Source organism: Artemia sp. Qi Xiang Cuo, chromosome 8 (assembly GCF_049724085.1).
Source record: "Artemia sp. Qi Xiang Cuo chromosome 8, ASM4972408v1, whole genome shotgun sequence".
NCBI lineage: Eukaryota > Metazoa > Arthropoda > Branchiopoda > Anostraca > Artemiidae > Artemia > Artemia sp. Qi Xiang Cuo.
Window position 1 is genome coordinate 75,361,682 of NC_142801.1, and position 72,089 is coordinate 75,433,770.

Genomic DNA, 72,089 nt, shown 5'->3' on the forward strand with positions numbered 1-72,089 from the left:
AATCTTAGTTTGCAGACTACTATTCTTCCAAACTTTTTTTCAACTGCGAAAAAACACACAGCACCTTGGCTACACTGCTTTTTGTATTTTATATACCTTGGCTATTCTGTTTTTTTTTATTTTTACTGCATCTACAATCTTTACTGTTAGCGCTGTCCACTTGGTCTATTTACTCATTACCAGGACGTAACAGCATTTCTTCACCCTCATTTAGTCTTAGTCCTATAGTAATAATAAAAAATACTATTTAATAATTTCAATAAAAAGTAACCAGAAATTCGGAAAAATTAGAAATTCAGGGCAAAGACACCGATCCCCCATCCTCCTTCTCCTGTGTATGTCCTGTAAACCGGAATAGTACACAACCCTTCTTAACTCCTGATTCCACACTGAACCAACAACTATCCTCTCTTCGTGCCTTAACTTCAACAATAGAACTAATCACTTTAGTATACTTATCAGCCGTACCATACAAGGATAGATCCTTGACTGAAGCTTTTAGTGTAGGTTTCATCAGTTAATCGTTAATCAATCATTAATCTAAGAGTAAAGATTTGGTCGATGCATCCTCTCCTCCTTCTAAAACCAAACTGTTCTTCTCTTAAAGCTTACAGCATATCTTGGTCTAAGAAGTATCGTCATGTTAAGCAATTTGTAATATTACAAGTAATTACTACAAATGCATTTAAAGTATTTTAATTGATTACCGCCATACATATTTATAAACAAATTTTATATCGTATAAGGTATACAGGACATATATCGTATACAGGACATCACCCTTGTAATGTGCTATGTCTTGGCACAAATTCTTGGTGACGTCCTTGCCTAAAATAGTATTAATGACAAAATTCATAAACATGACAATGTTTTGGGTTTAAGCTTCACGGATCAGTTTTTCCATGGTTTTATATGAGGTTTTTTGGTCAATCGTTGCAGTTCGTTAAATTCGAATAAATTTCGGACCTCCACTGCTAATGTTGACTCTCTTTAGAACTAGAATTAAGTGTGTTCCCCTGGCCAGACCAAGGATATAAAGGAAAAGATATTCCAGCCAAAGAAGCTTTTGTAATTTTTTTCAGTCCTTAGATTCTTCAGTGACAAACAAAAGTTCGTATTTTCAATTGTCGTCTGTTACTGTTTCCACAAATCCTCCTTGGCAAAATACCTAATTTTAAGGGGGCATGAACTTTCAGACGTCAATTACACCAAGTGGGCGTGCCGAGCATGGCCAAAGCGTTCCAAGCGTTCCAGGAACTATGCCAAGCATTGCGGAGACTCTTCTACGTGTGGTGGGACTATGCGGCAAACATGGCACTCTGATATATATACTAGGTGACGGAAAAGAAGTGACCCCTCGCCGAAATTTCTAAATCTGTTAATAATTTGACTTAATCTCCTTTGGCAAAGAAATAACATCTCACAGTGAGGAACTTCAAATGTCAAGCTGAGTATAAATCAAAGTTTATATAATTAGCAGTATGATCTTTCCCTATCTCACCCATTATAAAAACCCAAACCGAAGTGCGAGTGCTCCAGAGAACGTATAAACATAAGCGGCAGTAGTAATCTAGGTGCTGATTTGAGGGGTACATGAAAGGGTACATTCAACCGTACATTCACGCCTACAAGAATATGGTCAAAAATGTAATAGATACGAACCGTACATTCACGCCTACAAGAATATGGTCAAAAGTGTAATAGATATGAAGCGTACAAGAAACTAGTTTTTTGTTATTGATAAGAATTGCACAAGATTGTAGGTATAGAGCGGGCACACATGTTATTTGGAAGATTACCTTAACTCGAAAATATATGCTATTGAAAAATTGGATGTTGCAATCAGAACTTTTTAATTAACATTTCCAGAAAGGGGTAAGGGATTTGCGGATAGAATTGTTACTAGATAGTAATTTTTTATTAAGAATTTGGACGCTACAATGAGATTCGTTTTATTGAAATTTGCAAAAAGGGGTAAGGGATTTGCTCAGTTAAGATAGCCCCTTGCCATGGAACATAGCAATCTAAGTGATCATTGGCTGGTCCAGTGCATGTGTAATTGAACCAGCATATCTGATGATGGAAGGCCGGAAAAAATATGACGACCTAGCTTTACTTCTTCGATATGTACTGTATAATGCACAAGTGGTGCAATCTAAGTGATCATTGACTGGTCCAGTGCATGTGTAATTAAACCAGCATATTTGATGATGGAAGGCCGGAAAAAAATATGAATTGAGCTAGCTTTAATTCTTCGATGTGTACTGTATAATACACAAGTGGTGTTTGAGCAGTGTTGTCAATTTAAACTAGAGTTTAACGTTATAGATTACTAAAATTTGACACTAAGACAGATGTATATCGCAAGAAAATAATTTTAATAACGTATAGCTTTACTTCTTCGATGTGTACTGTATAATACACAAGTGGTGTTTGACCAGTGTTGTCAATTTAAAATAGAGTTTAACGTTATAGATTACTAAAATTTGACACTAAGACAGATGTAGATGGCAAGAAAAGAAGTTTAATAACGGATAGCTTTATTTCTTCGATGTGTTCTGTATAATACACAAGTGGTGGAGTGATGGGAGCGGGGTGTCTTAGAGTACTTATAGTGTGATAGTGGAGGGGGGAGTTGCTAGCGAAAAACCTGTGTGGATGAGTTGAAATAAAATTTTTAACGAGAAATGGCTGAATCGTGTTTTGGGGGGAGGAATGGGGCGATGACAGATTGGATGTCTCAGACTAGTGATAGTTCTGTACTGTGGCACGAATTGCTTGTGAAAAACCCAAATGAATGACTTGAAAAAAAAGTTTTAACAAGAAATGTCTGAAAAGTGTTTTTGGGGAGATGGGGTGATGACAGAAGGGTGTCTTAGACTAGTTATAGTTCAGTACTGTGGCACGAATTGCTTGTAAAAACCCAAATGAATGACTTGAAAATAAAGTTTTAACAAGAAATGTCTGAAAAGTGTTTTCGGGGGGATGGGGCGATGACAGAGTGGATGTCTCAGACTAGTGATAGTGCTGTACTGTGGCACGAATTGCTTGCGAAAAACCCAAATGAATGACTTGAAATAAAAATTTTAACAAGAAATGTCTGAAAAGTATTTTTTGGGGATGGGGCGATGGCAGAGTGGATGTCTTAGACTAGTTATAGTGCTGTACTCTGGCATGAATTGCTTTTCGAAAACCCGAGTGAATTAGTTGAAAATAAATTTTTAACAAGAAATGTCTAAAAAGTGCTTTTGGGGAGATAGGGCGATGACAGAAGCGTGTCTTAGACTAGTTATAGTTTAGTCCTATGGCACGAATTGCTTGTGAAAAACCCAAATGAATGACTTGAAAATAAAGTTTTAACAAGAAATGTCTGAAATGTCTTTTTGGGGAGATGGGGCGAGGACAGCAGCGTGTCTTAGAGTAGTTATAGTTCTGTACTGTGGCACGAATTTCTTTTGAAAAACACAAATGAATGACTTGAAATAAAATTTCTAAAGAGAAATGTCTGAAAATTGTTTTTGGGGGGATGGGGCGATGACAGATTGGATGTCTCAGACTAGTTATATTGCTGTACTGTGGCACGAATTGCTTGCGAAAAACCCAAATGAATGACTTGAAATAAAAATTTTAACAAGAAATGTCTGAAAAGTATTTTTTGGGAGATGGGGCAATGACAGAGTGGGAGGATTTCTGTTAAATAAATAATTCTTGTGCCTTTTAAAATAGCTTAACGGGTATTGAGAGACTTTTGTTTTATTCTGTGTGTTTTTTTTTCTTTACTTGGTGGTAATTCAAAAAGCGAGGATTTCTATTAAATAAATAATTATTGTAACTTTTAAAATATCTTTACGAGGTTTGAGAGACTCTGTTGTTTTATTCTGTGTGATTTTTTCTTTACTTGATGATCATTCAAAAAGTGAGGATTTTTGTTAAATAAATAATTCTTGTACCTTTTAGAATAGCTTTACGAGGATTGAGAGACTCTGTTGTGTTATTCTGTGTGTTTTTTTTTCTTTACTTGGTGGTCATTCAAAAAGCGAGGATTTCTGTTAAATAAATAATTCTTGTACCTTTTTAAAATAGCTTTACGGGGTTTGAGAGACTCTGTTGTCTTATTCCGTGTGTTTTTTTCTTTACTTGGTGGTCATTCAAAAAGCGAGTATTTTTGTTAAATAAATAATTCTTGTACATTTTAAAATAGCTTTACGGGGTTTGAGAGACTCTGTTGTCTTATTCTGTGTGATTTTTTCTTTACTTGGTGGTCTTTCAAAAAGCGAGGATTTCTGTTAAATAAATAATTCTTATACCTTATAAAATAGCTTTACGTGGTTTGAGAGACTCTGTTGTTTTATTCTGTGTGTTTTTTTCTTTACTTGGTGCTCATTCAAAAAGCGAGGATTTCTGCTAAATAAATAATTCTTATACCTTTTAAAATAGCTTTACGGGGTTTGAGAGACTCTGTTTTTTTATTCTGTTTGATTTTTTCTTTACTTGGTGATCATTCAAAAAGCGAGGATTTCTGTTAAATAAATAATTGTTTTACCTTTTAAAATAGCTTTACGGGGTTTGAGAGACTCTGTTGTCCCCAGCGATCAGAAATTAAATTATAAAAAAGTTTCTTCACCTCTTGAATACACAATACCGAAATTTCATTCAAGTTTCATGTAAGAAAACTACGGAAAATACAATTCTCTAGTTCAAATGTGAAACTTAAGTCCAGTTTTGGATACTCATAATCTCGAAGACTGATGATTCTATTTCAATATTTTTTTTTCATAAAAACATACTATTTTTTTTTTTAACTTCGAAATTATTCAACTTTATTTTTTTATTTATTTTTTTTTGTACGTATCTTAAAATGATCAAATATGCTTACGGCTCTAACAATTGTACTCTATGATTTCTCTAAGACACGATGCGGCTTTCCCACTGGTACTCTATAGCCAGTTATCGACACTACCTAGTTTATTGCATGTATTTAATCAGTATTTTTTACGTAGTGGAACGATAAACACATAAGTCATGTCTTTAAAAAAAAAGTGAAGATGGAGCATTTTAATAAAGTGTGTTCACATGAGATTGTTATTGTAGCATTGAATGCCGACAAGGAGAAGTATGTAAACTATGAAACAAGTACAAGTGGTAGCACTATTGGAAATGTATGCATGCATTGTCATGACAATAAGGAATTAAATTTCTTTGGAATACCGAAAAGATTCCGTTGTACAAATGGTGGATATGCGAGATTGAGATCTCCGGAGATGATTGCACTCAAAGAGAATGCCAACTAGATAATCGTTGATGATAGAGGACAACTCCTTGCTACTGTTGCAGGTAACACATTACCTACTGATACATCCAATCGTCATCTTTTAGGTATTAGCATTCAACGGAAGGTCAATAAAAGAAAGCTTTACGGGGTTTGAGAGACTCTGTTGTCTTATTCTGTGTGATTTTTTTTTTACTTGGTGGTCATTCAAAAAGTGAGGATTTTTGTTAAATAAATAATTCTTGTACCTTTTAAAATAGCTTTACGTGGTTCGAGAGACTCTGTTGTCTTATTCTGTGTGATTTTTTCTTTACTTGGTGATCATTCAAAAAGCGAGAATTTCTGTTAAATAAATAATTCTTGTACCTTTTAAAATAGCTTTACGGGGTTTGAGAGACTCTATTGTTTTATTCTGTGCGATTTTTTCTTTACTTTGTGATCATTCAAAAAGCGAGGATTTCTGTTAAATAAATAATTCTTGTACCTTTTAAAATAGCTTTACGGGGTTTGAGAGACTCTGTTGTCCCCAGCGATCAGAAATTAAATTATAAAAAAGTTTCTTCACCTCTTGAATACACAATACCGAAATTTCATTCAATTTTCATGTAAGAAAACTATGGCAAAATACAATTCTCTAGTTCAAATGTGAAACTTAAGTCCAGTTTTCGATACTCATAATGATGAGGACTGATGATTCTAATTCAATTTTTTTTTTCATAAAAACATACTATTTTTTTTAAACTTCGAAATTATTCAACTTTATTTTTTTTTGTACGTATCTTAAAATGACCAAATAAGCTTACGGCTCTAACAATTGTACTCTATGATTTCTCAGAGACACGATGCGGCTTTCCCACTGGTACTCTATGGCCGGTTATCGACACTACCTAGTTTATTGCATGTATTAAATCAGTATTTTTTACGCAGTGGAACGATAAACACACAAGTCATATCTTTAAAAAAAAAAGTGAAGATGAAGCATTTTAATGAAGTGTGTTCAGGTAGCAAAGTTATTGTAGCATTGAATGCTAACAAGGGTAAGTATTTAAACTAAGAAACAAGTAAAAGTGGTAGCACTATTGGATATGTATGCATGCATTGTTATGAAAATAAGGAATTAAATTTCTTTGGAATACCGAAAAGATTCCGTTGTACAAATGGTGGATATGCGAGATTGAGATCTCCGGAGATAATTGCACTCAAAGAGAATGCAAACATAAAGATAATCGTTGATGATAGAGGACAACTCCTTGCTACTGTTGCAGGTAACATATTACCTACTGATACATCCAATCGTCATCTTTTAGGTATTAGCATTCAACGGAAGGTCAATAAAAGAAAGGCCTACTCTTCTACGAATATCGTAAACCATATCTTGTCTACGTGCCGAAACTGTTACCTGTGTAAAAATGATGTGATAATAGACAGTGAAATTGCCAGAAAAAAAAAAAGGGCATTGTCAGAAAATATCACTATGGAATATCAAGATGAATCGATGAAAAACAAAGTGCCAGCAAACGTTACTACCATTAATCAAACAGTCGATGAATCAAATAATAGCAAAGATGAAACGTATATTGAACCTGTCGGTGACACACCAGTAAATATTGTGTATGACTCAAAATGGAATAATGATTATTCTACCGATTACGAGTCAAGAGAAGACAATAGCTACAATATCAAGAGAGAACATGGTGAACTATTTTATGGAACAGATTCAAAATGTCTAAAGTTGATCATTGATATTAATAATGTATCATAATATATTTTTGTATTAATATTCTACATGGCATTATTTCATTAAAAATATATTATGCATTACATTGTTATGTGTTCATTATTTTTGGAGTAAGCTAGCATATCAAACATTTAGAATGTCTATTAAAACATTGGAGATTTAAGAAAAGGAATTCGCATACATCTATTGTCAGACACATGGGATAGAGTGAATAAATTTTATTTATCAACATCTTTTGTCAGATACATCATATAAAATTGACAGAATCTAAGTGTCAGAGTGAATAATTTTTTCTTTTATCAACATCCTTTGTCAGATACATCAAATAAAAATGACGAAATCTAAATGTCAGAATGAATAAATGCTTTAACAACATCCTTTATCGGATATGTCTGATAAAATTGACAAAATCTAAGTATCAGAGTGACTAAATTCTATATCAGCATCCTTTTCTCGGATACATAGGATAAAATATCGGATAAAATTGACAAAATCTAAGTATCAGATTGATTAAATTCTATATCAACATCCATTTCTCGGTTGCATCGGAATACCATTGACAAAATCTAGGCATCAGAATGAATGTATTCTTTATCAACATCCGTTGTTGGATATGACATTATGTCATTATGAAAAAATTGTAAGTAAGTGAGTAAGTAGGTAAGCAAGTAAGTAACAAACTCTTTCTTGAATTCACCTCTTGGATACACAATACAGAAATTTAATTCAGGAAATTATGAAAAAAAAATTTAGACGGGGTTACGTGCGCGCACGTAACCCCGTCTAACTTTTTTTTTCATAATTTCCTGAATTAAATTTCTTTATTTTGTATCCAAGAGGTGAATTCAAGAAAGAGTTTGTTACTTACTTACTTACCTACTTACGACATTCAAAATGTTTGATATGCTAGCTTACTCTAAAAATAATGAACACATAACAATGTAATGCATAATATATTTTTAATGAAATAATGCCATATAGAATATTAATACAAAAATATATTATGATACATTGTTAATATCAACGATCAACTTTGGACATTTTGAATCTGTTCCATAAAATAGTTCACCATGCTCTCTCTTGATATTGTAGCTATTGTCTTCTCTTAAGTCGTAATCTGTAGAGTAATCATTATTCCATTTTGAGTCATACACTATATTTATTGGTGTGTCACCGACAGGTTCAATATACGTTTCATCTTTGGTATTATTTGATTCATCGACTGTTTTATTAATGGTAGTAACGTTTGCTGGTACTTTGTTTTTTATCAATTCATCTTGATATTCCATAGTGATATTTTCTGACAATGCCCTTTTTATTTTTCTGGCAATTTCACTGTCTATTATCACATTATTTTTACACAGGTAACAGTTTCGGCACGTAGCCAAGATATGGTTTACGATATTAGTAGAAGAGTAGGCCTTTCTTTTATTGACCTTCCGTTGAATGCTAATACCTAAAAGATGACGATTGGATGTATCAGTAGGTAATGTGTTACCTGCAAAAGTAGTAAGGAGTTGGCCTCTATCATCAACGATTATCTTTATGTTGGCATTCTCTTTGAGTGCAATCATCTTCGGAGATCTCAATCTCGCATATCCACCATTTGTACAACGGAATCTTTTCGGTATTCCAAAGAAATTTAATTCCTTACTGTCATGACAATGTATGCATACATTTCCAATAGTGCTACCACTTGTACTTGTTTCATAGTTTAGGTATGCAGGTATGTAGGGGTTTGAGTATCTCAAACCCCGTAAAGCTATTTTAAAAGGTACAAGAATTATTTATTTAACAAAAATCCTCGCTTTTTGAATGACCACCAAGTAAAGAAAAAATCACACGGAATAAGACAATAGAGTCTCTCAAACCCCGTAAAGCTATTTTAAAAAGGTACAAGAATTATTTATTTAACAGAAATCCTCCCACTCTGTCATTGCCCCATCTCCCAAAAAATACTTTTCAGACATTTCTTGTTAAAATTTTTATTTCAATTCATTCATTTGTGTTTTTTGCCAGGAATTCGTGCCACAGTACAGCACTATCACTATTCTAAGACATACACTATGTCATCGCCCCATCTCCTCAAAAACAATTTTCAGACAGTTCTCGTTAAAACTTTATTTTCAAGTCATTCAGTTGGGTTTTCAAAAGCAATTCGTGCCACAGTACAGAAATATAACTAGTCTAAGACACCCTTCTGTCATCACCCCATCTCCCCAAAAACACTTTTCAGACATTTCTTGTTAAAACTTTATTTTCAAGTCATTCATTTGGGTTTTTCACAAGCAATTCGTACCACAGTACAGCACTATCACTAGTCTGAGGCATAGTCTACAGCCACCAGTTATTTCCACAGCCACATTTGGTACTCGTATATCATTACTGCTGCCGGCTCCATCATAAATCTCTAATAATGTAAATGCACCACTCATTTTTCTCTACTAATATCCTCTCAAATAAACTATGCTCTTTGAATTCAATTCTCTTACTAATATGAATTGTAATGAAAACCATTCCTTTTATTCAAATCCCATCACCAATCAAGTTATCGTATATTGAGCAACCTTCGCTGTCTCTGATTGGCTCCTAAAAAATGTCTACGTCAAACGGTACAATCTGGTGCAATTCATATTAATAACAAAAATCTAGTTTCTTGTACGCTTCATATTGTATACACTATTATCTTGCCCTGTTTCTTGTGCCGTTCAAATATATAGAATAGATACTACTCAAAACCACTTGGCTGGCTCACCAATAAGTGCACAAATAAGTGGGAGGAGCTTTTTGTTCGCACCGAGAATGAAGAGCCAGAAATCATCTGCGGTAAAGTTACTGGATAATTATATAAACTGTGGTATAAATCTTAGTGTTCTTAAACAATTAAAAACCAAAATAAAAAGTGACCAATCACAATTTTGCAGCCAGCTAGTTTACAACACAATTAGTTGTTATTTTTTTGTTTTATTTAAAAAAAAGAAAAAAAAATACTTTTTTCTTGTCGCAAACCTTTCCAAAAAAATCTACAACCGGCATGATTTTTTAGAGCCTGGTTCTCGTTCCAGCAGCGTGCATTGTTGTGGGAGCTTCATCTCTTTGCACCTTCTGCTCCAAAAATATCAAGCAGATTTCATAATGAGAATAATTCACAACTATTGTCATAAACATTAAAAAAGACACAAAAACTGATCAATCATAAGTATGAAACCAATTAGTTTTTAACTACGGAAAGGTTCACAATAAAAAAGGGGGGAGATACTTGCCTATCACAACCACCGAAAACTAACTGATCAATCATAACTCTATAAGATTTTTCGGTAAAATTCTAGATGAGAGGCTTTTATCTATCTTGGAGGTAGTGAAGTTAGGTGAATGAAACTTTCAAGAGGATTCAGAGGCTCGATGATCCAACGGGAAGGTATCATTTATTCATTGATGGTGAAATACTATCTCCACCCCTTCCACTCTAAAAGATACTCACCTTGGATGACCTTTTACAATATGTTTGTTATGAAAGGAAAACTTAAAAAAACAAATTTCTGCTGCTCAATTGAGGAACAAGGAAAGTATCTTGAGCCTCATACCTTTGCTCAATCCTGACTTGCAAGGTGTTAAAGATTTGTATATCTATTTCTTAAATTTGGGGGTAAGGCCTTCTTACAGGTTTATGGCTTAAAATTTTGCTGAAATAATCTGAATTAAATTTCCAAAGCCAGAGCCAATGATTAAGAGACTGAAAACTCAAAATTACGGTAAAACTTTTTTGTCAAAATTTAGATAGGTCATCCTGTCATCAATGCAATCTTCTAAGCCCAGGTGCCAAGGACAGGGTGTAGATAGCAATAGCATCTTGACCACAATTTCCCGGGATATATTTTAGACCTTGGATTGATTCCTGAAATTTGTATTCACTTAACTCAACTAATTTCCCAGATAGAAAAAAGCCCCTCAACTAGAACTTTACCGTTTTTTTTACCCCATAAATCTTTAGTGAACCTCTTCCTAATAGGGTGATTAATTCCCTATTAAAATCTAAACGCATAATGTAAAAAGATCCTTGGATCAAGGGACAAAGTCACTAACAATGACATGCTCCTACATATATAAGAATAAATGAGTAATGAATGTAACTTATAATCACAAGAGTGAATAAATGTATGTTTTGTATTTTATGTGACGTCCTTGTATGTTTTAGCTGTTAATGCAATATGTAAGAAAAAATGAAAAAAAATAAGAAGAGAAACACGGTAACATTCACAAGCCTTTCCAAAAAAATATATAACCAACATGAGTTTTAAGCATGGCCCTCGTTCCAGCAGCGTACGTTAAGTACAGTTTTTCTTCTTTTTTTACGTAAATATGTCTCATCGTAGAAGAGGCCCGTCTGCTTTCGGAAATGAAGTTGAAATATTCTGGAATTTACTAGCATATGTTTTTTCAATGTCTAAATCAAAAAGCTTTACCTGTTATTTACATATTTTTATCTAGCATTGGGAAGGTAGTGGGGTCTAAGAAATGCAACAGGCCTTGCTGCGATTGCATCGTCTCTGCGTCTGCGCACCTATGCCCCCGATCTCACCGTATGAGCGTAAAAACGTAACAAAAACGAATATAAACTAATCTTTGATGTGTTTTTCCAATTTTTTTTTTTTTAACGCTCCCTCTCCCTCCGGAAAAAATCCTCTTGGTAAAACACCCCCCGAAAACAAATTCTGGATACGGCCCTGAGTGGATGCATATTATTATATTCGCTTCACAGCGGGTGTCCCAGCAAATGTGTGAGCCCAAATTTTCATAAATCCAGTATTTTACGAACAGCAAACTTCTTAAGGTTTTTCTCCTATCAGAAGCTTATAAAATAAATAAAAAGAAAACTCTTAGAATCATCAAAAGCAATAGCTTGAAACCCCACCTATCTTTAGGGACAACTGGGTGGTTCAAAAAGATAATAATAACAAAAAGAAATCGTAACCAAAAAGAGGGGGATAATTCCATTGCCCCTTGAGGGTTCAGAAAAGTATAGAAAAATATGCAGACTTTGAGCATATAACAGCTATACAAAGACTTAACCTTAAAATAAGACGACTGTCCCTATGTTTTGAAAAATGTCAAAACTTTTCCCGGTACTTGCCGGTTATTGGAAACACATTCAAGAATTACGTTTAGGTTACATCTCAGAAAACCGGTTTCATAGACACAAAAACAAGTGATGGATGATACAATGCATTGGACTTGTATAATTTGGACTATATATTTGCACATTAGGGGTCGGGTGGGTGTTAAATTGGGTTTCCATAATTTTGTTTCTAAAGTATTATCTTATCGTCATGTTTCGTTATTGTTCATTAGGATTAACCGAACTTCACTTTTTGGGTGTGTTTCCAATATCCGACAAGTACCCTTTTCCCTGTGGGGACAAAAAGGAAACAACTTCGTCTTTTAGTTCGCAGTTCTGACCCAATAACATGATTTTATTAGCACTTTCAACATACCTTGCCAGGATCTAAATAAGGAGAAACAATTGCAGCTATGGTAACTAATTGCTCTTCTATTAATAGGTCATATTATTAAGAAAATTATGACGCACAGCATCTGCACCCCACACATAAAGGGCTGGACATCGATTATCTCTTTTATATCAGAAAGAAGGCAGGCAGATATTAAATATGACCTTTATAAGCAAAAATAAAAGAACAACGTTGGGTGATATTCGAAACCGATGTGGAAACATGGAATGAAATATCAAAGTCAAAAGGATATTTGGAAAGATTATAATGTACAATGCATAAAATTACTCAAATGCATTTAATTAATTTAAAAAAAAATATTCTGTGAAATGTAGGGATGTATTTCATTTCCTTAGCCATAACTTACCTCAAAGATTAACATCAGGTCAATATTCATACTACATGCCAAAAGCTAGACCAGAGCCATTCAAAGAAGGGGGGCAACCAGGTTAGCTGCCCCGGGTGCTGCAGCCGGGGAAGACGCTGCAGCTGGGGGGTTGCCCGCTTCGATCAAATTTTTACCTTTGATTTGGCTTTCTTGCTTATATTTGATTCGGGAGGGGGCACTGTAATTAATTTTTCCCTGTACCACCAACCCTAGGAACGGCTCTGAGTTCGACCAAGCTGTTTTCTGTGTCTTCGTGAAAATAACTCTGGAAAGTCATTCGTTGGCGTACCCTCTGGTGAGAAGACGAAAACTTTTCAGAAATGCCTATGAGCTTTGAAAAAAAAATTCTGTGCCGGTCAATCAACGAATGGCGAAAACGGCTGATTTTTTTTTCAACACGAGTGTGTAGTTATTTGGTATTTAATTGGATTCTATTATTTAATTATTTGAAAAAAACTACGTTTTCTAAAGAGTTAAAGAGGCTGAGTCACAAGTTCGAACCTTAAAACGTACAGGGATTAGGAGGTACAGTTGGGGGGCTACCGCCCTCCAAACCCCCCGCTTTCGCAGCCTTTAAATAAAATAAAAAAGTTTTTTAAACTGAAAGTAAGGAGCGACATTAAAACTTAAAACGAACAGAAATTATTCCGTATATGAAAGAGGCTGTACCCTCCTCAACGCCTCGCTCTTTACGCTAAAGTTTGACTTTGTCACAACTCTTTTTTTTTAACAATAAAAAATTTAGCGTAAAGAGCGAGGCGTTGAGGAGGGCACAGCCCCTTTCATATACGGAATAATTTCTGTTCGTTTTAAGTTTTAATGTCGCTCCTTACTTTCAGTTTAAAAAACTTGTTTGTTTTTTTATTTAAAGGCTGCGAAAGCGGGGGGTTTGGAGGGCGGCAGCCCCCCAACTGTACCTCCTAATCCCTGTACGTTTTAAGGTTCGAACTTGTGACTCAGCCTCTTTAACTCTTTAGAAAACGTAGTTTTTTTCAAATAATTTCTGCACATTTTTGTACAGTTTATTACTTATTATTGCTCGACTAACTGTTAGCTGATCGTGTCAGGATTTAAAGTTGGGGGCTGCCGCCCCCCAAACCCCCCCCCTCTCGAAGATTCTTGTGTTAAGGCTTTTATTCCTGAATACTCAAATCAAATGCACAGTAAGATTTTCTTTTTTCAACTTGTCTTCGAGCATGTGGGTATACGGCATGTTATCAAAGCAGTGGAGACTTACCTGTAACCTGAAGGCCGACTTTGATATTCTTCTGGAGACGCCTGTTGAGCCGAAGGATTTAATAGATTGGATTTAAAAAAGAAACTGAGTTTCTTTTTTAAACTTTAAATTCAGTATATAAAAATATCTTCTGACAGGGAATCGAACCCGGGTCTTCCACCTGACAGCCAGGAGTAGCGACCACTGTACCACAGAGACACTTGTTATATTATTTTTAGTCTCTGCAATCTATTTTTGACGCAAGCAAATCCCCCCAAAACTTGATATTTGGTTCTTGGAAAACAGAGAAGGAGTGATCGGATTGAGCTGAAATTTTGAGGATAAGCTCCCAGACCCCAGGAAAGCTTATCCTCTAAATTTCAGCCCGATCGGACAACGTTAAAGGGGGCTGTGGTGGGAAAAATTAACATGGGCTCTTATAGGAAAACGAGGTTTTTCGTAAATGTAAATTCGGGGGAAAATTTTTTCGGTCTGAAAATATCAAAAGGCCCTAACAGGTCAAATTCTACTTCGAATGAGTCCTCATTCAACCAGATCCATTGCCAACTGTGGCCTTTTGGCGTGGCTAATAAAAAAAGAAGAGAAATGAACATTAAGTGGCTATGTTGTTTTTTGGAAAACAGGGAAGGAGTGATCGGATTGAGCTGAAATTTTGAGGATAAGCTCCCGGGCCCTAGAAAAGCTTAACCTCTAAATTTCAGCCCGATCGAACAACGTTAAAGGGGGGCTGTGGTGGGAGGGTCGAAACTTCTGGCCCACTTTTACCCATGAAGATAAAGTCGGAGGGGGTGAAATTTTGGACGTTTCTTAGTTTGAGATTGGGCTACAAAATGCGATCACCGCCGTCTGTCTGCGACCTCTAGGACCGGAAATCGCTTAACATTGTGGTGGGTCGCCTCTTTAAAGAGGCACAAGTGTGCCTCCTTGACTCGATTCGATTCGTATGTATAATTTGAAAATAAATGTCGATAACTAGACATTACCCAAAACTAAGGCGGCGCACACGCCCATAAGTCTGCAGTAATATATGCAAGAAAAGGTTGCCTTCCTTAACAGGTTATACTGTCGAGTTGTCATATTCGTAAAACGCGAATTACATAATTGGTATGCAAAATATTTTAAAAACTATTTTTGTGACATAAACCGTTCAAATGCTAAACTGACTAAGTCCAACCAAAAAAAGAGACATTGCTAGATTTAATAGAAATTAGTAGAAAAAAAAACAGTTTTTCGGAGTTTTTGTTGCTGGAAAAAACCCAATGTTTTTCTCCTTGTTTTTTTTTTTTTCTGAAACATATATTCGACCGAATTAATCTGTTAGCTATAATTATAAGAAGTGTTCACCAGTAGCTATGAATATTCATGCATCAATTCTTCCTTAAACAATGTTTCGACCGGTCTTTTGCCGCGTCTTCATCAGATAATTTGAAAATTTGAAGTATCAGCCAAAAAGTGATCAAGAAAAAGAAATCACTGACTGTCATGAAATAATCGCCCAAAACAGTGCACAATGCAAGAAAAATAAAACTAAAAAAGGTTGACTGACTTAACTTAGAAGAATCTGAAATTGCAGCAATCCATTGGGATAAGACGAAGTTTTTTTTTCATTTTCATCTGAACCTTTGCTTCCAAGATTTAAGGGCTAACTGTTAACATTCTAACTTGGTTTAAGTAAACACCATGAGAGGGATTTTAAAAAAGGTACAATGCAAGGGTAGACAATTCATCATTATCTCCTAGTTCGGGCTATGTGGGAGCTGCCATAAGATCTCATAAATGCCAGTATCATGACTATGTACAGACTTATCTTTCATTTTTTTCACAAAGGAAGTTCCTACTTTCTGCCACTTGTTGTACATCTCAGAACGCTACGTATGCCGCACAGCTCCGCCACGCTTAACACGCGACAACTGGTGTACGGGTTTTCTTAAGGAAGTCACCCCCTTGGAAGAGAAATAAGCCAGGATACTCTAGTTTTCCCGGTTCATGTTTAAAATATCTGCAACTCGTTTTATGAAAATAAATCCCAGATGAACAAGATCTGCGTCTCCAAATTCCCCAGGGATTTTTTTTTTGTCAGAGATATCCTTTTAATAATGACCTTCTCAATAAGCAGACACAGATAACAATGTTCGACTAGAACGAATTATTGTTCATAAATTATTTTTACAAGTTACAGATGCTTTTAGCAGAAACTTGAAAAAGTTCAATTTCCTCTCTTATTTCCCTTCTGGAACCACAATCTCTTCCTTAGCAATTGATAAAGGAAAGGTAAGTATCTTCATAGTCATGACCCCGTCATTTATGAAATCCCTTGCAGTTTCGGCAGCTTCTATATAGACCGGTCTACAAGACTCTTAAACCAGAGGATACACGAGCATGCTGAGTATTGAAGCCTGTCTGTGAAAGAAAAGAGATATTTATAATTTTTCTGCCCTTGCATTCCACGTTTTCGATCGTGTTAATTTTGGATAAGTTAGGATTTTAGCAGTTGCCCCATTATATTAGAAACATTAGTTCAGAGAGACCATTCAAAGTAGAAAAAAATCTAGTTAATCTTAAAAGAGACGGGGAGGAAAAAAGACCCAGCAAAATATGGGACCCTATGTTGAATTCACTGAAGAGCCCCACTTTCAATCCTATTCTCCCAGCGAAAACAATCTGCCCCACTGAAAACAGAAAAAATTACTGTAATGTAACTGTCGGTAAGCTTTTTTAGTTTTGTTTTTCTTGTGCTATGTAGTTTTGATGATTATTTGCCAGTCAGTGATTTTATTTTCTGGTTTATGTTTCGGCAGAGACTTTAAATCCTAAATCAGGCTGATGATGAAACGGAAAATGAGCGGTGCATATGTTGTTTGAAAGAAGAATTGAAGCTTGAATATCCATAGCTCCAAGTGAGTTTAAACACCTTGTTCTACTAAGTCCAACAATCACTCTGGCGATCGAAATTATCGTAATAATTTTGCTACTAGTTACAAATATAACCCTTTTGCCCAAAATCATTCGATACTTCAGTATCTTGGCTACATCTTGTGATTAAAGCTAAATCGTTATGGGGAATTAACATTCCTTTACTGCGAAAAATGTATCACACCTGAATCTGGGTCTTTAAACAAGACTTTAATTTTGTTACCTATTAAATTATACCGATATTCAGCACTTTGATTTTTACATTTTTTGGTATTCACGTTTTATAGCAACCACACTTTGTTCTTGATCTCTAATGAAATCAGTTTTCTATGTCCACTCGGAGATAATCAGCTTAGTCTGAGCGAGGTAAACGGTAACTATGCACGCATGTTTTAATTAAACATTTACTATATAGAGGTGGTTGAGTATTTAATATAATGCGTTCTGGGCGGACGGCTTCCCATAATTTTGTTGTATTCTCCATAATTTTGTAACTGAAGTATTATATTCTCATCATATTTTGGTATATTTTTTTCAGGATTAACCTAACTTCACTTCTTTGGTGTGGTCGCTATATAATGTAAGCACCCATTATTTTTTTTTTTTGACAAAAAACGATGACGAGAAATTTCAAATCACCCGTCTGCTAAGGGAGCTGAGTACCATCTGAACTAACATACGAAGTCTCATTATTCTAAGCCAAGGTAAGGTTAATAAGATATCAAGCCTCACTTCCATTTGGCAATGCCTCGTCTGATATTTCATTCATGACTTCGGTCGAATTTAATTTTAGTTTCAGCGGTTGTCATACATAACACCTTTTTTAAAGGGACTAACCAGTTTTCTAACACTTTCTATTCACGAAACCAACCCCAAAACGAGGTACTACACTGCTTGACAGCATATGGCACGCGATAGTGGTGTTATAGTCAGTACTAATTCGCAAAACACACATAGGAGTCAATATTGACTTTCATACTGGCCCTTAGTCGTCTCTCTATGACTTTGGAAAGATAGAAGATATCAAGTCTTAGTTCCATATGATATCACTGCCTCATCTAGCTCTTCACACATAATACACAAAACCAACTTTATATCTATTTAACCAATTACCCTTGTAGTTGGTTAACAATACCTATCTAAGGAGAGACGTGATATTGACAAGTGTTGAAGTCCCGAACCAATTGAAAACTCATTTGCCTCACTTCCATTTGGCAATGCCTCGTCTGATATTTCGTATATGACTTCAATCGAATCCAATTTTAATTTCAGCAGTTCCCATAAATAACACCTTCTTTAAGAGGGACTAATCAGTTTTCTAACCCTCTCCATTCACGTAATCAATCCCATAACCAGGCACTACACTGCTTGACAGCATATGGCACTCGAAAGTGGTGTTGTCAGTACTAATTTGCAAAACACACATAGGAGTCAACATTGACTTTCATACTGGCCGTCGTCTCTCTGTGACTTTGGAAAGATAGAAGATATCAAGTATTAGTTCCATATGATATAACACTACCTTATCTAGCTCTTCACACATAATACACAAAACCAAGTTTATATCTATTTGACCAATTATCCTTGTAGTTGGTTAACAATATCTATCTAAAGAGTGCCGTGATGCATGACAAGTGTTGAAGTCCCAAACCAAATGAGAACTCATTTGCAAGAGCTGGTAGTGTTCCGAGTTGCCGACCGGAGCTGCTTCCTTTACCTGTTAGATTTATTTCTGGAAGATATTGAATCGAGTTGGAATACCAAGGACATTAAAAAGCAGACCTTTTTCAACCCCTGGCTCCATTTTTAGGTCTTTTCATATCTGTAAACCGGGATTTTTTAAGATTTTTCTTTTCGTTGGTATAGAATTATGAAGATGTCTACATTTATGAGGTTTTGCATAAAGTTTCACCATTGTTGCCGCAATGAATCATAAATTTTTTTTTTTAGCGCAAATCAATTTGGCAAATTAGACGATACTTTTGGTTTTCAAAAATTCAAACATAGACTATCTTTTTGTTTCTAAGTCTAACCACATTTTATAAGAAACCGGGTTAATACCCCAAGGTTTGCACTTATCTTTCGATAAGTATTATTAGGCGAAACATCGCCTATGTCTAGATTCGAATGCTCGTACCCTATTCATCGTCAAAATATTGACACTAGTTAAGATTTCCTGCAAATTAGTTATACAGTTGCAACCGCAGACCATCTGGAAACGACTCAAGAACCATATCGGCTGCGGTCATTCCCAAGGTGGCAGAAATTTTAGTGGAAAGGTAAAAAAAACTGAAACATGCATTTTGGATTTTCCTATTATTTTCATGCGTTTGTACAAGGACGTCTTTTAAGCTCTCAAGATAAGCCGAAATTTGATTTGAAAAGCTCATATTTGCAAGGAGACATTTCAAAGAAAAAACAGAAGTCGAGACAAGATACAAGAAAACGGACAGAATTAATCAATCCGCACCTACGGCATATAGATGTTATCATAGTAATGTACTATGCAATACCATTTTGGTCCCTTGAATTTTCGGCAAATCAAAAATAACGAAGTTACGAGCCCAATGGTGTATCCAAGATTTTTATTCAGGAAGGGGTACAAAAAAACTTCAAAACAGATACAAAATTTCTTTATATGCATTTTTTTACGAGTAGGACAACAATTTCAGGGGGGGTCAAACCCGTTAACCCCCCTTCCCCTTTTCATGATATGGCCTTGTACGAGGCTATTGGACGAAGATTTTCTCTAATTGCGCCGTAATATTTAAAGGTGTCCCATTCACTAATCCAATATTTGATAATAGTCCAGTAATGGACCAATGGATTGAACTTTGCAGCGGTTCGGTCCCGGCTGCCCCAGGCTTAACACAAGGACCTCATTAGAAAATAAGCATCGTTAATCAATGGGCGAACGAGTTACACGGTAATATTGAAGCAGCGAAAGTGTACATTATTTCCTACCATAAAATATTTCAGGTGATCAAACATAATTTTATACTTAATTAACAAACTCAAATTGTTATTCAAGTTCTCAATAGGTCTTTACTCCCTAATATTCGTAGTTCGCTTTAATAGATGTATACAGTGTTCGTAATTATATTTTAGTTGGAATTTCTAAAAAGTTATTAAGCCAAAGCTTTAACAGTATCAATACAAGTATATAGTGACATACAATACCTTCAGTAAATCTTTGAAGTACCAAGAACACTGGAAATAATAATAATATCAAAAGTTTAATTTTGAAAATAAGAAGCGTAGATGAAAAATGAGCAAAAAAGAAGCGTAGATGAAAAATGAGCAAAAAAGAAAAAAACGCATGAGGCCAAACAGCTTAAGAAGATGTATCTTTCCTTTGAAGGTATAGATGTATGTGGGAATCAACTGATTGTTACAGTTAATAAACGAAGTGTTTGTCAACTTTGACAAATTAGTTATGCTTATTCATTTTCACGGATTAACGTGGCAACAATGACGAAAACGTGGTACTACTCTAAAAGCTTCATAAGTGTTGAACAGCCGTAATTTTTTCAGAAAATCATGGTTTTATGGTGTGAATGTACTTAAAATGGGTCCTGGAGAGAGGGTCGGATTCTTTTGACGCTCCCAGGCCCAAGCGTTTTGGCAGGATTTTCGGGGATGTTCCCGGAAATTAGGGGATAGTAGAAGAACTGAACAGAACGCAACTGATGAGCCAAAAGTAGTGAAATAGAAGCGATACTGAACTCTCAGCTGCCATTCTTGGAAGATATTCGACAGTTTATAAGTGGCCACGGAAGCCAACATGAATCCGTAGCGTCAAATTCCAACATGAATCCATAGCGTGCCGAACATGAATCCCCCTCAACAGGGTCTTCTTTCCCCGCAGACGTTACTTGGACTATCTGTCTTGGCTTTTCTCTGTCTACAATTACCCAGCCCAGTCTTGATACAACCTCGTGCCCAAAATACTTGATAAATTCAAGTCAAAATCACCGGACTCGGGGGAGGGCTCCGGCCTCGACCGAGAAATTGTAGACAGAGAAAAGCCAAGACAGATAGTCCAAGTAACGTCTGCGGGGAAAGAAGACCCTGTTGAGGGGGATTCATGTTCGGCACGCTAGGTTAGGTTATCAAATCCGTAGCGGAATTTGACAATAAATAACATTGGTCCAGTTTTTGTTAAGAAAAAAATCACTCAGTGATAATTTACTGCGCCCCTAGGCCCGGGCCTATAGGTAAATCAAGGCCTGACTGGAGGTGGAAAAATCTGTTATTTTTGAGTCCCTGGTACTGAAAGAATATTAGCTATAGACTATGTTAAAAAAAAGATGTCAAACGCCTTTAAAATTATCGCAGTCAACATATCTTTGGATTGTAGGTTGTAAAAAAATACCCTAGGTAACAAGACGAAATACAAGTGGACATAGAGTAGTTTATTTTATACCACATCAAAACTCAGACGAGCCCTGTACATAGTTGAAAAAACACAGAAATAGGAGCAAAATGAAACAAATGACATCTCGTAAGTTACCTTAAAAGAAAATAATTTAGTTTCGCTTACATTGCAAGAAAACACTGAAAATTAATAAAACGAAAGACTCGAATATAAAGAAAATATTTTTTGCTTTATAGTTAAGTAGCTTAATTTTAAGTTCCAGACAATTTGAGAATAAGTAACAAGAAAAAAAGAGGAAGAAAAGAAATAATTCTTACAGTGCTGCAGAACTTGACGTGAATATATACAATAGGAACAACAAAATTTCTAATCCACTGCTTCCTAAATTGAATATATAAGAACTGAATATTAAAATAAGAAAAACTAGACAAAACTTCCAGCAGTACACAAAAACTGCAGTAAAAATACCACCTTGAGCCAAACATTTTTTTCATCACTTTAAAGATGGCAGTCGTTTCATTTCGAGCCCGCTTTCCAACTACATATCTCACTACAGGATGGAATGTAAGGAAAGTTCCTAGGGCGTCAGATAAAAAGGGTTTCACTTACTCTACTTAAACACAAAAGAAATAACGGATCCTCCTCGATTTGTTTTTATTTAAATAAAAAAAAAGAAAAAAAAATCAAAGAAGTCACAAGTTGAATAGAAACAACTTCAACTTGGCCTAAATCACTTTTCCCATAAAGTTCATCGAACAAACGTCAGCTTATTTACATACAACACAATTCACTTTGATGTCATCATGGTGACGAATTCTGAAACAAAAAAAGGAAAAATGTTAGAAAAAAAATAAAGTAAGAACAATAATCAGGATTTTTCAACTTTATACATGCAAATAATTTACTGCTATTACTACTACTCAACGCAGCACCAAGCCGCCTGAGTTACGTCCACAGCTACGTCCGCTCCTCCTCCATCCCAATTTATTCAAAGTCTGCCTCTTTACACCCTCCAAGGAAGTTCTTATTTCCTTTAAATCTTTCTTTATGACATCCTCCCAACCCAACCGCAGTAAACCTGCTTTCCGGTTAGCCCTAGATGGTTGGCAAAAAAGGACAATCTTTGGCAATCTGTCATCCTTCGCCCGTAGAACGTGCCCTAGCACGTTCAAAACAAGTCTTTGAAATGACCAGTCACCCATCCTGGATCTGGGTTTGAAGGGGGGGGGGGGGTTCAAGCCTAAATTAACGCCACAAAAAACTACTTTGTAAATATGTAACGGAACTAATCGAAACTCTCATTGCTTCTTTAGAAAAATTGAACAAAAATGCATGTTTTGTCCCCTATTTAAAATAAGGACCAATTTATAAAATAGCGAAGTATTACAAAAATTTCACTCAAATGAAATTAAACACTATACGGTGATACTGTTTTGTCTACCAACGAGTTCACTTGCAATGTATGGTTACTAAAAAAAAAAAAAAGTCTCCCAGAGAGTTGGCAAAAATGATTAAAAAAACGAGCTAAACTGAAGTTTGATAACTTAACAACAAACTTTGTCATTAAAGATAATAAAAATGGAGGCCTACAAGCAGAAACGTCAACTAGAGGGGGACTAGGATTTAAAGAATACTTTATTTGTTTTCATTAAAAAAGTAAAAAAAAAAAAAAGTCTCCCAGAGAGTTGGCAAAAATGATTAAAAAAACGAGCTAAACTTAAGTTTGATAACTTAACAACAAACTTTGTCATTAAAGATAATAAAAATGGAGGCCTACAAGCAGAAACGTCAACTAGAGGGGGAAGAGGATTTAAAGAATACTTTCTTTGTTTTCATTAAAAAAGTAAAAAAAAAAGTCTCCCAGAGAGTTGGCAAAAATGATTAAAAAAACGAGCTAAACTGAAGTTTGATAACTTAACAACAAACTTTGTCATTAAAGATAATAAAAATGGAGGCCTACAAGCAGAAACGTCAACTAGAGGGGGAAGAGGATTTAAAGAATACTTTCTTTGTTTTCATTAAAAAAGTAAAAAAAAAAAGTCTCCCAGAGAGTTGGCAAAAATGATTAAAAAAACGAGCTAAACTGAAGTTTGATAACTTAACAACAAACTTTGTCATTAAAGATAATAAAAATGGAGGCCTACAAGCAGAAACGTCAACTAGATGGGGAAGAGGATTTAAAGAATACTTTCTTTTTTTTCAATAAAAAAGTAAAAAAAAAAAAAAAAGTCTCCCAGAGAGTTGGCAAAAATGATTAAAAAAACGAGCTAAACTGAAGTTTGATAACTTAACAACAAACTTTGTCATTAAAGATAATAAAAATGGAGGCCTACAAGCAGAAACGTCAACTAGAGGGGGAAGAGGATTTAAAGAATAATTTATTTTTTTTAAATAAAAAATTAAAAAAAAAAAAAAAAGTCTCCCAGAGAGTTGGCAAAAATTATTAAAAAAAAGAGCTAAACTGAATTTTTATAAATTAACAACAAACTTTTTAATTAAAGATAAAAAAAATGGAGGCCTAAAAGCAGAAACGTCAACTAGAGGGGGAAGAGTATTTAAAGAATACTTTCTTTTTTTTCATTAAAAAAGTAAAAAAAAAAAAAAGTCTCCCAGAGAGTTGGCAAAAATGATTAAAAAAACGAGCTAAACTGAAGTTTGATAACTTAACAACAAACTTTGTCATTAAAGATAATAAAAATGGAGGCCTACAAGCAGAAACGTCAACTAGAGGGGAAGAGGATTTAAAGAATACTTTCTTTGTTTTCATTAAAAAAGTAAAAAAAAAAAAAGTCTCCCAGAGAGTTGGCAAAAATGATTAAAAAAACGAGCTAAACTGAAGTTTGATAACTTAACAACAAACTTTGTCATTAAAGATAATAAAAATGGAGGCCTACAAGCAGAAACGTCAACTAGAGGGGGACTAGGATTTAAACAATACTTTATTTGTTTTCATTAAAAAAGTAAAAAAAAAAAAAAGTCTCCCCTAGAGTTTGCAAAAATGATTTAAAAAACGAGCTAAAATGAAGTTTTATAAATTAACAACAAACTTTTTAATTAAAGATAATAAAAATGGAGGCCTACAAGCAGAACCGTCAACTAGAGGGGGAAGAGGATTTAAAGAATACTTTCTTTGTTTTCATTAAAAAAGTAAAAAAAAAAAAAAAGTCTCCCAGAGAGTTGTCAAAAATGATTAAAAAAAACAGATAAAATTAATTTTGATAAATTAACAACAAAATTTGTAATTAAATATAATAAAAATGGAGGCCTACAAGCAGAAACGTCAACTAGAGGGGGAAGAGGATTTAAATAATAATTTATTTGTTTTAATTAAAAAAGTAAAAAAAAAAAAAGTCTCCCAGAGAGTTGGCAAAAATTATTAAAAAAACGAGCTAAACTGAAGTTTGATAACTTAACAACAAACTTTGTCATTAAAGATAATAAAAATGGAGGCCTACAAGCAGAAACGTCAACTAGAGGGGGAAGAGTATTTAAAGAATACTTTTTTTTTTTTAATTAAAAAAGTAAAAAAAAAAAAAAGTCTCCCAGAGAGTTGGCAAAAATGATTAAAAAAACGAGCTAAACTGAAGTTTGATAACTTAACAACAAACTTTGTCATTAAAGATAATAAAAATGGAGGCCTACAAGCAGAAACGTCAACTAGAGGGGGAAGAGGATTTAAAGAATACTTTCTTTGTTTTCATTAAAAAAGTAAAAAAAAAAAAAAAGTCTCCCAGAGAGTTGGCAAAAATGATTAAAAAAACGAGCTAAACTGAAGTTTTATAAATTAAAAACAAACTTTGTAATTAAATATAATAAAAATGGAGGCCTACAAGCATAAACGTCAACTAGCGGGGTAAGTGGATTTAAATAATAATTTATTTTTTTTAATTAAAAAATTAAAAAAAAAAAAAAAGTCTCCCAGAGAGTTGGCAAAAATGATTAAAAAAACGAGCTAAACTGAAGTTTGATAACTTAACAACAAACTTTGTCATTAAATATAATAAAAATGGAGGCCTACAAGCAGAAACGTCAACTAGAGGGGGAAGATGATTTAAATAATAATTTCTTTTTTTTCATTAAAAAATTAAAAAAAAAAAAAGTCTCCCAGAGAGTTGGCAAAAATGATTAAAAAAACGAGCTAAACTGAAGTTTGATAACTTAACAACAAACTTTGTCATTAAAGATAATAAAAATGGAGGCCTACAAGCAGAAACGTCAACTAGAGGGGGAAGAGGATTTAAAGAATACTTTCTTTGTTTTCATTAAAAAAGTAAAAAAAAAAAAAAAACCTGCAAAGTGAAGCAATGCCCTTTTAGGAATGAAATAAGTGAGAATATAAAGTAGTCTTCAAAATTTCTTGGTAGTCATTTTTTGCAGGCAAATAATAAGGAGCATGGTGTCACATTGAAGTGGAGGAGAGAAAGGGTCCTTTACATCAAACCTGGTCAGTTTGTCACTGCCACTGTAAGGCTTTGATCCATTTCCCCACACCCCAGCAATATGAGTAACAGGACTAACAAGTTTAAATTCTGGCCGATTTTGACTTAAAAAGGTTAAGCCTGTCCAACCTTAAATAATAGTAGCTAAGACATTTGTAACGACAATTTAATAATGCCATAAGTAAGGGGCCAGGTTATGAAACAAATTTTTTAAGGCTAGTCCCATTGTCTTCTCTCACACCTCTCCAATTCAAGATCTTCCAATTTCTAATAAAAAAAAAAATCCACGAGGGAGCAGATGAGAGTTTATATAGTACATTAAACTATTCTACAGCACAATTTATGAAAGCATGAATGTCCAATTTGCAATTTACAGCTTTTATGACACTAACAAGATCCAGCCCCAGCCTGAACGCAATATACATTCTAATGGTCGTAGATTTACTTAAAACTAAGTTAATAGGTAAGAGTAGGCCGACAATATAAAGGCAGCATTCATTAAAATTGCTATATATTCATATAGCCTATACTTGCACTCAAAAGAACAAAAACACAGAGAAGCGACATGCTTTCAACTCCAGTCGTTGGACTGAATAATTTTCAAAGATCAAATGTAAAACTCGGATGTCTGATAATTAAATTGTCTCGAATCATCGGAACAATGATTCTCTCTTTGAGAAAAAATGCAAACTGACTCGACTAAGGAGCTACTTGCAAGAATTAGACAAGTCGGAAGGGCTGTTTTTCTAAGAACCAAGTGAACCCGTCTGGTTTCATTTGAGAATCCAACTCTGAAAAGAATATTTCTACGTAAAAGAAAAACTCTTCAAGCGACTATGAAGCGCTTAGCAGCCCTGAGTGCTCTTCCACGACAGAAGAAAAAACATCGGTTATTTATTTTAAACAAAAATGGTGCGACTCTTTGTGTGATACAAATTCATTTAATTCAAATTCCCTGCGGAATTTTGTTTTAAAACAAAAAAGGCATGGCAATTTGTCTCTCCGGAAATAAGAGATAATATGATTGGCTTATGAAAATCTATCACGAAAATAAACCAATCAGATTCTAAAAAGGCGGGGCTATTTGTCTCTTCAGAAATAAGGAATAATATTCCCAGCTTAAAATTTCACCCAAAAAGAACCAATTGTTTTACGTTCTCTTTACCGGCTCAAAATTGAACACAACAGCATGAAAATTATGTCATAAAACTGTCAAAAATATGCCGCAAAATTAATATCAACGGAACTAAAGCACAGCACACTACTCAACACGGGAACGCCAAACCATAACCTCTCTTTTTCTCTTCGGTTCTATTTTCACTTTTTCTCTTTTCACTAATGGCCATGATCATGAACTCAAAACACTTAGAAAGTAGACCTGTCGATTTCTTGCACGCAGCAGTTCAAATGACAACGAATCTGCCACCATAAAAACCTCCGAGTGGAGCCTTAACAGATAGAAACAGCTTCATTGTATAAACCACCAAAATTGAAAAATGGAGGCTTTTACAAACTAAGCTAATTTTATATTACTATTCTATTCGGCAATAAAATAATTTTGATGGTTCCTCTTTTTGGAGTTTTCATTGAGTATGTAAATAAGTACTAAATCATGCAAAATAACAACATAAAATGGCAAATAATAACCCATGTCAAGATTTGGTTCTTCGTTACTAAGCTAATGCAGGAAGCGAGAATCACAACACAGACATAATCCTAAAAACAGATTTTGTATACATTTTTTGTTATTTTACAGCCAAAATGCAATGCATCGGATAGAACTTATTATTTAATGTTGTGTAAGGGATTGGCGTCAACTTTGTGGATACCAAGATATTTAGCAGTAGTAGGGCCTCAGAAGGACCTAAACAGTTAACATTTGAAGAATGCCTTACCAAATATTTAGTAATTAAAATGGGTTAGGTAAAATGGTTATAAACAGGTTGACAGTTCCTGAATATATACTCCTGATGTTTTACCGCATCCCGTTACAGTAACAATTATTATTTACTAGCATTTAACACATGAGGATTTAGAACAGTCCAACTTCCTCTTAGAATAATAGCTCGAGTTCAACATTGTAATGTAGCTAATAATATCTAAGTAAAGCGAAGTTTCCATCCTCTATGATCGTTCCCCTAATAAAAGCCCCCGAATTTTTAGACCCAAAGCTCACTTCGAGGCATCACATCCCCCTTTCCCCTATGAAAGTTTTCTGAAATATGTGACTAATACTTTAGATATAGGTATCAGTTTTACATTTTGCAACAGGAAGATACGAATCTTAAAATGATATCAAGTGTTTCGATAGTAGTGCCATCTGTTTCTGACACCATGCAAGCCAAGTTAAGCAAAACGGCTGCAATCGGAGGGGTACTAAAACAAGAAAAGTAAAGGGAGAGAGAACAGGGGAAAAGAGATGCGAGCGCTACACATGCCGCCCCATCTAGCGGACGGTGGACACAACAGCTAAACACAATGGTGATTTTAAACTTAATGTGCTGATCATAAAATGATTTAGTAAAAAGAAAAACAACATAAGAAGAATACAAATTGATAGTTCATCACCTACTAAAAGATTGTTGGGAGAAGAAGTCTCTACTTGGAAAGTGTCCAAATATTCCGCTAGGAGGGCGACAAGCATTCGCTACTTCCACGACGGAATACAAGGCGAGCAACATAGCAGAAATCTGCAAATGGTGATTCTTTTGCGAAAATATTCAAAAAATCAAAAAGTCATTTTTAAATACAGTCGACTCTCGCTAACTTGAAATTCACGGGACCACGATTTTTCTTCGAGTTACGTATAGTTCGACTCATGCATAGTTCGAGTTATGGATGTCATTCTACATAAAATTCGACTTACAAAGGTAACGAGTTAAAATATGATAAACAAAGTCAACACATATCAAAGTTTACACGTTACAACCTGCCTAGCGGGGTTCGTCCGTTGGAAAAACTTCGAGATTATTGAGGCAAACTTTTTCTTGTGGAGGTAAAGCGAAAATTAAATGATAGCTTATCTACTAAATTTTGAGTTATAGAGATAATTTTTCTGTCACTTTGACTCATAGAGGAAAAACTAAACCGCAAAATTAATTCAAGTTATGCATGGTCTTTTCTTCGACTTAGACAGGTTTTTCTTAGGGGATTGAAAATAATTCGAGATATCGAGAATTTCAAGTCGACTATATTTCGAGTTATCGGGAGTCAATGTCCAGTAGAAAAAAAATTAAACCACTCGACAACCACGTTTAGTTAAAAATTTAAAAACGAAATCATCCTTAAAAACGAAAATTAAATTACGGAAACCTTGGCTGCCAAGTATATCGAGCTGGTCCAGTAAAGTTAATCTTAACAGACTAGAGACGTGATTTCTCCATATATAGAAATTAGTCATGAGGAAAAAAATATGTTTTTCTCTTATATAATGAGTAGGACGTGTTCTGTAAGCCAACGTCCTAATACTGATTAGATCCAATTGCACACCAACTATTTAATTTTGTTTTTCTTTGCTAGTCAAAATATCTCTTCCGTGGACGTGCTAATTTTAAATAAAAATCTATTGAGCTGGTAGCAAGACCTTCGCACGTACTCTATAACGAGTAAATGTAAGACATCCGAACCGTAGTAATGAACTGGGCATCATTTGGGAGCTTTCATATAACTGGATAAATGTTTTCATTAAATATAATTCTCGATATACTTTCAAACAAGGTGATTTTAGAATAATTATTAATTATAAATAATTTAAATTAATTATATTAATTATTATTTTTTTATAATTATTATTATTTTATAATTATTATTATTTTATTTATAATTAAAATATTATTTATAAATAATTATAAATAATTTAAATAATTATTTTAGAAACAAACAAATATCATTGAAGCTTCTGAGAATTTTATTGTTTTACAGAAGAAAATTGTAAATTATGAGTTTTGGACCTATTTTCTATTCCTTTTAGTTGTAGCTTTAGCCAATATATATATATATATATATATATATATATATATATATATATATATATATATATATATATATATATATATATATATATATATATATATATATATATATATCCCCATTTAAGTTGAACCCTGTTTAACTCAACCTTCATTCAAGTCAACTCTAATCAAACACCGGCAACAGATTGAGTAACACGCACGCCTTAATTAAGATGTTAATACTTATATTATTAATATATCATTTACAATCCTACAAGATAAACATGGCGCTTTACCAGTTCCAAGCTACGGCAAAAAATTTCCAATGCGATAAAAAATCTATCCTACCTGCGTTAGAAAAAAAAACAGTAAATAAATAAAAAAATATTTGGAGGCCAAATAGACGGTATTTAAAATTTATCGTATAAAATTTTAAATGCACCTTTTACACCAGTTTCAATATTATAACTAACCAGCCACTGTCAGTAGGGGGACAGGTAAAAAAGTGAACAACGGTTATCAAAGTAGGAGCTGGTTAATCTGAGCATATTTATAAGCAGATGAAATAATAGATAACGTTTATAATCTTTAAAATTAAGACAATGAAATCAGTTTAAATCCCTAAATTAAAGCTTTACCAATTATTATATTTTCATTTTATTTTAATCATAAAAAAACGATGTATTTCGGTAGTAAAAGGCCCTTTCCCTAAAAAAAAACAATATGACTGTTTTAAAGGCGTGTTTTATTTGCATTTTGAAAGCAAAAGTTGGTCATTTGACGTTCAAAGAGGTAGCCAATCAAGGTGCAAATAGAATTGTGTTGACCACACCCTACCCAGATTGCATTTGGTCATCAGTTCTGACTTCACATAGCCAACTTCGCCAGAACAACGCAAATGAAACCAGGCGTAAGACCCATTAACCCTTAAAATTAGCGTATGAAAACACACCAGCTAAAAATCCCTTTTTCCAGTTACTATAAGACATTTACTATAAGAATTTTCCAGTTTACAGAATATTTCGTTGATAGGAATACTCAGTTAAGCAATACAATCCGACTTGAAGATTTTGTACGTAAATTTTACCAGGGAAAAACGAGTCCCGTTCAAGAGTTATTTTATTAGTAGGCCTATGTAATGCATTATTCAAGGAAAAATCAATACTAACAAATTGGAAACCTGTTTCCCCCCACTAATCAATATACTGATGTGGCAAGGGGAGAGCTTTGTGCCTCAATATATAGAATAATTCATACCAAAAGAGATTTAGGCTAGAAGCTATGCAAGCTGCCAAAATAACCGCAATGCAAAATATGACAGGTCTGTTATAAAAACTTATATGGCAGGGCCTACAAGGCCGCATAAGGAGGCGTTATATACAAAATAATGTAAATAAATTATATTCTAAAACAAAATTGAGCTTTGAAATTATCAATAGAAATAATTTGAAAACGACTCCTAGAAACTATAGTAATTTCTGAATATGTTTGTATCCGTCCAAGGCCGGTTCCAGAAGGGGGGAGGAGTATCGGGTTTGAACCCAGCCCCCCGAAGTTTTGTCCGACTCTTAAAAGCGTAACAAAAATGCTCATAAATAAATTTGTAATGTGTTTTTTACTCCCCCCCCCCCAAGAAGAAGGATCATGGATATGCCCTCGTGACCATCTCAAGATTTTTAAAATGTTAAGAACAACAATCAACGACTTAGAAACTGTATAACAGAAAAAGACGCATTCATAATTACGACAGCTCATTATTTTCACAGGATTTGCCTGTTCTCTACTGTTTGAAGAAACTACCCCATAAAAATAATACTGCACAGGTACCTCTTAACATCTCTCTGTGGCCAGAAAAGACTGAAAAATAACACAGGTTATAAAACAATGAGCTTGTGTCAGCGAAAAAAAAAAAACTAATGCAAGCCAATAAGTAATTCGTTCATTGAGGGTTGCCATGCTTTTTAACTATTTGTAATACATGTTCCCCAAAATATTGACTAATGAGTAAACCTGGCTATTTTATATAATTATTACTTTCATTTTCAAACTAAAATCTCTTGTCTTTACCATTTTCGCCTATCAGGAAAAGCATTATGGTTTTGGTATTAATTTAGTTTGGTTTCATACAAATAATATAATGGAAATAATAATAGAAAAATATAAGATGGTGCAAGGGAGCTTCCACTTTATAAACAGAAAAAAATCACTGTTCATTTGAATGACAAACAATTTAATAATGTGAAACGTTGAATAAAAAAGAAATTAGTACGATAGTTAAAATACTAATTATTAATTAACTCTTCAATTTAGGAGATGCACAGCATTCACGATGTTGGTGATGTGCCGCTTGCCATAGGGATTATTAACTTTAACATTGTCATAAATACACGTAAATAATTAATATGGTGGTATTTGGAGAAAGTTTTCTTAAGTATGAATTATCATACCTCCATCTAGGGGTGGGACGTATGGATGACCTTGAGATTAATCTAAATACAGCAAAATTCTGAGAGAAAAAACATAATTTACAGCTAAAAAAAATATTATAAGTCGGGTTTGAAAGCTTATTTGCGGGGTCACTAAAACAAAAAATTTTGTAAGACAATAAGAATTAAGATGGTTTATCCTATAGCATTAGGCTTATACATAAAAAAAAGTCCTCAAATATAGTTCAGTTTTTGTTCCCACTCAGGGCCGGATAAAGGGCGACTGAAGCGATTGTGCCCAACAGAGCCTCGCACGAAAAAGGGCCCCGTGTTAAAAATCATAATGAACAATTTATTTTTGAAATTTAAAGCAAATTGTTTTTGACAATAAGGGATAAAATATGAATTCGAAGATATATTTATTTTAGGTTTCTATTGCTGAATGATTTATTAATGTGTTTATTATTATTTAATATATACTTTATAATATAGAAAACTGATACCCTTAAAAGTTCATGTCCAATTTATTACAATTAGTTGGGATTCTATGCTAGAGAGATTTCGCTCTAGCATAGCGAACTACTTTACGTACGTAAACTGTTATGCAGGTATATTTCATTTAAATATGTAATACATAAAACGGATTCCGTAAAAAAAATACAATATACCTGTTATGCAGGTATATTGTATTGAAATATTTAATACATAAAGAGGGTTCCAAAAAAAAAAAAAAAAAAAAAAAAAAACGGACCCCGCACCTCTTCAATCCGGGCGTTTCCACTTTCTGCAGATTAAAATAAGCGATATTTTAATAACCCCACATGACTTTCCACCCTTAACAATATTTCCCTCACTATTGAGTAAAAATAGATAATGACTTTTCTGAGATCAATGTCAGAATGATTCCTCGTTTTTGACGTGCGGTATGAACAAATTGGCAGGGACCACCAAGTTCAATCTCTTGAGCCAAATTAGCGATTCGAACAACATTCAACGCCAACGGCCTAAGACGAATCTAAGACAACTGCAGTATTGAAAACACACACAAAAAAAAATTAATAAGGGTTGCAAAGAAAATAAAAGCAAGGACCATGGGTACGATTTGAAATCACCCGCACTCATAACTGCATACATGGGGAGAGAGAATTCCCCACTCTATAAAATGCAATACAGTCGCCAGAAACAATTTCCAGAATTTAACCCCTCCCTTGCAAAAGACATGGTTTACCAATGCCCATTTCTGTTGTTTCCTATGTTCCTGTTTTTTTTTTTTTTTTTTTTTTTTACTAAAAACAGATACGATTTTGGTTATAGGATCACATGTCTCATATTCATATCCATAGGCTTATTATGAAACAACGCTTTAGCCAATAATGCCTAAGCTAACACTACTTTTTGGGCGAATCAGAAGTAAAGATATTAGAAAGGGGGTGCTTTACCCCCCCCCCCAAGCTTTGACCAACGACCCATATAACACAAGCACAGCCACATGAAAGCACAGAGCTTTATTAATAATTGTCAGGGGATCCTGAAAAATAATAAAGAAGTTTGCTTAAATTAGCTGGCTAAGAGTTAATAAAATAAAAGTAAACCCATCAAAGAGCAGTTTTGTAATATTTTCGCGTACATCTAATTACTACCCATGGATCCAAGAAGTGAGTTACCTGGAAGGTAAAGTTAAGCGTGATCAGTGTGTTAGATATTTGGGTATTATGCTAGATGAAACACTATCTTTTAGGAAACATGTTGAAAAGGTGTCAGGAATCCTGTGCCGTAATCTGGGAATACTGCGTAAATTGAAACATGTATTACCCCTTCTGTTCTTCGCACTTTGTATTTTTCTATTATACATCCACATATATTGTATTGCTCATCTATTTGGCTGAGTACGTTTCCATCAATTACTAATCGAGTTCGAGTGATCCAAAATAACGGAATCCGTGTGTTGACTGGTAAATCAAATCTTGTATCCGTTAGAGCTACCTATATTGATGTAAAAGTATTACCTGCTGCAGGCCTTAGAGATTTTTATAGCCTTCAATTTATGTTCAAATATAATAATGAATTATTACCGTCTTGCTTTTCAGGAATGCTAAAAGCTAGATCTTCGATTCATGATCATGAAACTCGCCAAAGGGAAAATTTACATGCCCCGCTCGTGGTGTCTGCCAGGTCGACATTCTCGCCTATTTATAGGGGATTAAAGTTGTGGAATGGGGTTAATAAAGATTTAATAGAAATAGGGGATCTGAAGGAATTTAAAAATAAAATAAAAGGAATGTTATATGAGAAATATGATTTTTAAATTTTTTTTTTTTTTTTTTTTTTTTAATGTTTTTTTTTTTATGTACCTGGAGGACAAGTATGGTGATTTTGTGATTGGTGGTAGGAACTGCGTGCGAAGGGGAATGATTTTTCTTTTATTTTATTTTTTTTAGGCCTAGGTTGTATATTTCTGTTGTGAATATGAAATTTTGATATATGCCTACCCTTAGGACAACCTGACCCCAGGTTCTTGGGTCGGTAGTGAGTAAAATGTATTGTCCTTGTGTGTGTTAATAAATTACTATTACTATTAAATGTGTAAATTTCGTACCTGATCCTAGCAATATCCTTTGCAAATATCGGTTAAAACGTGCAAATTTCGATATTTAACCGTAGCAATACGGTTTTGAAACCACAACGCTCTTCCCCTCAGAAAAATTCCTACAAATTTGGATATTTTAACCTAAAAATCAATGTCTAGACTGAGTAAAGTAAAGGTTACAAATATTAATTGCAACTTCTTTGTTTATTAATAATAATATTTGCAAAAGGCAAAGCAAGAATACAGTTGCATCGATACATACCTGTATACAGGGTAGGGGTAAAAAGAAATGATAATGAACCGTTAAAAGTAGCACCCGAAACATGCATTTTTTCAATTATGTTAACAGATCCAAGAAGAAAGGCTCAGATCCTATGACATAGGATATATTAACATGCAAATAAATTCTAAAGAAAGAATTACCTTCATAGTTCACTTGGCCATCACCGTCAATATCGGCTTCCCTAATCATCTCATCTACTTCTTCATCTGTCAATTTTTCACCCAAATTGGTCATGACATGTCGAAGTTCGGCGGCAGAAATGAATCCATTACCGTCTTTGTCGAACACACGGAATGCCTCTCTAATTTCTTCTTCGCTATCTGTATCTTTCATTTTCCTAGCCATCATTGTCAAAAACTCAGGAAAATCAATAGTACCGTTGCCTATAAGTAATAGTATATTTTATTGCTTTCGTTTGATATCTGAAACCCTTCGAAAGAGACCAGAAGTAGACAGGAACAAGACAAAATGGTTACAACTGCTGTTGAGGGTGAAATGTAGTAAAGGAGGTTAACATAGCTTCTTAGAATCCGGAATTAGGTGGATGGTAAACTGAGAAATAAATAAAAAATGAGCGCAACTCGTATTCAATTCATAAAACTGAAACTTTCAGCAATACAGAAATATATTAACCTCCCTAAACTTTACTGAGCTTAAATTAGCAGGAGAATTTTAGGCACTCTCTTCTCTAATTGTGATTTAATTTCTGTTGGTACTTATATGTTATAGCGATTATGTTAAGTTCTTCATCCATTGACGCACTGTAGAACCGGTTTCTTCGTTAGTTTCTTTAAGCTTAATGTGAGAAAAAAAGGACAAGTGTCGCAGAATAGATGAGAAATATATAATTTGGGCTATCTATTTGCACATTAGGGGGTGGGAGGGTAAAGTATTTGAACAGTGTCAAGTTAGAAAACTTGACACCTAACACAAATTGTACCTAACACATTTTGCATGCTCAACCGCAACCCCTTACCCCCCCCCTCCAATGTGAAAATATTTAACCCAAATTTGTTACTTAAGTATTATATTTTCATCATATTTTGTAATATTTGAGATAAGATAATGTTTATTTTCAAAAGGCTATCACAAGCTCTAATAGAGCCGAATTTGCTTCATATGTCTAAAGGGACAGAAAAAGCAAAACAAAGAAACAAATAATACAGCAATAAAAGAAACACCAATCAAGCATAAAAATGGTCAATAAAAATTTAACGTAAAAAAAATGCAAGAACTAAATTGAACTTAGTGCGAATAATAGCATAAACAGAAACAGAAAGGACGGGGCATAAAAAAAATTACAGGCAAGAAGTAAAAAAATTGCCGAATTCGTATTCAAAGTCAAATACCGTAAAATGAAAAAAAAAACACTTAAAATCAAGTCGAATTAACTGTAAAAAAGAAATATTTACAATTAAAGAAAGGACTACAATTAAAGGTCAAAGAACTTAAAATTAAAGGTCAGAAATGAAATATATCATAAAAAAATATCACAAAAGGGTAAAATAAAAGTTACCAAAGATAAAGAGAGAAAAAAAAACGGTGCATGATTATTGTGGGCATACGCCAACAACTAAAATAAGGGACGGAGGAATTAATTTTGGTATAGGACATAGTTCAGGAATTATTTAGGCGCTCCAGAATAGATGGGATAAAACTTTCCTGGAACCTCAGTAACGGTATGGATCGGTGAATACGTTAGAATTGCCAAGGAAACTAAGCGGGGGTGTCGGGGTCTAATGGGGTCGTTTAAATCGGGAAAAATTCTCTCAGTACGAGGATTAGAATGCCAGATAGGACATGCATATTCCAATAGCAGCCTGTTAAATGTTAAATAAACACGGAGGGAATGCATCTTAGGGCAATTAAATTTGTTTAAAAGTTTTAACATAGATACTGAAACATTTGCTTGTTTAACAATACCGTAGTTGAAACATGCATATCCCACTTAAGATTATTTGAAATTGTGACGGCAAGGAGTTTAACATGTTTCACAAGCATTTCGGGTGGGATAGGGTCAAGGAAAGCGGGAGTGGATTTCAACAAATTTATTGTCATTATATTTGATTTAGTGGAATTTATTTTCATAATTAGGTTCTTAGCTTCATCCGAAATAAGGGTTAGGATTTTGAGGGGGTCACTTTTAATATTCCTGTGACATACTTCAAGGATCCACAAGTCATCCACGTATTTCCACCTTCGGGGGAAATCCTTACCAATATCGATAATCATAACTAGAAATAAAAGTGCTCCCAATAAGGTTCCTTGAGGAATTCCACAATATATAGGGAGGGGGTTAGAGAAAATATTTTTGTATTTTACAACTTGAGATCTATTTGAAAGAACCGACATAACAATATTTACTAACAGAGGATCAAGTTCAAAGTTAACCAGTAGGGAACAAATTAGGGTGGTAGGGTCAACCAGGTCAAAAGCTTTTTGGAAATCAACTAAGACAACGTTCAGCCAAACATTTGGTTTATCAAGGTTACTTACAAGGTTGGTTTATCAAGGGTAGTGGAAGTTTTCCTTAAGTTATCAAACTACCGGATGTCAGTACGTGGACAAATTTTAACTTTAAGACCGTCACAGAGGAAACCTTCATAAAGTTTGGAAAAAACTGAGACTGGTGCATTTTCTTGGGACAGGTAAGAATAGACTCGAAGATGATGTCGAATTTGAAAAGGAAATACGTTTAACCATAGTGAACAATAGGTCGACAATTTAATTGAAACTACGACTCCGATCTGAAAAAGTGTACCGAACGCATTTTGTTACCATTTATATCCGTGAAACTCGAACTCAGTTTACTTAAAAAAAAAATAATATCGAAATTCGAAAAAGATTGGACCGCGAACATAATATAACACATTACACTTCCTTCGCACTAAAGACAAAATACGTAGAAAATTTTTGATTTTTGGGCTTTCCTTGTGTAATTATTTGAATTATTTGTGCATAAAATAAGCAATCAATCAACTGAATTTCTTCCTAAAAACTAAACTTGCTTTCTACATAAAACGTACTTCGGCTAACCGAAGGACGAAATAAATTATTGGTACCGATGAGCTTGACTTGTTTGTTTGTTGTTGTTGTTTGTTTGTAGCACTCCTGGGCAAGCTGCCCATTGTGCACGTCTCCATGATTTCATCAGACCCATTAGGGATGAAGGTATTCCACGTCAAAATTTCGGCTGTCCAGCGGTTCTTCTGTCATGACCGATGGCCAAATAATTTAAAAAAGCCATCTGGCCTTTGTCACTGTGGTTAGGGAGGGGTTTTGAAGAATCTCAAGGCAACAATAAGCCAATATCAGGCTGTATTCAACTCTGTCCAATGGTGTCACAAATGAGCCTCCATATTTACAGTTCAAACACAACTGCCTGATACGTCAATTTAAACTAATGAGCTTGGCTTGCAATAGATACAAATAGGCCTACTGATACATAAAGCTCACATATCACTAATTTACATGTACAATAATAAAATAATTTGCAATAATATTTATATATACAATTATTAATACAAATTACAGCTCTAAGTCTAGCTTAGTATCTACAATAAAACGGCCTAGTACTTCCACAGATTTTTTCCTAGCCCATGGTGGTGCCTGTGCATGGCCCAGGATACTTCTGAGCGTGAATGCACCAAAATACTTGAATGCACCTCACACAATGGGGAGTCTACTGACTTCCATTTAAATAATTCACTCCTAATTCGAGCATGGCCTGTTCTGAGCCTGAATATACTGATAGCCAGGTGTCTGACTGGGGGACATAGATCAGGAGGTGGGGTACCATAATCATACAAATCAAGGATCCGGGTCAGAGAGGTTTTACCAAATCCCTCTGTCTCCTTCTCCCTGCGCAACTTCTTGTAATACACTAAAAAATCAGTCACTGAAGAATGACGTACGAAAGTCTCACCATCCAGAGAACCATCTAGTGCCAGCTACTCTGCCTGCTCTCGTCCCCTAAGTAAAACCTGTGATGGTACACATATCGCTATAATCTCATAAAAGACTTTAAGTAGTTTTAGCAGTATCTTTTCGAAAAGCAGAACTGATTTTCTTGCTGTCCTCAGGCCATACATCAGATAATTCAGCACTGAAAGTGAGTCACTACATATCAAATATTTACCTACTGGCAAAACACTTGCAATAAATTCAAACGCTTTCAATAGTGCATGCAACTCAAGTGAAAATATTGACAACTTCTCTGTTACTTTAAAAGAGAGTGCATGACTGATCCCAAGGACCACAACCCCAGCCCCACCACCAGTGGCAAAGCATGATCCATCAGTGAATACCATTCTATGCCCAGTCTGTGTCCACTGGTCTGCCCATTCATGCCACCTAGCTCTTGCCATCTCTGGTGGGTCCTCTGGGTTATCCCTTGAGACTGGGGGAAGTGCTCTATTTGACTTTATACCTGTACTAGAAGCTGAACCTACCTCATCAATAACATCAGGAGTTGGGATAGGAGCAGCTGTTTCAGAAATGTGTTTCACCATTCGACAGTATGGTGGAATTAATTTTGGTTGGAATCTTTGGTTCTGATCATATATTTCAATAAGTTCTTTGTAGATAATGTCAATTGGGATCAACATCTACCATGTAAAATATTCTGCTTCTAATTTATTCATTCCAGTTTCTAATGTTGTCAGTCCTAGTTTACAGTATATTCAAGGTAGGGAGGTTGATTTTAGGCATCCGAGAATTTTCCTCAGTATACAATGCAGGGCTGTATCCAGTTTTTTCAGGAGTTTGGCAGGTGCTTCTTGGTATAGGAAGCAGCCATAATCCAGCTTACTTATTACAACTGCTCTCACAAGCTGGATGGCAACAGAGAAAGGGGCTCCTCTCTTAGATAAGCAAAGAGCATTAACAGAGTTGGCTCTGCTCTTGAGGTTTCCGATTAAATAATTCACATGGTGAGTCCATGAGAGTGAAGTGTCAAAAGTCACCCCAAGGTAGCAGAACTTTTCAACTGCTGGGACAGCAGTGCCATTAATTGAGAGCCTTGGCGTTGAATGAATCTTTGTCCTTGTGAATGGGAGCACTGCTGATGTAGCTGGAGAGAAGTCCATTTTGTTGACAGTTGCCCATAAACCAAGATAATCAAGACCTTTATGTACAGCAGCTTGCAGGGAATGCCTATACCTTGATTTTACACCAAGTACAACATCATCAGCATACAAATACAGTTTGCATCCCAGAATATGTTCTAAACTAATATCACTGCAGTAAATAAGGAAGAGCAGTGGGCTTAGTACCCCCCCTTGAGGTACTCCCACATCTGGCTTTGTTCTTGATGGAGATTTACTCTCCCCCAGATCGATATCCAGGTCCCGGCCTCTCAAGTAATCTTCTATCCACATCCTCAGTTCTAGGCAGATTTGGAAAGACTGTAACTTTCCCAACATGTTATCCACACAAACCATATCAAAAGCAGCCCTCATATCCAAGAAGGCTGCTAGTATCTCCTTACCCTGCTTGAAGCCAAATTTTATCTGGTGTTCTAGCGTTAGAAGTGCATCTGTGGTTCCTCTATCAGGGAGAAAACCAAATTGTTCATTTTGGAGTGAAGTTGGTAGTTCTGGGAGAATTCTTAAATTAACCAGGTGTTCCATAACTTTGCAGAGGCATGATGTGAGGCCTATAAGTCTGTAGGAGGCTGGAAGTTTTGGATTCTTTCCTGTCTTCAATATAGGAATTACTGTGGCCTTCTTCCACTTCTTTGGGACTGTTGATGTTGCTGCAAACTTGTAAAACAAAGCTGTAATGATCTCTAGTGTTTTAGGGCTAAGGTTCCTTAACATTTGGTTGTGTATCAAGTCAGGTCCCATTGCACCTGATTTCAGTCTCTTAGTTTGCTGAATAACTTCTGATGCAGTAAAAGGCTCAAAAGGTATGTTATATTTGGTAGAGTGTGTCTTTTGGTGATGTCTTGCATTTTCTGGTGCTTGTTCAGTGGACTGGTCTAGTAGAACATTGAATTTTTCCTGGGTTGAGGTAACTGGGATGCCATTTCTCAGGAGGACTGGGGGTTCCTTCCTTGTTTTCTTTTTCCCCACAAATTTTTGGAAATTTCGCCACAGATCTCTAATGGAAGTTGATTTTTTGAACTTTGTCTCAATTAGTGAGGTCTAGCTTGCACTTGTTTCTTGGATTATTGTCTGGCGGAGTTTTGCTAACTTTTTATTCAGTTCAATGCGGTTTTCAATGCTAGGGTTCTGCTTGACCTTGTTCTCAGCTTGTCTCTTCTCAGTGTGAGCTTTTTGGCATGTTGAATTCCATCCAGGGATTGAGTTGAGCTTTTTTTCCCTTAAATTTCTTAAAACCAAATACCTTCTGACCCGCACTGATTAGGGTGTTGGTGATTGTGTCTGTCAGTTCATCTGTAGTCATGGCAGCTGTATCTTGGATTTTGTTAAGCTGCTGGTCAACTTCATATCTCCAGGCTGGCCACATCTCTTCTTTAAAGTTCCATAGTTTCAATTCTTGTACTTGGTATGTGTTCCTATGGTCCTCAAGCATGTGAAAGGTAGTTAAAACTGGATAGTGATCTGATGAGAAAGTGTCTGGGATTCTAATGCTGAAGTCAGTTGATAGGTTTCGAGAAGCTGATGTCAAGTCAATTATAGATGTTTTTCCAGTCGTGTTATTAATTATTTTAACCAGATCCAGGGGGGTGAGTAATCAATTAAAGAAATCTGGGTCAATGATAATTTTTGTCACTTAATTTTACTTGTGATATTGAGGTGATACTGTATCCCACATGGGATTGTGGAGGTTGAAATCTCCAGCCAATATTTTTGAGTCTTCACAACTATTCAGAACCTCCTTAAGTTGTTTCACATCAAAGTTTCCTGTACAACTGTTATAGTAGTTGACAATGCTTATCCAATTTTCCTTGAATTTTACTTTAATTAATCCTATTTCATTTCTTCATGGTACACTCGGCTGCACAACATGGGCAAGACAATCTGTAACAAAGGTTATGAGGCCACCCCCAGTTCCCTGGTCCCTGTCCCACCTTTCTGCAGTATATCCTCGGAACTTTGGTGTAGGTTTTTCTGCAGTAAGGAACGTTTCTTGTAGCAAAACTAAATCTGGCTGTAGCCTGAGGGTGAGATTTCGGAGCTCAATTACCTTTGTCCTTCCCAAACCCTGTGTATTTAGCTGTAGGACCTTCATATTGCATGGGTGCTTTTTCCTCTTTTCCTTTGATCATTGTTTCTTGACATCTTTTCTTATCCTTTACCTCTGTTTCCTAGTTTTGCCCTCTTACAGGCATTTCCTACTCTTTCTTTATCTTCCGATTCTGATGTACTCATGACAATGTCTGAGGGGTCTTCATCAGAACTGAGCTCATCAGCCATGTCCCTAATGAGTTTGACTTACTGCTCTTGCAATCTTGCATTTTCAAAATGTGTTTTTATTGATTTTTAGATAAGGTAACGTCAATTGCTATGACTGTTGTTATTACAGAGGAAAGCGTTGGGAAACACATTTAGCCTACATGCGCTTTCAAAGTAGATATGTAAAGCCACAAAAGCTTCTCATTGATTTCTCACTGTTTCTCCACCATCTAACATTAAAACACAATAAAATGATGCAGTTTCGGTGGCGATACGAACATCGTTATAATTTACGGATCGCGATACGTAATACGTTTCGGTGGCGAACATCGTTATAATTTCGCACAATGAAGTCACGTCTTAAGAAATTGCTGTGTGATCTTCTTTTTGATTTGCTACAACTCAAAATATTATAAATTTATACACATTTGGTAATAGCACTTGGGTGAATGAAAAAAAAACAACTGAGTAACACCAGTGAAACGTTGAAAACAAGTTACCGAAAAAACTTACCCAAAAAGAACTTACCCAAAAAGAGTTACCGAAAAACTAAATTAATTTTATTCTCAGAGATATTGCTGAAATAGATGTTATAAAAATTTTAACAAAACTGCTCTTGGTTTTACAAAATATTGTTAATTGAGCGTTAACAAAATGATGTTCATACCATCGGCATCAACTTCATTAATCATATCCTGAAGCTCAGCTTCTGTGGGGTTTTGTCCTAGGGATCGCATAACTGTGCCCAATTCCTTTGTTGTGATGGTTCCGTCGCCGTCTTTGTCAAAAAGGGAAAATGCTTCTTTGAACTCAGCAATCTGCTCTTCAGTTAATTGGTCAGCCTAAAAAAATTCATTTAGGTTTGTTAATTAGGTTTTAAAACCTAATTCATTAGGTTTTAAAACCTAATTCATTAGGTTTATTAGGTTAGTTAATTAGGTTTAACTAGGTTTTAAAAAAAAATTCATTAGGTTAGTTAATTAGGTTTTAAAAAATGTCAATTTCATTTAGGTTTGGCACAATTATTTTGTATCTAGAATTAGATGAATAGAATAAACCAAACATCATTTTAAAAAAAAATGACAAAAGCCTTCACAGGAAGTTGGCATATTTTCCTGAAGAGCCAAATACCTTTTAGATTGCCCCCTTTATTAACAGTTTTTTCAGAAACATACCCTTGCGACCAGTCTTGTCACCCCCCCCCCCTTTTGTGGTCCGAACTCAAATTGTGAAGTTGCTTATGAAGAAATACCAATATACATATGTTGTCTGGTCCCAGAAAATAACAAATCATGTTGGTAAATAAAATACTGCCTTTTCCTTCAGAAAGACAAACGTGGGTCTGTTTTACCACAATAGATATTGTGTAACTACGAACTAGAAAATCTTACTTCACGTTGTCTTATTCGGGATTTGACCAATGTTTTTGGATGTATCCAATTATATTTTTTAAAGACGAACTGCATCTCTTCACTTGGGTCAGGTTGCAAGTCTTTCTTTTGTCATTTAATCTAGGTGACACCTTCAAACTTAGTTCCAAATGTTACAATTAATATTTCTTACTTCGGTGCAATTTTATATATGAAACCTGATATCGCTGTTACAAACGGCTACCCAAGCCGAGTAAATGGTACATCAAATTTGGCCTGTTAACCGTAATATTGTTAACAAATTCCCGAGAAATATCTGAATTTCAGGTGAGGAGAAACGTCCAGTCCTGCAGCAAGAACTGTTACAAAAGTTATGATGCATAGTGCCATCCTAGATATTTTATAAAGTCAAACCATTTACAGAAGACATAATCTATCTATGCATATATATTTACATATAAATATATGATATATATAAATTCATATGTTCTTCGGTCTGTTCAGTGCATCGCAGCTAATTAAGCACAACTTTCTGACTGCGAAGTATTTCGCTTATAACAGCTAAAAGATTTCTTCTGCTGATGCGGGGGTGTGTAGTATATTTCTTTAACTTCTTTAAAGATTGAAGTCAAAAATTTATCAGCCCTTATTGTTGAGTGAACAGAGGATAAAATATTCCATCACATATTGCAACATTTTATTGTGGTACAGCGAAATTTACTACATGTGGTTAGACAAAATAAAAGTTACCGTTATCAGGCTTTATTTCGAAATGACCGATCCCACATTTCCGAACTAAAAGTTCAGTATTATGTATTCAAACTAGCAATTTCAAAAACGAAAAAGCGTGAATTTCTTATTACTATAAGCTATTTAGTCACTCATAAAATTCTACAGACTTATTTCATTACATAATATAATAGGAAGGTAAAGCTTGATCTTCCAGCAAATTTTACCGGTATAGCCCCATACCCAACTCTGACGACTAAAACGAGCTTTTTTTTAAACACACATACACACAAGTTGATAAAAACTGATAAGGATAAAACTACAAATAAAATCTTTTGACTGTGGACTTTTGACTGTGTTGATCATGCGATCTTATTGGCTAAGCTTGAAAATTTCTTGAAGGTAAAACGCCAAGAGTACGGCTGGGCACAGTCCTGTCAGAAGAGATGGGTGTAAGAGTGCGATGTGCCACAGGGGTCTGTGTAGGGTCCCCTGTTATTTTTTGTATACATTAATGATCTAAATTGATTCCTCAAACAGCTGTCAACTCCAAGGTACAATGATGACCCAATGAGGTTGCAGAAACAGAAGCGGATTTGAAAAATGGCATGAAACAAGGAATGGTGATAATCGAGAGGTGGATGCGAGTGAACAAACTGCTTGTTAATCAGAAGAAAACAATGTTCATGTTATATGACAGAAGCCCAAATTACTACCTATGGATTGAAGAAATTAAGTTAGGAAATGGATGCATAAAACGGACAATTATTATAAAGTATATCGGTGTCATGGTAGATGAATGCCTAAGTTTTAAAGATCATATTGCATCTATAAGTACTAAATAAGCCAAAAATATTGGAACTTAAAATGACCGCGGAAGTTGAAATTTTTCCCCCACAAAGGTTATTAGAATGTTATATTCTTCTCTTATTCATCCATGTTTGTTGTACTGTGTTACAGCTTGGTCGTCGAAGTTTTTGGTGTAAATTTGTTTATGTATACTTTTTTCTAATTTGTTACCTGCGTGTTTTTCCGGAGTTTTATAATAAAAGGGAACATAGTTATGAAACTAGAAATGTTGAATTAGTTAGAACAGCGGTTCCAATTATTATCAGATCTAAATTTTCTATTGGGTATATTGGTTCTGAAGCCTGGAACGTGCTTCCGGCAGAAGTAAATGGTAATAAGGCCCTTGAGGAATTCCGTGCCTCTTTGCAATGTATTTGATTTAACCAGTATTGTAGCATTGGATTGAGAGATTGATTTGGGAGCGAGTAAATGCTTGTGAGTGTTAAAAGAGCAACTGACTCGTGTGTTCATTGAGGTGAGTGTCGGTATAAGAAAGGAATCATTGAGTATGAGTGTGGGATTCCTTTAAGTTCCCTGTAAAAATATATTATCTTTAGAATGTTGATTAATTGTTTAGTATGGGTGGGGAAGGAGAGGGGGAGTAAGTTTTTTTTACCGAGGGAGTGTATTAGTAGTTGAAGTGTCCCTTTTTTGGGTCGTCCTAAACACGCTTTTATGCGCGGGACCTATTTTGATATTGTTAATATTATAAGCAGTTTTGGTACTTTTGCATTATCAGGGCCTCTCGGCTTAAACACTATAGACTCGCAATGATAAAACCCGTTTTGTGACGTATTATCTGTTGTAGAGCAAGCAACGATAGTAAGGTTTTCATTGCGTACACGATATTAAACTTTGTTTTTTTTTTGATTTTAGGGGGGAAGGTAACTAGGTTAGGTTTACCCACCGCCCCCCCCCCCCAACGTGCAAATATATAGCCCAAATTTGTTTCTAAAACATTATATATTGATCCTATATCATTTTATTTCATTAGCATTAACCAAACTTGACTTTTTAGAGGCCCAGATAATGCGAAAGCACCGCAGTTTTGTTTTGTTAGTATTATATGGAGATTTGTATGTTGTTTTTCTGTGACCCATTGGTTAATAATAATAAAAAAAAAATGATTTATATTTTGACAAACTGTATTTTGACGAAGATTTACTTTCTGACAAACTATATTTTGACAAAGATTTTGGCCTGATGCATCGCCATCGAGGGAAATTCCCGGCTTTGATGAGAATGTTCCAAGAACCTTCCCATGGAGATTGCTACAGGCGTTAAATTGGTTCAACACCTTCCTAGAAAGAACTGAATTATACAGTAAAACTTGAACTTTTGCAAGAGCAGGGGCACCTAAGACCCTCAGCTAAACCCTCCTGGACTTGGAAATATCCCTAAAATGCACCCTAAAGCGTCTCCGGAAGGATTACGGATCAGGTCAATTTACGAACACCTGATGCACGAAGGGGGAAACTGTGGCGTAGACACAAAAATTGTCGTAGGGCGGAGGTACATCTGGTACACCTACGACAAACAGTATATAGACCCTTTTTCCTTCTTCATACAAAATGACTGGTACAGATCCCGAATTCTTAATGTTTTAGCGTTCGACATCTCCCATAAAAGTAGTCCGTTAATTGGCAGGTTCCAAGTGATTTCTCGTCTAATGACCCACCACATTAACATTCAATATGACATCAGATCTGAAGAGTGCATTGAATTCAAACTTTTAAATAACGTGACGAAACTTAATCTTCAAAGCAACTGTTAACTAATGAAGAAACATGGCAAATAGCCACAAATGCCAGACAAACTTGTTGTTTAGAATCAATTCATTTGCCAAAAAATATTATAGCATGTGCATCATTTGGTCAACAAAACAATTACAAGAGTGACCCCAGCTTCATACAGCAGCGAAATTCGCTCATAGCTGCAATTTAATTGCCAATTTTTACGATTTCAACTGTTTCGGCAAGGAATTTATCAAGATGGGAAAATTAAACTAATATTGGGAAACTGAGCGGTTTTATAAACACAACCGTAAAAGCAGTGAAAGAAGCAGTAAATATTGAAAACGATTGAAACGACCGAGAAGCTGATTATGGATGTACGGTTCAAAAAATCATTTGCTCAAAAACGGAAACAAAAATGCAGTTTGTTGTAGAGAATTTCACGAAGAAAATGATAGCTAAACTTGCTTATGGGGCTATATTGATGACTATTGTGTACCGCAGAAATTTATTTTGTATGAACTATGGGTAAAGGGACTAGGGTACTCCTGTACTAAACGCACTCTTTTTTTATACGGCAATGGAAACCCGTCACGAAAACAGGTTTAATTCAAGACACAGCTATAGGGTAATATAATGTATAGCGTGGTTTTCATCGCATATACGATATTTCAAGCGTTTGAAAACGCTTGAAATATAGCGAAAAATACTTGATAACTTCAATTCAATTGAAGTTATCAAGTATTTTGGGCAATAGGTTGCATCAAGACTGGGCTGGGTAATTGTAGACAGAGAAAAGCCAAGACCAGATAGTCCAAGTAATTGAGAGGCAAATGTTTCAATGGCTGAGGCACGGGTAAATGGCAGGAGTATGAATGACTCTCTTATTGGACACATACTTGTCAGGTTAGTTTTTGGAAAGGCATACCTGCCTAGAGTCTTAGGCATGCTGATGAAGAATTTAAAAAAGAGGCAAACAAGGCAGACCCGCCCATTGCAATCCACGCCCCAGGTTCCAACCAAGAATGAAACCTCATCCTTGGGTTCCAAGTAAGGGCTATAAAATAAGCCCTTACAACAGTTTATATGTACTCCAACAGAAATGGGTATGTCCAGGACTTTTTATAGAAGGTGCAAGTTATAAAAAACAACTTACGTAAATTCTTCATCATGTTTGCTTTGCAGTTGGTGATATGAGACACATTACAACAAGTTGTAAACAGTACAATAGAAAAAGCAATTTGCGAACTGATACACCTTTTCATGGGCAGGAAAAAATGAGTCAGTTGTGTGCCAAACCTTTTTAGTAAATTTGGAAAGAGGATAAGAAACAACAAAACCTGAAAATTAGGTTTGAAACTTGGCATGTATATATATATATATATATATATATATATATATATATATATATATATGTATATATAACAGAGTAGGTCTACTCAAATGTCACAATTACCCAACTCTTCTTCAACAAACCAATTTAGGGTACAAGTCTAGAATTAGGGCTGGTGAGAAGGGAACATTTTCTATACCTGTGTTTTCTGTTTCTTGATATTGTTATGGGATAAAATATAGTGAAATTGCAGTCAAAATGTATTTACTATAGTTATTCTGCATATTAAGAAGTGAGAATTGTATTCTTAACATGTTTCCTTCTCAGCCCAAACTTAGGGCTTATACTCAACTTAGGTTTATCACCCAAACATAGGGTACCGAAAAAGCACAACCAATGACAACAACAACAGCGTTCCTTTCATTGGAAACCATCCATCACCACAATTACAGCCTAGCTGAAGTAAATCCAATGACACAGTAGTAATTCATGCCATCAAAATGCAAGCATGAAAAATTGGAACCAGACAACAAAAGTCATAGGCTAGTTTCAGATAATGGTAAGTTTTCAAAAAACAAATGTTAGTAAATTTTTACCAAATCATATTATTGAGTAACAACTAAAGTGAATATACCATTCGATGCCTTTTTTTATGCTGATTGCAAATAGCCTATAATAATCATTTTTGTCGGAAATGAATTTTAGCCCCCCCCCAACCTAACCCCACCCCCAAATGTGCAAATATATAGGTATCCTGAATTGACATATATAGGGGGGGGGGCTAAAATTCATTTCCGACAAAAATGATTATTATATTCCCAATCAGCATAAAAAAGCCATCGAATGGTATATTCACTTTAGTTGTAAGTCAATAATGTGATTTAGTAAAAATTTACACAAATATTATCCACATATTTCTTAAATTGGGAAAAAACAGATATGGCTTAAAATCCTGCTGAAATCACAGAAATTACATTTTCAAAAACTAAAGCCTACAAAGAATAGGCTAGACTGAAAATACAAAATAAAGGTGAAAAATTCAACATTAAAAGGTACAGACCTGTCATCTATGTAATCTTCTAGGCTGCAGAAATAGGGAAAGGGTAAAGGGTAGGCTGGAGATAGAAGACCAATAGGCCTATTATTTTCTCAGCCTAGGAAAATATACGCTAACCTGAGATTCTCAGGATATAGCCTATGCTACTCTAAGGCTAAGCAGGCTAGGTCACAGAACAAGAATAAGCCTAGGCTGATATGAAACTGCTAAAAATAGCATAACCTAGCCCAAGTCAGGCCTACCAAAAGTATTACTAGGTTTAGGTGAAACAACCTACACAGACAAGGCTAATTGGGTAAAGTTTTTGTTATTCATATAATTGACTTACAAATACCCCCCCCCTAATTTGCAAATATATACCCTGAATTGGTATAGCCTATAGGCCTAGGACTATACGGGTGGGGGTAAAATTCATTTCCGACTAAAATGATAATTGTATTTGAAAAGAGCATAAAAAAGGCATTGAAAGGTATGTTTACTGGTAAATATATACCAAATCATATTATTGAGTTAGGACTAAAGTGAATACACCATTTGATGCCTTTTTTATGCTGATTACAAATATAATAGCCTAAGCATTTCTATCGGAAATGAATTTCAGCCCCCCACCCTATATATGCCAACTCAGGGTTTGGTTAGGCTTATATAAGGGGGGGGGGCTGAAATTCATTTCCGATAGGAATTATTATATTCATAATCAGCATAAAAAAGGCATCGAATGGTGTATTCACTTTATTCCTACCTCAATAATATGATTTGGTAGATATTTACCTGTTTACTTTATTCGTTAGTCAATAATATGAATGACGAAAAATTTACCGCTAATTGAGTAAACCCATTAGAATTCAGCAAAAGAAGCTAAACAAAAAATACTAGCCAAGGCCTACTGAGTTGAAATTCTTACCATATTCAACTTGTAATCCTAGTCTAATACAACGTAAAAAGGCAGCAATGTGATTTAAGGAATTCCAAAAGAATTTGGTTATTCACAAATGTCCTTTCAAGCTATTGTAGCCTAGTCACTGAATAAAAATAAATTTCAACAAAATAAATCTGTAGATACTCTCAATTTAAGCGCATGAACAAAACTAACCGTTACCGGTGTGTTCACACTTCCGCGTCTTCGGAGAAGCTCAATGCTGATTGGCTGATATTTGACGCATTGCGGATATTCGAGTGAAAACCAGTTTCCCTTTTTGAACAACTAAAGGAATTTTGTCGTTGATATCACCACTACTTGATTGTAATCTCAGGATTTACTTTTTCCACATTTTTTTAGTTCATTTTTGACATTTAAGTCTTATTTTTGACGTATTATATTGATAAGAAATTGTTACAACTTTGCTTGAATTTTTGATAAGAAATTTACACCTTAAGATTTATAGTTTGGCGGTGACACCGAATAAGCTAGCTGAATTCGCATCGTTTTGTTATTGAGATAAATTATGACCAAGGTCATATTTTGTTTCCCTGTTAAACTAAGAGTTTCCTACACATAAAACGACAAACATTTACTCAAAAGCAAGGTCGTAAAAAGTGGGGTTACGAGCTTTACTCAATGATTTCAGCAGTGTCATCACACGAAAATGAGGAGGAGGGGTGGGGCTAGTAAATGTATTTTTCAAAATCTTAGTAAGAATAATGGCATAAACAGAAAGGGTGGTGGATAAAAAAAATTACAGGCAAGAAGTAAAAAAATTGCCGAATTCGTATTCAAAGTCAAATAGCGTAAAATGAAAAAAAAAAATACACTTAAAATCAAGTTGAATTATTTTCAAAAGGCTATCGCAAGCTCTAATAGAGCCGAATTTGCTTCATATGTCTAAAAGAACAGAAAAAGCAAAACAAAGAAACAAATAATACAGCAAGAAAAGAAACACCAATCAAGCATAAAAATGGTCAATAAAAATTTGACGTAAAAAAAATCCAAGAACTAAATTGAACTTAGTCCAAGTCCAAGAACTAAATTGAACTTAGTGCGAATAATGGCATAAACAGAAACAGAAAGGGTGGGGGATAAAAAAAATGACAGGCAAGAAGTAAAAAAATTGCCGAATTCGTATTCAAAGTCAAATAGCGTAAAATGAAAAAAAAAAATTTTCAACACTTAAAATCAAGTCGAATTAACTGTCAAAAAGAAATATTTACAATTAAAGAAAGGACTACAATTAAAGGTCAAAGAACTTAAAATTAAAGGTCAGAAATGAAATATAACATAAAAAAATATCACAAAAGGGTAAAATAAAAGTTACCAAAGATAAAGAGATAAAAAAACACGACGCATGATTATTGTGGGCATACGCCAACAACTAAAATAAGGGACGGAGGAATTAATTTTGGTATAGGACATAGTTCAGGAATTATTTAGGCGCTCCAGAATAGATGGGATAAAACTTTCCTGGAACCTCAGTAACGGTATGGATCGGTGAATACGTTAGAATTGCCAAGGAAACTAAGCGGGGGAGTCGGGGTCTAATGGGGTCGTGTAAATCGGGAAAAATTCCCGTGGGGCTAGTAAATGTAATTTTCAAAATCTTGGGTTTTGAAAAATTATTAAAGCCACTGGGGTTTCAACGAGAGGCAGGGGGGCAGGTGCCCTCATACATATAAATCATCCCCCGCCTAATTGAAAATATATTTTCCCCCTAGTACTCTTTCAAATAACGTCACAAGGGAGTCAGTGGACTAAAGAGAGTCTGCAAAGAATAAAAATGCATTGGCTAAATCTTAAAATAGTTGGACAAAAAAGCAATACAAAAAGACATTCAAGTAAATTTGATTCTTTAGCCACTAAGGCAGCTGAACGTTTGATTCTCTTAGGGACTAAATCAGCCTCTATTCGTTTTTTACTATATTCTTTAAACTGGATACTTAATACCGCCTGAAATACCACTTTCCTTTCACCTCGTTAGTGTCTGTTGTACATTTATTTGAAGGAATCAACAGAGATGTTTTAAGGAAAAACGACACAAGGAAGATCCTTCCAGTTTAAAGTGCAGCGCTGTACCAAGCAGTTCCTCAGGTGCTCCGATCAGGTGTTCTTCAGGGGCTCCGAGTTATGCCCCGGGGGCATAAAAGGTTTTAATGTAGGCCTAAGGGGTGGTCATGTAAAGTTCAGCGATGGCTCATTTGATTGGAAATTGCTAGCTACCTTTTTATGAGTCGAAAGGGATTGGAGGGCAGCTACCCCCCCCCTCCTCCACACGCACCTTCTTTTTCCCAAATGCATTTATCGAATTTTTTATATAACCATTTTGTTCAAAATAGACCAAAAATCATAAGGTCCTCCCTCCCCAAACCTAAGACCACAAGACTTCGATGTTTTTTTCCCAGAGGCACTCCATATGGAAGGGATGGTGGTATAAACTTCTTAGGAGGCTCATTCGATAGGAAATCGGAAGTTATATTGCCCTTTTTTTTAAATAGTTCGTAGTTCTGTTAAAATAGTTCAATCATCAGATAACAAAAACTCATGGGTCTACACAACCCGCCAAAGCCCAGCGGCAAGCGTTATAAATTATGCCCCAGGAGCATATAAGGTTTTTATGTAAAGGGTGGTCGTAAAAACTTCAGAGGTAGCTCATTTGATTGGAAACTGAATTGATCAGAGGGTATCTACCCCCACACCCTCTTTTCCATAAATACATCTGATCATTTTGAGATAGCCATTAGTAGAAGGGCCTTATTGACTCCCACGAGTACAATACCCCTTCGACTCCCGATCCGGACACTTTTTTTAAAAACTCCCACGAGTACACCAAATATGGGCATGGAATCCCCAGGGAGAATGATTACATAATCGAAGTGGGTCAATGACCTAAATTTCCAAAGGTCGATTTATTTGATGTTGTTGTTGTTTTGGCCAAGTACACGCTCGAGGCGAATGTTAAGACCTAACGGGTTAGGAAACAGTTAGACCACGTGTTTGCTTCTCAGTCAATCAGCAAGTCGGATACAGATCCTTTCTCAGCCAATCAGAGGCTTGCTTACATATGATTTTCCCCGTTATATAACAATTCACCCTTGAGATTTCGTAGATGGATGGATGGATTTTTTTTTGTAGTGTTGTCTTGTTTGCTTGTTTGTGGGAGGTTTTTATTTTTGTATGGATGTTTGTATTTTGGGAGGTAGGTATTTATGGATGGATTTATGGTTGTTAGGATGGATGGATTGATGTATGTATTGATGGATGTATGGATGGATGGATGGCATGGATGGATGGATGGATGGATGGATGGATGGATGGATGGATGGATGGATGGATGGATGGATGGATGAATGGATGGATGGATGTATGGATAGATGGATGGATGTATGGATGGTTCTTTCAAGTTCTTTTTTTGTCGTTGTTGTTGTTATGTTATGTTATGTTATGTTATGTTTTGTTATGTTATGTTGTGTTATGTTATGTTATGTTATGTTATGTAATGTTATGTTATGTTATGTTATGTTATGTTATGTTTTCTTATGTCAATCAACCATGACAACATCTGTCAGACATTAAAAAACTTCACCCAGAAACAATTCTCCAGGAATAGACCCAAGACATTAATAAACTTCGCCCTGGAAACAATTCTACTGGTTGAACTCCAAAGATATTAATAAACTTCGCCCCAGAACCAGTTCCTTTCATAAAGTCCATCCTAAACCCATTTTACAAATTGAAGTACCCATCCTTTACACCCACAACTTTACTTTACAGCTTTTTGAATGATCCAACACCAAGCAATACTTTTCAAAGGGCATTTGAAGTAGCCATCCTTTTCACCCACAACTTTACTTTACAGCTTTTGGATACCTCAACACCAAGCAGTGCTTTTCAATAGAAATTTCAGAACTAGTTTCTTTCTTAATTTCACTTCTAAACCCATTTTACAATTTTAAGCATCCATTCGTTTCATCGGCAGCCCTATTTTACAGCTTTTTGGATATACCAACATCAAGAAATACTTTTAAAAAGAAATGTGAGAGCAAGTTCTTTTCTTGATATCACTTCTAAACTCATTTTACAAGTTGAAGTAGCCATCCTTTTCACCCACAACTTTACTTTGCAACTTTTGGATACCTCAACCCCAGGAAGTACTTTTCAAAAGACATTTCAGAGCAAGTTTCTTTCTTAATATCTCTCCTAAACCCATTTTCGAACTTGAAGCATTCTTTCTTTTCACCCACAACTTTACTGTACGACTTTTTGGATACCTCAACATCAAGAAATACATTTCAATAGGCATTTCAGAGCAAGTTCCTTTCTTAATCTCCCTTCTAAACCTACTTTACAAGTTAAAGCATTCATCCTTTTCACCCACAACTTTACTTTACAGCTTTTGGATACCTCAACACCAAGAAATTCTTTTCAAAAGACATTTCAGAGCAAGTTCCTTTCTTAATGTCCATTCTAACCCCATTTTCCAACTTGAAGCATCCTTCCTTTTCACCCACAACTTTACTTTACAGCTTTTTCGGATACCACAACACCAAGAAATACCTTTCAAAAGGCATTTTAGAGCAACTTCTTTTCTTAATGTCCATTCTAAACCCATTTTCCAACTTGAAGTACCCATCCTTTTCACCCACAACTTTACTTTACAGCTTTTTCGGATACCTCAACACCAAGAAATACCTTTCAAAAGACATTTCAGAGCAAGTTCCTTTCTTAATGTCCAGTCTAAAACCTTTTTACAAGTTGAGGCATCTATCCTTTTCACCCACAACTATACTTTTCAGCTTTTTGGATACCTCAACACCAAGAAATACCTTTCAAAAAGCATTTCAGAGCAACTTCTTTTCTTAATGTCCCTTCTAAACTTGATGTTCCCATCCTTTTCACCCACAACTTTACTTTACAGTGTTTTGAATACCTCAACACCAAGAAATACTTTTCAAAAGACATTTCAGAGCAAGTTCTTTACGTAATGTCCCTCCTAAAGCCATTTTCCAACTTGAAGCATAAATCCTTTTCACCCACAACTTTACTTTACAGCTTTTTGGATACTTCAACACCAAGAAATACCTTTCAAAAAGCATTTCAGAGCAAGTTCCTTTCTTATTATCCCTTCTAAACCCATTTTCCAACTTGAATCATCCATCCTTTTCACCTACAACTATTCTTTACAACTTTTTTGGATACCTTAACACAAATAAATACATTTCAAAAGACATCTCAGAGCAACTTCCTTACTTAATTTTCCTTCTATGCATATTTTACAACTTTAAGCATACTTCAATTTATCCCACAACTTTACTTTACAGCTTTTGGATACCTCAACACCAAGAAATACTTTTCAAAAGACATTTCAGAGCAAGTTCCTTTCTTAATGTCCCTTCTAAACCCATTTTACAACTTGAAGCATCCATTCTTTTCACCCACAACTATACTTTACAGCGTTTTTGGATACCTCAACACCAAGAAATACTTTTCAAAAGACATTTCAGAGCAAGATCCTTACTTAGTGTCCTTTCTATGCAAATTTTCCAACTTTAAGCACCCATTCATTTCACCCACAACTATACTTTACAGCTTTTGGATAAATCAACACCATTAAATTCCTTTCAAAAGACATTTCAGGTCAAGTTCTTTTTTTAATATTTATTCTGAACCTATTTTTCAAGTTGAAGCATCCTTCCTTTTCACCCACAACTTTACTTTACAGCTTTTTGGATACCCCAACACCAAGAAATACCTCTCAACAGGTATTTCAGAACAATATCTTTTCTTAATGTTCATTCTAAATCAATATTCCAAATTGACGTTTTCATCCTTTTCATCCACAATTTTACTTTAAAGTTTTATGGATCCCTCAACACCAAGCAATACTTTTCAAAAGACATTTCAGAGCAAGTTCCTTTCTTAATTTCCCTTCTAAAACCATTTAAACAAGTTGAAGCATCCATCCTTTTCACCCACAACTATACTTTTCAGCTTTTGGGATACCTCAACACCAAGAAATACTTTCCAAAAGGCATTTCAGAGCAAGTTTCTTTTCTTAATATACATCCCAAACCCATTTTCCAACTTCAAGTTTACATCATTTTCATCCAAACCTTTACTTTCCACTATTTTGGATATCTCAAAACAAATAAATACATTTCAAAGGCTTTTCAGAGCAACTTCCTTTCTTAATGTCTCTCCTAAACCCATTTTCCAACTTGAAGTATCCATCCTTTTCACCCACAACTTTACTTTACAGCTTTTTGGATGCCTCAACACCAAGAAATACTTTTCAAAAGACATTTCAGAGCAACTTACTTTGTTAATGTCCCTTCTAAATCCATTTTCCAAGTTGAAGTATCCATCCTTTTTACCCACAACTATACTTTACAGCTTTTTGGATACCTCAACACTAAGCAATACTTTTCAAAGGACATTTTAGAGCAAGTTACTTTCTTAATGTCCCTCGTAAACTCATTTTCCAACTTGAAGCTCCATTCTTTTCACTTACAACTTTACTTTACAGCTTTTATGATACCTTAATACAAAGAAATACTTTTCAAAAGACATTTCAGAACTAGTTACTTTCTTAATATTCCTTCTAAACCCATTTTACAACTTGAAGAATCCTTCCTTTTCACCCACAACTTTACTTTACAACTTTTTGAATACCTCAACACCAAAAAATACATTTCAAAAGGCATTTCAGAGCAAGTTCCTTTCTTAATATTACTTCTAAACCCATTTTCCAACTTGAAGTACCAATCCTTTTCACCCACAACTTTACTTTACAGCTTTTTGAATGCTCCAACACCAAGCAATACCTTTCAAAAGGCATTTCAGAGCAACTTCTTTTCTTAATGACACTTCTAAACCCATTTTCCAACTTGAAGTACCCATCCTTTTCACTCACAACTTTACTTTACAGCTTTTTGGATACCTCAACACCAGGAAATACTTTTTAAAAGGCTTTTCAGAGCAAGTTCCTTTCTTAATGTCCCTCCTAAATCCATTTTACAAGTTGAAGCATCCATCCTTTTCACCTACAACTTTACTTTACAGCTTTTCGAATACCCCAACATCAAGCAATAGTTTTCAAAAGACATTTCAGAGCAACATCCTTTCTTAATGTCCCTTCTGTACCCATTTTCCAACTTGAAGTACCCATCCTTTTCACCCACAACTTTACTTTACAGCTTTTTGGTTATCTCAACACCAAGCAATACTTTTCAAAAGGCATTTCAGAGCAACTTCTTTTCTTAATGTCCCTTCTAAACCATTTTCCAACTTGAAGTAACAATTCTTTTCACTCACAACATTACTTTACAGCTTTTTTGGATACCTCAACATCAAGAAATACTTTTCAAAAGACATTTCAGAGCAACTTCTTTTCTTAATCTCCCTTCTAAACCCATTTTCCAACTTGAAGTACCCATCCTTTTCACCCACAACTTTACTTTACAGCTTTTGGATACCTCAACACCAAGTAATACTTCTCAAAGGCATTTCAGAGCAAGTTCCTTTCTTAAAGTCCCTCCTAGACCCATTTTACAAGTTGAAGCATCCATCCTTTTCACCCACAACTTTACTTTACAGCTTTTTGGTTCTTTTGAATGCGCCAATACCATGCAATACTTTTAAAAGACATTTCAGAACATGTTCTTTTCATAATGTCCATCCTAAACCCATTTTACAAGTTGAAGTACCCATCTTTTTCACCCACAACATTACTTTACCGCTTTTTGAATGCTCCAACATCAAGCAATACTTTTCAAAGACATTTCAGAACAAGTTCTTTTCTTAGTGACCGTCCTAAACCCATTTTACAAATTGAAGTACCCATCCTTTTCACCCAAAACTTTACTTTACAGCTTTTTGAAGGCCCCAACACCAAGCAATACTTTTCAAAGGGCATTTCAGAACAAGTTCTTTTCTTAATGTCCTTCCTAAACCCATTTTACAAGTTGAAGTACCCATCCTTTACAGCCAACACCAAGAGATACTTTTCAAAAGGCATTTCACAACAAGTTCCTTTCTTAATGTCCCTCCTAAACCCATTTTACAAGTTGAAGTACTCATCCTTTTCACCACAACTTTACTTTACAACTTTTTTTCTTAATGTCCCTCCTATACCCATTTTACAAGTTGAAGTACCCAACTTTTTCACCCAGAACTATACTTCACAGCTTTTTGAATGCCCACAACACTAAGCAATACTCTTCAAAAAGCATTTCAGAACAAGTTATTTTCTTAATGTCCTTCCTAAACCCATTTTACAAGTTGAAGTTCCCAGCCTTTTCACCCGCAACTATACTTTACAGCTTTTTGAATGCAACAACATCAAGCAATACTTTTCGAAGAAATTTCAGAACAAGTTCTTTTCGTAGTGTCCCTCCTAAACCCATTTTACAAGTTGAAGTACCCATCCTTTTCACCCACAACTTTACTTTACAGCTTTTTGAATGCCCCAACACCAAGCAATACTTTTCAAATGACATTTCAGAACAAGTTCCTTTCTTAATGTCCCTCCTAAACCCATTTTACAAGTTGAAGTACCCATCCTTTTCACCACAACTTTACTTTACAACTTTTTTCTTAATGTCCTTCCTAAACCCATTTTACAAGTTGAAGTTCCCAACCTTTTCCCCCGCAACTATACTTTACAGCTTTTTGAATGCAACAACATCAAGCAATACTTTTCAAAGACATTTCAGAACAAGTTCTTTTCTTAATGTCCCTCCTAAACCCATTTTACAAGTTGAAGCACCCATCCTTTTCACCCACAACTTTACTTTACAGCTTTTTGAATACCCCAACACCTAGCAATACTTTTCAAAAGACATTTCAGAACAAGTTCCTTTCTTAATGTCCCTTCTAAACCCATTTTACAAGTTGAAATACCCATCCTTTTCACACACAACCTTACTTTACAACTTTTTTCTTAATATCCCTCCTAAACCCATTTTACAAGTTGAAGTACCTAACTTTTTCACCCAGAACTATATTTCACAGATTTTTGAATACCCACAACACCAAGCAATACCTTTCGAAAGGCATTTCAGAACAAAATATTTTCTTAATGTCCCTCCAAAACCCATTTTACAAGTTGAAGTACCCATCCTTTTCACCACAACTTTACTTTACAACTTTTTTGCACGCCACAATATCATGCAAGTTTCCACTTCAGTTCAGATTTTTTTTGTACACGCCACAATATCATGCAAGTTTCCACTTCAGTTCAGATTTTTCTCAAAGAGATGAAAAAATTTAAAATACTATTCCAAATTTTTTCATAGAAGATAGAAAGTTCAAGTTATCTTCTGAATTTTATTAAAGAACTTACAGTTCAATTCTAATTTCTCCAAAGAAAATAAAAAACTTCCACTTCAGTTCTTAATTCCACAAAGACACAAGGAAATTTAAAGTTCTATTTGAAATTTTTCTGTAGAAGATAGAAAAAGCTATACCATAGTTGTGAATATTTTCCCGGAAGACAAAAATTTCTACTTCAATTTTAAATTTTTCTCAACGAAGTGTAGAAAAGTTCAAGTTCTAGTCATCATGCAAGATTCCACTTCAGTTCAGATTTTTCTCAAAGAGATGAAAAAATTTACAATACTGGTCCAAATTTTTCATAGAAGATAGAAAGTTCAAGTTATCTTCTGAATTTTATTAAAGAACTTACAGTTCAATTCTAATTTCTCCAAAGAAAATAAAAATCTTCCACTTCAGTTCTTAATTTCACAAAGACAGAAGGAAATTTAAAGTTCTATTTGAAATTTCTCAATGAAGTGAAGAAAAGTTCAAGCTCTCTTCTGAATTTTCTCAATGAAAAAGAAATTAGTTATTGATCAATTCTATTTTTTCCTAATAATATAAAAAGGTTCCACTTCAGTTCAGATGTTTCCCCAAAGACATAAATTTAAAATTCTTCTCCAAATTTTTTGTAGAAGATAGAAAAAACTACACATTGATAGAGAATATTTCACTATGAAGATAAGGAGCTAATTTTCTCATTGATGTGAAGAAAAGTTCAAGTTCTTTTCCTAACTATCCATATGAAAAGAAATAAGTTACAGATCAATTCTATTTTTCAAGAAAAAAAATACAAAAATTCCACTTCAGTTCAGATTTTTCTCAAAGAGATGGAAAAATTTAAAATTACTGTTATAAATTTTTCATAGAAAAGAAATAAGAAACAGATCAATTCTATTTTTAAAGATAAAATAAAAATTTTCCACTTCAGTTCAGATTTTTCTCAAATAGATGGAAAAATTTAAAATTACTCTTTTAAATTTTTCATAGCAGATAGAAAAAGTTATTCATTGATCATGAAAAGTTAACTCAAGTCTGAATTTTATTAAAGAACTTACAGTTCAATTCTAATTTCTCCAGAGAAAAATAAAAATCTTCCACTTCAATTCTTAATTTCACAAAGACACAAAGAAATTTAAAGTTCTCTTCTGAATTTTCTTAGAGAAAAGAAAAAAGTTATAGTTTAATTCTAATTTTTTTCAAAGAAAATAAAAAATCTCCAACTTTTTAATAAACATTCTAAGCGCTAAACATGCTAGCATGTACTAAGATAATAGAAATATAATAAAGTAATGCATAAAATATTTTTATTGAAGTATCTACTTGTAGTAACAACATAAAAATACAAAGTCGACCTGGGGGGATTTTCCGGCGAGTATGGTTAGGTTAGGTTAGGTTAGACTAGATTAAGTTAGATTAGATTAGGTAAGGTTAAGTCAGGTTAGGTAAGTTAGAATGGGTTAGCTAACTTCGGTTAGGTTAGCTAGTAAACATCTCTCCATGTTTAAGTTAGGTTAGGTTAGGCTAGATTAAGTTATGTTAGGTTAGGTTAAGTTAGGTTAGGTTAGGTTGACCTACGTACGTGCGCGTACATAGGCTAACCTAACCTAACGTTAGATTAGGTTAGGTTAAGTCAGGTTAGATAAGTTAGGTTAGGTTAGCTAAGTTAGGTTAGGTTAGGTTAGCTAGTAAACATCTCTCCATGTTTAAGTTAGTTTAGGTTAGGTTAGGCTAGATTAAGTTATGTTAGGTTAGGTTAAGTTAGGTTAGGTTAGCCTACGTACGCGCGCGTACGTAGGCTAACCTAACCTAACCTAACTTAACCTAACCTAACATAACTTATTCTAGCCTAACCTAACATAACTTAATCTAGCCTAACCTAACCTAACTTAAACATGGAGAGATGTTTACTAGCTAACCTAACCTAACTTAGCTAACCTAACCTAACTTATCTAACCTGACTTAACCTAACCTAATCCAACGTTAGGTTAGGTTAGCCTATGTACGCGCGCGTACGTAGGTCAACCTAACCTAACTTAACCTAACCTAACATAACTTAATCTAGCCTAACCTAACCTAACTTAAACATGGAGAGATGTTTACTAGCTAACCTAACCTAACCTAACTTAGCTAACCCATTCTAACTTACCTAACCTGACTTAACCTAACCTAATCTAATCTAATGAAGTCTTTTGAAAAGTATTTCTTGGTGTTGAGGTATCCAAAAAGCTGTAAAATAAAGTTGTGAGTGAAAAGAATGGATGCTTCAAGTTGGAAAATGGGTTTAGAAGGGACATTAAGAAAGTAACTTGCTCTGAAATGTCTTTTGAAAAGTATTGCTTGGTGTTGAGGTATCCAAAAAGCTGTAAAGTATAGATGTGAGTGAAAAGGATGGATGCTTCAAGTTGGAAAAATGGGTTTAGGAGAGACATTAAGAAAGGAACTTGCTCTGAAATGCCTTAGAAAGGTATTTCTTTGTTTTGAGATATCCAAAAAACTGTAAAGTAAAGTTGTGGATGAAAATGATGTAAACTTCAAGTTGGAAAATGGGTTTGGGATGGATATTAAGAAAGGAACTGGCTCTAAAATGCCTTTAGAAAGGTATGTCTTGGTGTTGAGGTAACCGAAAAAGCTGTAAAGTAAAGTTGTGGATGAAAGGATGGATGCTTCAAACTGTAAAATGGTTTTAGACGGGACATTAAGAAAGGAAATTGCTCTGAAATATCTTTTGAAAAGTATTGCTTGGTGTTGAGGTATCCAAAAAACTGTAAAGTAAAATTGTGGATGAAAAGTATGGAAACTTCAATTTGGAAAATGGGTTTAAAATGGAAATTAAGAAAAGAAGTTGTTCTGAGATACTTGTTGAGATGGATTTCTTGGTGTTGAGGTATCAAAAAGCTGTAAAGTAAAGTTGTGGGTGAAAAGGAAGGATGCTTCAACTTGTAAAATGGGTTTAGAAGGGACATTATGAAAAGAACATGTTCTGAAATGTCTTTGAAAAGTATTGCATGGTATTGGCGCATTCAAAAGAGCTAAAAAGCTGTAAAGTAAAGTTATGGGTGAAAAGGATGGATGCTTCAACTTGTAAAATGGGTCTAGGAGGGACTTTAAGAAAGGAACTTGCTCTGAAATGCCTTTGAAAAGTATTGCTTGGTTTTGAGGTATCCAAAAGCTGTAAAGTAAAGTTGTGGGTGAAAAGGATGGATACTTCAAGTTGGAAAATGGGTTTAGAAGGGACATTAAGAAAAGAAGTTGCTCTGAAATGTCTTTTGAAAAGTATTTCTTGGTGTTGAGGTATCCAAAAAAGCTGTAAAGTAAAGTTGTGAGTGAAAAGGATTGGTACTTCAAGTTGGAAAATGGTTTAGAAGGGACATTAAGAAAAGAAGTTGCTCTGAAATGCCTTTTGAAAAGTATTGCTTGGTGTTGAGACATCCAAAAAACTGTAAAGTAAAGTTGTGGATGAAAAGGATGTAAACTTGAATTATGAAAATGGGTCTTGTATGTATATTAAGAAAGGAACATTCTCTAAAATGACATTTGAAAGGTATTTACTGGTGGCGAGCTAACCAAAAAGTAGTAAAAGAAAGTTTGTGTTGAAAAGGATGGGTACTTCAAACTGTAAAATGGTTTTAGAAGGGACATTAAGAAAGGAAATTGCTCTGAAATGTCTTTTGAAAAGTATTGCTTGGTGTTATCAAAAAAACTGTAAAGTAAATTTGTGGGTGAAAAGAATGGGTACTTCAAGTTGGAAAATGGGTTGAGAAGGGACATTAAGAAAAGATGTTCCTCTGAAATACCTTTTGAAAGATATTTCTTGGTGTTAGGGTATCCAAAAAAGCTGTAAATTGAAGGTGTGGGCGAAAAGGAAGGATGCTACAATTTGTAAGGTGGGTTTAAAAGGGACATTAAGAAAGAAACTTGATCGGAAATGCCTTTGACAGGCATTTCTTGGTGTTGATGTATCCAAAACCTGTAAAGTTGATGGTGACAAGAATGTATGCTTCAAGTTAAAAAATAGGCTTAGAATGGAAATTATGAAAGGAACTTGCTCTAAAATGTCTTTTGACAAGTATATTTTTGTGTTAAGGCATTCAAAAAGCTATAAAGTAAAGTTTTGGGTGAAAAGAATGGATGCTTCAAGTTGGAAAATGGTTTTAGAAGGGACATTAAGAAAAGAAGTTGCTCTGAAATGCTTTTTGAAAGGTATTTCTTGGTGTTGAAGTATCCAAAAAGCTGTAAAGTAAAGTTTCGGGTGAAAAGGATGGATGCTTCAAGTTGGAAAATGGGTTTAGGAGGGAAATTACGTAAAGAACTTACTCTGAGATGTCTATTGAAAAGTATTTCTGGGTGTTGAGGTATTCAAAAAACTGTAAAGTAATGTTGTGGGTTGAAAAGGATGGGTACTTCAAGTTCGAAAATAGGTTTAGAAGGGACATTAAGAAAAGAACTTGCTCTGAAATTCTTTTTGAAAGGTATTTCTTGGTGTTGAAGTATCCAAAAAGCTGAAAAGCATAGTTGGGGATGAAAAGGATGGATGCTTCAACTTGTAAAAAGGTTTTAGAAGGGACATTAATAAAGGAACTTGCTCTGAAATGTCTTTTGATAGGTATTTCTTGGTGTTGAGGTATCCGAAAAAGCTGTAAAGTAAAGTTGTGGGTAAAAGGATGGGTACTTCAAGTTGGAAAATGGGTTTAAAATAGACATTAAGAAAAGAAGTTGCTCTGAAATGCCTTTTGAAAGGTATTTCATGGTATTGGTGTATCCAAAAAGCTGTAAAGTAAAGTTGTGTGTGAAAAGGAAGGATGCTTAAACTTTTGAAATGGGTTTAGAAGGGATATTAAGAAAGGAACTCGCTTTGAAATGCCTCTTGAAACGAATTTCTTGGTGTTGCGGTATCAAAAAGCTGCAAAGTAAAGTTGTCGGTGAAAAGGAAGGATGCTTCAACTTGTAAAATGGTTTTCAGAAGGGATATCAAGAAATGAACTTGCTCTGAAATGCGTTTCGAAAGGTATTTCTTGGTGTTGAGGAAGTAAAGTTGTGGGTGAAAAGGAAGAATGCTTCAAGTTGGAAAATTGGTTTAGAAGGGACATTAAGAAAGAAACTTGCTCTGAAATGTCTTTTGAAAAGTATTTCTTGGTGTTGAGGTATCCAAAAGCTGTAAAGTAAAGTTGTGGGTGAAAAGGATGGCTACTTCAAATGCCCTTTGAAAAGTATTGCTTGGTGTTGGATCATTTAAAAAGCTGTAAAGTAAAGTTGTGGGTGCAAAGGATGGGTATTTTAATTTGTAAAATGGGTTTTGGATGGACATTATGAAAAGAACTGGTTCTGGGGCGAAGTTTATTAATATCTTTGGAGTTCAACCAGTAGAATTGTTTCCGGGGCGAAGTTTATTAATGTCTTGGGTCTATTCCTGGAGAATTGTTTCTGGGTGAAGTTTTTTAATGTCTGTAAGATGATGTCATGGTTGATTGACATAACAAAACATAACATAACATAACATAACATAACATAACACAACATAACATAACATAACACAACATAACATAAAGTAACATAACATAACAACAACAACGACAAAACAAGATCTTGAAAGAACCATCCATCCATCCATCCATCCATCCATCCATCCGTCCATCCATCCATCCATCCATCCATCCATCCATCCATCCATCCATCCATCCATACATCCATTCATCCATCCATCCATCCATCCATACATCCATCCATACATCCATACATCCATCCATTCATCCATCCATCCATCCATCCATCCATCCATCCATCCATACATACATACATCCATACATACATACATACATCCATCCATCCATCCATCCAGCCATACATCCATCCATCCATACACCCATCCATACATCCATACATCCATCCATCCATCAATCCATACATCAATGCATGCATTCATTCATCCATCCATACATCCATACATACATCCATACATCCATACATCCATTCATCCATCCATCCATCCATTCATACCTCCATTCATTCATCCATACATCAATAAATCCATCCATCCATCCATCCATCCATCCATCCATCCATCCATCCATCCATCCATCCATCCATCTACGAAATCTCAAGGTTGAATAGTTATGTAACGGGAAAAATCATATGTAAGCAAGCCTCTGATTGGCTGAGAAAGGATATGTATCCGACTCGCTGATTGGCTGAGAAAAAAACACGTGATCTAACTGTTTCCTATTCCGTTAGGTCTTAACATTCGCCCCGAGCATGCACTTGGCCAAAACAACAACATCAATAAAATCTACCATTGGAAATTTAGGTCATTGACCCACATCGATTATGTAATCATTCTCCCTGGGGATTCCATGCCCATATTTGGTGTACTCGTGGGAGTTCTTAAAAAAGTGTCCGGATCGGGATTCGAAGGTGTATTGTACTCGTGGGAGTCAATAAGGCCTTTCTACTGCCATTTTCTTTAAAGCAGTCCAACGATCAGATAACAAAAAACTTCGGGGTCAACATACCCCCCCCCCTCTCCCCCGAACCTGGGGGAACTAGAGGTTTATAACTTGTGCCCCGGGGGTATGGCTGAATTTCAGGTTTTGAGCCTTCTGAGCGTTGAGAAACTTCTTTCCGGAGTAGCAGTGCAAACAGGTAACGTCGCAAGAACAGCCAGAAGAAGAAAAACATTTGGAAAAAAGGTGGCGTTGCATGCCTGAAGTGAAGACACAGCACAAGTAGGCCTCTCTGATACCGGAACATTCTCCCACTTGATGCGCCATAGCTCAATTTCTTGCTTCAGACAGTCTGGCTCGGGAAGAATATCGCCATACAATTCAACCAATGACTCCAGGTGTAATGCCTTCAGATCGACAGAAACAATTTTGGCAGGAGAAAGGACGCTGAGATTTGACAGCAGTTTCTGGTGAAGCACAAATCGTTGTTTCAGCTCGGAAGTGCAATGGTCCAGGAAAAAAATAAAAAGCGAGGTTCTATAGTGTTTGAGAAGGTCTGGATTGTCTGCATGGATACTCCGGCCACCTCTCGTCGTTGGACGAGTCATCTCCAGTCCTAAGTCACTGGCAAAACGCTGAGCTTCGTCGAAAATAGACGTGAAAGCAGTAGCAGCATTTCCTCGCATTTCCTTTGTTTTAGAAAGGACAATTTATACGTGCCTCCATGCAGCTTCCAAATCACAGTCAACTGACTGAAGAGTCTTGCACAGTGGAAGCTTAAGGCAGAAAAGCTCTTTGACCACATGGAGACAAACAACAAATTGCGACTGGTTCATCGTGTCCAGCAACTACGCTACTTTTGCAGAAGTTTCTGCATTTCCTTTCTCTTCAAGAGCTTCCAGGGATCGCAGGATTGGTCGGTACAGCTCAAGAAAACGCATGACTGAACGCTCCACCCATTTTGCTTCACAGAGTCCGGTTAAAGTGTGTTTCCTCGAATCCGGTAGTATTTCGTTGATCTTCTCTTTTAAATTCTGTGTCCTGAGTGGGGAAGTATGGTAAAAACTGCAGACTTGTGAATTGCTTAAACGCCAGAATAGAGCATACGGAAGAGATGACCAAGTTGAGACTGTGCGCGTCAATGGACGTAAAGCGCCTTCGGATACTTTTCACGTATAATAGCCAGGAAACCCCTAAGATGCCCACTCATCGCTGCTGCACCGTCATATCCCTGACCAACCATCTTGCTCAGATTCAGACCAAGGCTTTCGAGAAATCACAGGATTGATGAAGCCAGACCTTGCCCAGTCAAATTAGAAACTGGGGTAAAACCAAGGAAGTCCACATGCAGGTTCCCTTTGAAAGTGTAGTGGACGCAAACGGACAGCTAGGACTTTCAACTACCTTGAACAAAAGGCCTGTCTCAAAATTATGATTGGATATGTTTGAGAAAATGGTGAGCGTGAGAGGGGGTTAGCTGCCCTCCAATCACTTTCGACTATTAAACAGGGCTCTAGCACTTTCAGTTTCCAATCAAATGAGCCCTTTTTGAAGTTTCTACGACAAAAATTTCTATAAAAATCTTATATACCCCCAGGGCAACTCTTACCTTGTGGGGGTTATCATCCTCAAATACCTAATTTCCAAAACCTTCTCAAACACAATTTTTGATTTAGTTTAAAAGCAACATTTAGTTTTAGAGCACAATAGCTTAATTGCGTAACTGTGGGGGATTGACATACCCAATAGCCCTAGAGACATAGTTACTGGACCGTTCTACTATGCCGGAAAAAATTACTCCCTAAAAATTTTGATTGGATGTGTTTGGAAATGAATATGCTAGGGAGGAGGTCTGCTTGCTCTCCAATCACTTTTGACTCTTAAGAAGGGCAATAGAACTTTTAACTTTCAATTAAATTAACTCCTTTAAATTTTCAATGATCATGGTAGTTATTATAGAGCAGCGCTATCTATGATGCCCTTTTGAAAACCTGCATACATATACTTTTTTCGTTTGATTGAAATTATCCCTAAACTTTCCTTAAAAGTTTCACCTAAATTCACTTAGAATCATTAGCTACTGTAGTAGGTCGGGGCGTAGTCGGGGCGTCCCGAAGATCATTTTATTGGGGGGGGGGGGGTAATCTTTGTAAATTTCGAATCGCTACCTGATTTATGTCGAATTTTCTACATAAATCAAGAATTTTGCTAAATTTCGGCCGATTTTGCAAAATTTCTGCCAAATCCCAAAAAAGTTGGGGGGGGGGGGAGCGTGCCCCTACCTAACCCCCTCCCCTCGGGACACCCCATAGTTCGTTTTGACTTAGTTAAACATCCGCCTAAATATTCCTTGAAAGTTTTATCTTAATACCCTTAGCTTGTAATAGCAATAGTTGTAGTAACACTAGTAGCAGTGTGCGCATAGCACCTTTGGTTTCTTCAACATACCCTTGAACACACGCTGAAAGTTTCAACATAATACTATCAATCGTTCCTAAAGTATTTCTGATACGTCCTCTTGAGCACCTGTGTGGACATAGTGTGTTTCGATTTAATTTAATGCAATCTCAATATTTCCGAAAATTTTCGCCTTAATTCCCTTAGCTTTAGTAGCAGTAGTAGTAATACCCGCAGTAATAGTAGTAGCAGTAGTAGAAGTAGAAGCAGGAACGACAGTAGTTGCATTAGCTTAATTGGCAGTAGTAATTGTAGAACTAGTAATAATAGTAGCAATGGTAGTAGTATGAGTAAAAGCAGTAGTATTAGGATACAAATACTGTCTTTTGATTAGTTTAAGATCCCACACAACAAGCTCTGTTAGTTCTCCACTTCTTACACCAAACTGTTCCTAAAATGTTGCTGATACGCCTTTTGACAACCAGCATACAGATGGAGCGTTGTGATTCAGTTCATTTCCCCCCTTGAAATTCCCTGAAAATTTCAGTTTCAGACGCTTAGGCATAGTTATAATAGTAGTCACAGTAGTAGCATTAGTATGTAGCAGTATTAATAGTAATAGCACTAGTACTAGCAATAGCAACAGTATTAACGCACTGCTTTTTGATTAGTTGAACATCCGTATCATCAAGTCCTGGAAGTTTCATCTTAATACAACTAGCCGTTGCTGTGACATTGCTGATAAGTCCTTTTGATAATCTGAATATTTATGAACTTATTGAAATTTCCATCTTTATGCTCTTGACCTTACAAGTAGTTGTAATGGAAATAGTAGTTGAAGAAGATAATTTCGAAGACCACACTGTCTTTCAATGACAATAATCAAAAGTTCAAATAGGGATAAAATCCTTTTAATAGACAGTGATAAATTTCACAAAAAAACTAGTTATTTCGGCCACATGTGCAGTGACCGCCATCAGTAGTAAAACTTAAAACATCAGTATTTTTACTACTGATGACGGTCACTGCATATGTGACCGAAATATCTAGTATTTTTGTGAAATTTTATCACTGTTTGTGAAAGTCACTGTCTATTAAAAGGATTTTATCCCTATTTGAACTTTTAATTTTGTAGTTGAAGAAGTATTAATAGTAGTAAATGTAGCAGTGGTAGTAGTATTAGCAGTAGCGTGCGCATATTGCCTTTTTACCAAATGATCTTCCTCCTTTAATTATTCTCTGAAAGTTCCAACTTAATACCCAAATCTGTTCTTGAGATACGGTCTTTTGACAATTTGCATGCACATTGTCATGCACATTGTCTACGGTCATTTGGTTTAGTTCAAATTTCCTCTTAGTATTGTAAATGTAGTAGTGTGGTAGTAGTAGTTATAGTGGTAGCATTAGTAGTGGTGGTAGTTGTAGTAGTAGTGGTAGTGTGTAAATATTGTCTTTTTTGTCAATTGATCATCTCCCTTATCCTTTCCTGAAAGTTCCAAATTAATATACTTAGTCATTCCTGAGTTAAGCCCTTTTGACAACCCGTATGCATATAACATGTTTTGATTTAGTTCAGTACCCCTCTCAACGTTCTCTGAAAGGCTCATCTGAATTTCCGTCGACTTTTATGAAAGTGAAGTTCAAACATGAATGCCTTTCTCAATAACATATACTGTATGTAAACAATGATCGAATTGTCTAACTTTCAGCCCTTGCCCCGAGGACTGTGGGGAGGTTGACGTCCCCAAAGACATATTTACTGGACCTTTCAGTAATGATTGGCATAGGAGGGGGGCTGGCTGCCCTCCATTCACTTTTGAACCTTAGAAAGGGCACAAGAACTTCCAACTTCCGATCAAATGAGCCCCGTCCAAAGTTTATACGACCACCAGTTTCATAACAACCTTATATGCCAAAGGCGCATAACTTGCAACCCTTGCCCTTGGACTCTGGGGGGTTGTATCCACCCTGGAGGCATTGTCATATGTTTTTTGGACTATTGTGAACGGTAACTGAACCACCGTGTAACTGAACCACAAGCAACAGAATCAAAGTAACTGAACCACAGTGTAACTGAACCACCGTGCATCTGAACCATCGTGCAACTGAAACCCTGTATAACCGAACCCCCGTGCAACTGAACCCTCCTGTAATTGAACCACCGAGTAACTGATCCCCGTTTAATTAAACCCTCGTGCAACTAAACCCCCGTGCAATTCAACCCAATTTAACTGAATCCCCATGTAACAGAACCCTCATGCAACTGAGCCACCGTGCAACTGAACCACCGTGCAGCTGAACCCCCCTGTGACTGAACCATCGTGAAACTGAACCAATGAACTAAGGTTTTCAGTATTCTAAAAATATGAGACAATATTACTAGGTAAAACACAAGTTAGGATTTTTACACGTTCAACCTTGTTGGAATTGTTTGTTTCTTAAAGTCATGATATAAACGCCTGTTAAAATCATTCATAAGAAAGTTTTGTTTCATTTTTGCAAAAAAAGGAAGAACCGACGTCACAAACAATTAAAGCTGATTTATGTCTCTTTTTTTTCGGATGAATCCGACCTTTCTGAACGTTAAGTAATAAAGATATGTATTCAAAATATTTGACCCTTGTGAATCTAGATAACGAATTTTGATCAGAAGTCTTTGAGGAAATTGCAACTAAAAAGGATATGGGAGGGGGACTGGCTGAACTCCAGCCTTTTTGTTCAACATTCCTTCAACATGCCCTGAAATTTTAAACTTCATATCCTCAGGTATACACCCTCAGTTGTTCTCGACACATTTCAGATACGTCGTTTTGTAAAACTTGATGCACATAGTACCTCTTGATTTAATTGAAGATGCTCCTAAAAATTTTCCGAACGATGTGACGGCTGATACCATCAGCCATTGTAAATGATGCTGGTTTTCCTTTTCACAATCAATAAAGGAAAAACTGTTTTTTGATTGTATTTGGCATTCTTCTTGACATTTCCTTAAGGATTGACCTTAATGGTCTGTGCTTTTTTTTATTTATAGGACCAAATATGCCCTTTTTTCAAGATAAAAAAAAACCACCTTGTATGTTAACAATAGGCAACTTGTAAAACTTACAGCCCTTGTACCAGGGGTTAATCTGGAGGCATAGTTATTTATCACTTGAACTATTTTTAATAGCTTGGTCATCTCAAAATTATCAATCGGATGTATTTGGGGAGAAAAAAGAATGGAGGTGGAAGCCCTTCGATCACTTTTAACTCTTAAACAGTGCACTGAAACTTTTGATTTCCAATCGAATGAGCATCCTCCTCCCCCCCAACAGTTCACACAAAAAATTTTCCATAAAAACCTTATGTGTTAACATTGAGTAACTAGCTTAACTTACTGCCCTTGTTCCAGGAGCTGCTGGTGGGATTGATAACCCCAGAGCCATGGTTTTTTGTCCTTTGATTATTTTGAACAAACAACTT

General features: G+C 35.3%; 1 protein-coding gene across 1 annotated transcript; it reads right to left on the reverse strand.

The window, feature by feature from the left end:
• Window positions 1-21,448: 21,448 nt before the first annotated feature.
• On the reverse strand, window positions 21,449-50,623 carry LOC148949798 (calmodulin). Its single transcript, XM_089093752.1, has 4 exons — window positions 50,452-50,623; window positions 43,144-43,318; window positions 35,256-35,498; window positions 21,449-22,246 (listed from the first exon to the last, which is right to left on the reverse strand). The coding sequence occupies exons 1-4, from the start codon at window positions 50,452-50,454 to the stop codon at window positions 22,218-22,220; spliced, it is 450 nt and encodes a 149-aa protein (XP_088949878.1). The 5' UTR covers window positions 50,455-50,623; the 3' UTR covers window positions 21,449-22,217.
• Window positions 50,624-72,089: the final 21,466 nt, after the last annotated feature.

Coding starts and splice junctions, on each gene's coding strand:
- LOC148949798 (XM_089093752.1), bottom strand. Junction 35,499..43,143: donor TAATGAAGTTGATGCCGATG/GTATGAACATCA, acceptor TATTACTTATAG/GCAACGGTACTATTGATTTT. Junction 22,247..35,255: donor TGGCCAAGTGAACTATGAAG/GTAATTCTTTCT, acceptor TTTTTGTTTCAG/AATTCGTCACCATGATGACA.